We start from the raw sequence: 72089 nt of genomic DNA on the forward strand, positions 1-72089 counted from the left end.
CACTACTTTTTCCGGAATTTCTCCGTCATCGTGAAGCGATAAAGAAATCAATTTCCGTAGATTGTCTTGCAGTCCAACATTCTCAGTAGTGTTGAGCAAAGGGTACTCTCTTTCTCCTCACCTAAAAATTGTTCAGATGGCTCTGTGCACTATGGGACTTAACTTCTGAGATCATCAGTCCCCTAGAACTTAGAACTACTTAAACCTAACTAACCTAAGGACATCACACACTTTCATGCCCGAGGCAGGATTCGAACCTGCGACCGTAGCGGTCGCGCGGTTCCAGACTGTAGCGCCTAGAACCGCTCGGCCACTCCGGCCGGCTCCCCTCATCATCTCGAAGTGCTGAATTGCTGCACTTGATGACACAAATTGCAATACAGAAGCAAGATAAGAAAAGTCTAATAATCAATCCCATATGTTCCATTAATATTAAAGTTGCGATTGACTTTCGACGAACTACAGAAAGGTTATGTCTAATTTGACGTATCTCCTTCTTGGACCAATACTCGGTTGGTTGTGGCAAAAATGTTTCCAGGTATTTTCTATCATGCTACTTTCCTTTTTCTTCCAAGCAGCATTTGTCCTGTTAAAAATGATATGGGAAAACTGGCGCCACTTTCAAAGTGACATACCTCCTTAAAGTGTTATTCCTAAAGTGTCACATACCTTTCCAGCCAATAAAAACACTTTTTAAGTCAAGTGTTTGGTGTGTTCTGGAGAAGAAGAAAACTTCAGGGATTTCAGAGCTGCAGCGAACGACCATTGCGCGTAACAAGAGGAAAACCACAATGGTAATGATCAGGGAATGGCCCTCAAACGTGGCGCGACAGGTACGAATAATGTTTGGCCAAAGCTCGACTCCAGTACGCCACCAATAATAGAGGGCGAATCTTCGATAACGCCAGCCACTCCTGCTGGCGCGACGGAAACATCAAACAAACGTCGGCCGAAGATCCTGAGATGAAAGCCAACAGGCAGTACATTAAAAAAATGCCCACAGAAGCCTCAACATTTTTATTTCCAACAGAATTTTTTCCATTCCTGCGTGAAAGGACATATTTACAGCAAAAAACTGTCGCAGAATAGATAAGCCATGGGTACGAAAACCGCGCGTCACGCATCACCTCCTCGATCGACGAATTTCCAATTAATTCCAGAACGGCTGTTCGTACCAACAATTCTGCGATCGCTATCCGTGGCCGATTCACCCTGTCTATCTCTCATGTAACTGGCTTGTGACTCTGCCGTCCTACAGAAATTTCAGCTTTCTCGCGAGAACAAACGGAATACGACTTCCGAGCCTCCTCAGTCCTGAGTTTTAATTTTACGAGTGGAGAGTGTACATTGCTGGTCAGAGCGTTGTTGTGGAACAAATATGACTAAAATACTAAATTAAAAATTGGCGTCATTCATCAAAATGTTAGGGCATGTAGCATGTATGTTACATCATGGCTCAAATGTTTTTCATCCTTCTAATAAAATGTTTTCATGGGCTGCTTTAATAGATTTTATTTATAAACCGGCAACTGAAATCCTTAAATATATTTATTTAAATTTCACGAAATGTAATTTTACTATTATATGTGAAAACAGAATCAAAAAGTGCCTTAATTTCTTTAAAGAATTGCAAAAAGCAATTCCTTTTTTGTGTCAAACGGAAATATATTTTGCATTTAGTGCACTACTCAAACGTTAAACGCTTAAATCCAGGAAACTTGCATCTGAAACGTCTTTCCCGGTTATTATTCGTCATTTCAGCTAAATGCGTGACAAGGAAATTCTTTGCTGTTGGGGGTGACGAGAGAGGCTTTGGTGCTCTGGGGCGTTTCCTCACTGACACTGCATCATCTTTCTCATCACATTCTGCCTCTTCTTCTTTCTTTTGCATTCTCTCTTCTGAATGTGAAAGTATAGGAAGTATAGGTCGTTACCGACTGTTGACCCAGCGCTATATCGAAAAACATGTGTCGCCATATTGTCGCGAAATAAGCAATACGCATTCGATAGCACAGGATATGTTAGTATATAACAGCACATTCTAAACATATTTTAATTCAAAATTGCTAAAAAAGAAAGAAAAATTACATTTATTTCTCGAAGCCATATTAACGCTGCGATAAACAGCTTTCTTCAAATAGATGATTAAACATATTGGGAACTTACAGAAATGAAAACAAGGGCCGCAAAGAAAGCACATGGTGTAACGTACAAGCTACAGTCAGACACAGCAAGTTTAGTTAATTTCCCGATCTAGGAAAAAAAAAACGAAAATTAGATCTAATGCATGCACTACATTAGGAATGATCAGGATACTTTAGTCTCGCACTAAGAAAGCATTTGCTTCCTTCTCGTTTAAAAAGAAGGAGGAATGGCGGTTCCTCGTCACCTACTTAATATCTTAGCACTCCTTTCCAGTCCAGCGCAGACTAAGACTGAAACGAAACCAGCGGACTAGCTTGGAGTGATTTTGACACATACACAGGAAGAGAACAAAGCTGACAGTCGACAAAGGAAGTCACCCGTGTCACGTCTTTCCACTTCTCTGTCCCGTCCCAGCCCTCCCCCTTAAGAAGGGACGAGAGCCGAACGCAGATGGAGCCCGTCGCAGTAACTGATTTTACTGCTAATTCAGAGCTTTCACTATAAGCCTCTCAGCTCTCTAGCAAGTATGTACACCATTACCTGTACCACCACATCTGCTGAACGTGCCTATCTGCCCTTCCTTTGGCCATTGTCCAGGACATTGTCTGACTTAATGGGAGAAGGAAGGTTTCTTCTTCCTGGAGCTGACGGATTGTTTGCCCACTAATCCATCTAAATGGATTGTGATCGGAGCCTATATGGCTGGCATACAGAGACAGTAATATCCCCATCCGTTGCAGAAAAAGTTTTCGAAGTCCCATCAGGAGGCAGCACATTACAGAGTCTCTGTAAGCAGGAGCAGAGAATTGACAATGAAGATGTGTGCATTCTGCTCCTTATTCTGATTGGCTGAAAGACGTGTATGTTAAATAATGACGTGAAGCGGTTTGGAGCTCACGAAATTGAGAAGTGGGCAAGCACCCCTCGTGGGTTTCACGTGGTGGAGTTCTGGGGCGGAGTTTGTGTTGTAAGTGGTTAGCATGTCTGAAGTTAGTGATCCTTCCTACGTTTCCGATACTGAAAGACTGCAGAGCATTCGGAAGTGCGTTCACAAGCGCGGGCGTCGAGTTCTGCTGACGCACTTTCCTGTGCTTCTCTGCGAATGTCGGACATTAGTGAGGGCAGCCTTACTTGGTAAAAAGAGGCCTCAGAGCATGGCGTGGAGAGATTAGGGAGCTGGAGATGGTGTTAGATAAAAGTGATGGGCATGGCTGGGGTTAAACCAATAAACTACACCTAAATATCTCGACAGTAAACAATGGTAAGCGACGTTTTTGTTGTTTCCAGAAACAGCGCAGTTTAATTTCATTAAATTACCGCAAATAAGATATTGCATGTACACCCAAAGTGATTTTTATATTCAGATACGTCATTATTTTCACATGTATGTGCCGTAACGACACATTTTTAAAATGATAAATTATAACCACAATACTATTATAAAAATTTCGTCAGCAGGTTCTTAACACTATTTACTTGCAAACCGAGTTCATGTAAGATCAGTTACCATTGTTTTGGAACTTCTTATTCGCTGGGTGAGTTAACGAAACGTTACTGCGAATTTTCTCCAAAATACAAATTTAAAAATTCATTTTACGGATGATAAGACTTTTTGACCATATACAATATTGTAGGTACGCATTTTGGATATCATAACAATTCACCTGAAAAAATTGTCTGAATATGCGTTCCTTGTCTTCTTCACTTTAGGCTCGAAACACGTTTTAGAGCATTCAAGTGGAGCGCCTACATGTTTGCATACAACATTGTCCTGACCCTGTATGTTGGGTATTTGTTTCTTTCTTTTCTCTTTTTCTTCATTTGTTCCTGACTACCTCCATATTCTAGCCTCTTTCGACTTCTCTGTCGTGTGTTCCTCTGAACCTATAAAAATTTAAAGCTATAAGCTTAACAACCTCCACACATCTCAGAATAATTTCACGCAGAAAAGTAAAATACATCCATCGATAACTTGTAGTATGTCCTCGTAAACACCTTCATAGTACGACAAGTGTAAAATACACGTAACACAGACCGTACAGGCTATATAAAAGCAGTGATAGTATGTGTAAGTAGGTAGTTACGTAATTGGTTTTGATCGTATGGTTTTCAGGGTATGGATATAGTTGTAGATAATGATTTATGAGAAACCAATGCGAGCACATTACTAATGGACGTCAAAAACGTTAAAGATGGCGCTTAACATTCCTGCGTTCGCACTGTCACGTAAATGGTCGTAAAATATGGCAAGCGACGCAACTTAAAATTGTTTACTTGCTTAACAGCATATGCACATATACTCGATTAGTAACATCTTTTGATGCGCATTTCCGTTCAGGAACCTATGTAGGATCTTAATCGGAGTCATATGCATCCACATCATTATCCGATTTGTACAGCTCGTTCCTAGAACGCATTTCTCTTGGTACGACCACTTCACACGTTACGCCTACTAGTAGCCATGTTTGTGGCACTTACCATTATTTACATGCATACAACCTGCCAAAGTCGCCGCTTGGTAGATTCTGAATTTCGAGACAGAGATGCTATCCCTCGTATTATATGGACTTTTCAACTAATAGGACAAAACACATCACTTACAATGTGTTACATGCAACAACTCAGTTTCCCATCGAGTGTCGCTTACCATTGTTTACAACCAAGTCTTCATTTGTTGCTTTGCCAAACTGATTGTGGTGCTTTTGTGAGGCGTTTTCCTTTAATGACATTGTAGTGCTCCTGTTTTGTTGTTATGGTGAATTATGAACGACTGCTGCTAATAGCCATTTGAAGGTGCCCTACTGAAAAGTTGTCGGTCAACATATTGCAGTCCAAGTGATGAGATCTCAAAATTTTTCCTGAAAGTTGTTAGGTAACTGCAGGGAATTTCATTGTTGACTTTTGAGTTATAAAGGTTAACGGTCTGTCACGGTTTAAAATGAGGGTGGCGATTCTTTTTGTATTTATTTAATAATGCAGCAGTGCGGAAAGTTGACGCGGATCATCCAGTAAACATTTCCAATCAAATCCGTGGAGCAGTACGTTGCGTAATTCGTTTCACACAGCCCATATCGCCAGTAGTGTGTGGACTCAGACCGCAGTCACGAGGGTGACGTCGCGCCACGCCACGTAAGTTCCGAAGAACGGACAACAGGAACATTTCAGTACGAGCGCAAGTGCAGTTTCACGTCATTTAGAAATGAAATCAGCAACTGCGACAGTTTCTATCTGCGTTCTGCTCTCGTCCTATCTGAAGGTGGAGGGCCAGGATAACGACTAAGGAGTGATGCAGTGTGACTACGGACACGGAAAAATTATCGATGCTTCTTGGAACCGAGTAATTTTTTAGTTGATTTTTTCAGTTGGTACTTTTATTATTACTTTATAGCAGGGTTGGTAACGAATGATCTTAGTAATGATTTGTTACATTTTTATTACGTACCCATAATTTTGGCCGCATGATTCAGTTGTAACACTTTCTACAAGTGAAAAAATGACAACAACTGAACGAGTTATGTGCTTCCGAAAGAGCGGCCCATTGAAACGTACGAAAACATTTGCGATGCTTCGCCAACGTAAGCAATGTTTCGTTCACTTGGAGTCCGCCCGTTTTCAAGATTCGGTTTATTCGATTCATAAGATATTAACACACAACAAACAAAAGAAAAAAGAACTGGCGCCTCTTTCCAACCTGCTCTGTCTGTTGTGCCTTTATCTGGCAGCACATGTGTCATCCCTGTGGACTAATGTTTTAGAGCGATGGGCAGATATCAAAGCTTTATTCCCCCAGCTGTATAAAGCAGCTAGTGAGTACCTCACTATTCCATCGACATCAGTGCCTTCTGAGCTTTTATTTTCGAAGAAAAGCAGCATGTTAACAAAGTCACGTAAACGTTTATGAACGAAACGTCTGGGTAAAATGTAATTTTGTACTGACTGTACGGAGAAAAGATTGGAAGTTTAAATAAGATTTAATTTATTTTCTTTTGGGTAGTATTCGTCTATTTTGTTGACACTCTGATGTGTAATTTTATGTTTGAAATTATAAATTCCACAAAAATAAATCTATAAAGAAAATAAAAAAATTGCTTGATTTAACACTTTAAAAAATGTGAAAATCGACTGTCTCTTCCTATTACAGATATATTTTAAAAACAAATTTAAGGATTGGAGGCGTAGAGAGTGTCTAATCTTTTCATCAGAGATGAGTTTCGATACCTCGAGTATCGTTGTCTTTCACTCGATACTACTCATAAGTAATGTATCGGTAGAATTCGTTCGACACCTACCTCTAATTGTGCAGGGGTGACTCCGACGATCGATGGTTCTTTCTCATCTTATTGAGATTGCGTTCCTTCCTACACCATATTTTTCCACATTAATAACCTGTCGCAATTCTGTTCCTAGTGGAGGCGACTTTTACATCCCAAGTTACACTGTCGCCCACAAAAAGAAAGATAAGGTACTATTTCAGGATACAGGGTGGATGCGTCCTTCCCAGGAAGAGATATTACACTGTATTGCTTCGCTTAGACGCTCCGGAACAGTCTAACGTTGCTTTCAAATTGCCATTTCAGCTTTTCTTCACTCGTCCTGTCTCCAGTTTGGCCACTAATACGTGTCTCTTTATAAGAATACCTGTTAAATTTTACATAAGGCCTCGTACAGATACTCACAGAGATCGAATATGGGGTGTAATTACTGTATGGCAGCGAAACTTGGTAGACATTCTAATGCGTTAATGAGGAACCGATTTACGCTGAAAAAAAGTTACAATTTTGGCCAGCAGTTGCAATTCTGATGCTGTGAAACATCTTGCCGACGTCCATTGTGCTCATATTGAACAAACATTGTATGCAGCGCTTAATAATAACATCAACATTATACCTTCCTCGCCTTTTCTGCCCACGTCCCGTTCCAAATTCATTACATATGAAAATATTTCTATATATCTTCCTTGTACTCATAGCCCCAGATTTGCACCTGGTGGCCAAAATTGTAAATAACTTTTCCCACAGTAAAACGACTTCGGGTTAACGCCTTAGAATGTCTACCAAATTTCTCTGTCATACAATAATTACTGCCCACATCGGACCTCTGTGGGTAGCTGCATTTTAATTGTAACCACCCAGAATTTCAATAATTTGATTGGAAGTATTTTATTCACAGCTTGATTAGAATTATGGCTGTTAGATTAGACAGTAATGACGGAAATACATATAGCTTTGGCAGATGTTGAGTAATCTACGGCCAATCTACTCTCTGACCGTGTCCAACAAACTAGCACTTCATCTCCAAAGATCTAGATGGCACCGAGACGTTACACAAAATAAAATTAATACTAAACCAAAACCCAAAACGCTAGAGTGGTCTTAATCTTCCGCGGAAATTCAAAAAATAGCTCTGAGCCCTATGGGACTTAACATCTGAGGTCATCAGTCCCCTAGAACTAAGAACTACTTAAACCTAACTAACCTAAGGACATCACACACATCCTTGCCCGAGGCAGGATTCGAACCTGCGACCGTAGCAGTTGCGCGGTTCCAGACTGAAGCGCCTAGAACCGCTCGGCCACAACGCCCGGTCCGGGGAAATTCTTCAACAATAATTTTGCTTCCATTTGCATCTAGTATGTTTCGCTACATACTTAAAGATTGTGAGTTTTTATATAAGAATACTACATTTGCAGTAGCGACTTGAAGAAACGGATCTGGGTGTTAACGAACCTTTGCCGATTCCTGTAGTTCTCTACACCCTTGTAAGATACTACTTAAAGCTTAATATCAAGAGTTGCGTAATGTACCACATATTTTAATGAAACGTTTATATTTGAAAATAAACTCCTGCTAAGCTGCAATTTTACCAACTCGAAGTGAGTGCACCTTTGTTACAGATGGAGAAAGATTGAAGATAAGCACGAAATAGAGTGAACAAAAATCATTTCAGGTTTTATCCTCGGTAAGAAACAGTCTATTGTTTCGGAGAGATAACCTCAGACGGGAGGCGACGCACGGAATCGCCGCGGCTTTCTGAGTATTGACTGCAAGGCTTTACGTGCAATTTACATCGAAACGACCGCAAGCCTGTGCTGATGCCGGCTGATCTCTGGCGGCAAGAAATTGGTCCACCCGTACGCCGCAGGGGCTGGACATATCGGACCTGTGAAATGACACACACACACACACACACACACACACACACACACACACTCACAAACACACGCTCGCACGCACGCAGGCCATCGTTAAGCCATTTACTCTCCAGCCGTTCTACCAGCGCCTTCCAAATGGAGACAGATGGAGATGAGAGGCTAGCACCTACATTGCATCGCTATCATATGGCTACACTGTGGCCTTCAGTCTGAGCGTTCTACGTACAGCTACTAACTGACTATCGAATGTCTATTTTACGATATGGGACCAAGAAGTAAAATACCGTATCTTATGTTATTGAAACTCCCAGTAACAATTACTTAGTGTGTATGAAAGCATCGACTGTTTGTCAGCCATTACTCACGCGTTCGATACTTTAAAACACGAATATTTCTTCTGTATACGCTTCAGCTGCAACAAGTCTCCTAGAGTGGACGATATTCCCCCAGAATTATTAGGAAACTTGGAACAGCCCAACATGGCATAACTAGTCCACCTTGTATGCTTGTATGCAAGATACTTTAGGCAGGCGAAATACCCTCGGACTTCAAGAAGAATGTAATAATTCGTATCCCGAGAAGGCAGGTCCGGCAAGTGTGAAATTACCGAAACATCGGTTTGATAAATCATGATTCCAAAATACTGCCTCGAATTACACACATCAAAAATTTTTGCATCACCTCGTTTCCAAGAGTTCCGGAACCTGTACAGGAAATTGTAATAGAGATCAACATAAATATCATTTCCACCCTTTTTATTGCTCATGAAAACCACACATTGCATGTTGTACCACCATACAACGAGACCTTCAGAGGTGGTGGTCCGGATTCCTGTACACACCGGTACCTCTAATACCCAGTAGCACGTCCTCTTGCATTGATGCATGCCTTTATTCGTCGTGGCATACTATCCACAAGTTCATCAAGGCACTGTTGGTATAGATTGTCCCGTTCCTCAACGGCGATTCGGCGTGGATCCCTCAGAGTGGTTGGTAGATAACGTCGTCCATAAAAAGCCCTTTTCAATCTATCCCTTGCATGTTCGATAGGATGCATGTCTGGAGAACATGCTGGCCACTCTAGTCGAGCGATGTCGTTACCCTAAAGGAAATCATTCGCAAGACGTGCATGATGCGAGTGCGAATTTTTGTCCATGAAGACGAATGCCTCGCCAATATGCTGCCGATATGGTTGCACTATCGGTCGGAGGATGCCATTCACGAATCGTACAGCCGTTATGGCGCCTTCCATGGCCACCAGTGGCGTACGTTGGCACCACATAATGCAACGCCAAAACAGTAGGGAACCTACACCTTTCTGCTCTCGCTGGACAGTGTGCCCGAGGCGTTCAGCCTGGCCGGGTTGCCTCCAGACACGTCTCATCGGTTAAGAGAACGTGATGCCAATCATGAGCGGTCCATAGGGCATGTTGTTGGGCCGATCTACACCGCGCTGCATGGTGTCGTGGTTGCGAAGATGGACCTCGCCCTGGCCGTCAGGAGAGAAGTTAAGCATCATGCAGCCTATCGCGCACAGTTTGAGTCGTAACACGACGTCCTGTGGCTGCACGAAAAGCATTATTCAACATGGTGGTGTTGCGGTCAGGCTTTGTCCGAGCCATAATCCGTAGGTAGCGGTCATCCACTGCAGCAGCAGCGCTGGGGTGGCCTGAGTGAGGCATGTCATCGACAGTTTCTGTCTCTCTGTACCTCCTCCATGTCCGAACATCGCTTTGGTTCACTCCGAGACGCCTGGACACTTCCCTTGTTGAAAGCCCTTCCTGGCACAAAGTAAGAACCTCTCCGCTGTGTTCACCGTCTAGGCATGGTTGAGCTGCCGGCCAGAGTGGCCGAGCGGTTCCAGGCGCTACAGTCTGCAGCCGCGCGGCCGCTACGGACGCAGGTTCGAATCCTGACTCGGGCATGGATGTTTGTGATGTCCTTAGGTTAGTTAGGTTTAAGTATTTCTAAGTTCTAGGGGACTGATGACCTCAGAAGTTAAGTCTCATAGCGCTCAGAGCCATTTGAACCATTGGAACCATGGTTGAACTACAGACAATACAAGCCATGTACCTCCTTCCTGGTGTAATGACTGAAACTGAACGGCTGTCGGACCGCTACTTCTAATAGGCGCTGTTTGTGCACGGTTGTTTACGTCTTTGGGCGGGTTTAGTGACATCTCTGAACAGTCAAAGGGGCTATGTCTATGATACAATATCCACAGTCAACGCCTGTCTTCAGAAGTTCTGGGAAGCAGGGTGATGCAAAACCTTTTTTGGGGTGTATATTTACGGAGGAATGTAAAACGGGCAAGAAAAGTTTGGGTTCCAAATAAATATTGAAAGAAGAGTGGCCGTACTGATCCTACATTTTATATTAGAAGATAGACTGAAGAAGGGCATACCAATGTTTATGGCATTTGTAGACTTCGAGAAAGCTTTTCGCAATATTGAGTGGTCTACACTCTCTGAAATTTTGAAAATAATGCGGATTAAATACAAAGAGCGAAATGTTATCTACAACTTTTACAGAAACCACACTGCAGTTACAAGAATCAAAGTACGCGAAAGGAAAGCAGTAGCTGCAAACGAAACCAGACAAAGTTATTTAATCTTTACACTCGTAAAAAGGTAAAATAAAGTTCTACCTTCTGGTCTTAGAGGGGGCAGTCAGGCCTGACCGATCGCCAAGTCATCCTATTCCAATGGCGTCACTAGCTGCAGCACACCGCCCTGCCGGCCCTTGTAGGATTTCTTTACGCTGGAACAGCTACTAATCGGTCCTGAGGCTCCTCAGTTGGCCTCACGAGACTGATTGCACCCAGTTCCAGTCCTTCCTCCACGGAAAATTCTCTGGCAGTACTGCGAATTGAACCCGAGTCCTCTGTATGGAAGTCGGTCATGCTGACCACTCAGCTATCGAGGCAGACCGTCTTTATGCTGAACAAACGGGAAAGGAAACCAAAGAAGAATCTGAAAAAGGAACTAATGTTCCCAGAGAAGAAATAAAATCTCTGCGGTTTGCCGATGACATTGTAATTCAGTCAGAGTTGGAAAACGACTTAGAACACCAGTTCTTGTTAAAAGTTATAAGATGAACTTCAACAAAAGCAAAATTAGGGTTATAGAATGAATTCGAATTCTATCAGTATTTGCGGGTACAATTGGTTAGGAAATTAGATCCTAAAAGTGACCGATAACTTTTGCTATTTGAACAGCAAACACACTTACGACGGACGAAGGATTTAGGTTCAATGGTTCAAATGGCTCTGAGCACTATGGGACTTAACATCTATGGTCATCAGTCCCCTAGAACTTAGAACTACTTAAACCTAACTAACCTAAGGACAGCACACAACACCCAGCCATCACGAGGCAGAGAAAATCCCTGACCCCGCCGGGAATCGAACCCGGGAACCCGGGCGTGGGAAGCGAGAACGGTACCGCACGACCACGAGATGCGGGCGAAGGATTTAGGTATACAGGATATGAAATGCAGACGGGCAATAGCTAGAAAGGTGTTTCTGAAAAGCAGAAATTAGCTACCGTCGAATATAAATTTGTTTTAGGAGGTGTTTTCTGAAGGGATGTGTGTGCTTGTATGGAAGTAAAACGTGGACAATATGCAATTCAGACAAGAAAAGATGAGAAGTTTAGAAATGTGGTGCTACAGAAGAATGTTGAAACTTAAATGCGTAGGTTGAGCAACTAATGAGAAGGTTGTGACTCGAATTGGAGAAGAGAGTAATTTGTGGTACGACTTGACTAAACGAAGGGATCGGTTGATAGCACACATCCTGAGACACAAAGAAATCGTCACTTTGACAATGGAAGGAAGTGGGCGTGGAGAAGAAGGAGGGGAATGTAAAAATTGTAGAGGAAGATCAAGATGTGAATGCAGTAAGTAAGTTCAAATGGATATACGAGGGCGTGCTCCGAATTTTTATGTGAAAACTCTAAATCTTTTCAAATAAAACAGACATTGTTGACATTCTACATATTTATTCTTCCTGTCTATATATTTGCAGCCCTCTGCCTATAGAGGGCTTCGAATTGTAGCATGTCACATAGCGGTGTGTAACGTAATCATACCGGTGCATGGGAAACAGCGTGCTGGGGTCGAGTTTCGAATTCGAATAGTTTCTCCACACGAGGAGCACCCTCACCTTCAGTATAATAATGCTGGACCACACACAAGCGCAGCGACATCTCAATAATCCGGACCCCTGGGTTCTCTGTCATCGATCATCCTACACTACTGGCCATTAAAATTGGTACACCAAGAAGAAATGGAGATGATAAACGGGTTTTCATTGGACAGATATATTATACTAGAACTGGCATGTGATTACTTTTTCACGCAATTTGAGTACATAGATCCTGAGAAATCAGTACCCAGAATAACGGCCTTGATACGCCTGGGCATTGAGTCAAACTGCGCTTGGATGGCGTGTACAGGTACAGCTGCCCATACGGCTTCAACACGATACCACAGTTCATCAAGAGTACTGACTGGCGTATTGTGACGAGCCAGTTGCTCGGCCACCATTGACCAGATGTTTTCAGTTGGTGAGAGATCTGGAGAATGTGCTGGCCAGGGCAGCAGTCGAACATTTTCTGTATCCAGAAAGGCCCGTACAGGACTTGCGGTCGTGCATTACCCTGCTGAAATGTAGGGTTTCCCAAGTATCGAATGAAGGGTTGAGCCACGGGTCGTAAACACATCTGACGATGACGAATACGCGCTTCCAATGTGCGTTCACCACGATGTCGCCAAACACGGATGCGGCCATCATGATGCTGTAAACAGAACCTGGATTCATCCGAAAAAATGACGCTTTGGCATTCGTGCACCCAGGTTCGTCGTTGAGTACACCATCGCAGGCGCTCCTGTCTGTGCTGCAGCGTCAAGGGTAACCGCAGCCATGGTCTCCGAGCTGACAGTCTATGCTCCTGCAGACGTCGTCGAACTATTCGTGCAGATGGTTGTTGTCTTGCAAACGTCCCCACCTGTTGACTCAGGTATCGAGACGTGGCTGCACGATCCGTTACAGCCATGCGTATAAGATGCCTGTCATCTCGACTGCTAGTGATACGAGGCCGTTGGGATCCAGCACGGCTTTCCGTGTTACCCTCCTGAACCTACCGATTCCATATTCTGCTAACAGTCATTGGATCTCGACCAACGCGAGCAGCAATGTCGCAGTAGGCTACAATCCGACCTTTATCAAAGTCGGAAACGTGATGGTACGCATTTCTCCTCCTTACACGAGGCATCACAACAACGTTTCACCAGGCAACGCCAGTCAACTGCTGTTTGTGTATGAGAAATCGGCTGGAAACTTTTGCTCATGTCAGCACGTTGTAGGTGTCGCCACCGGCGCCATCCTTGTGTGAATGCTCTGAAAAGCTAATAATTTGCATATCACAGCATCTTCTTCCTGTCGGTTAAATTTCGAGTCTGTAGCACGTCATCTTCGTGGTGTAGCAATTTTAATGGCCAGTAGTGAACATACAATCCTGACTTGGCCCCATCCGATCTTCGGCTGTTTCCTAACTTCAAAATGATTCAAATGGTTCTAAGCACTATGGGACTTAACGTCTGACGTCATCAGTCCCATAGACATAGAACTGCCTAAACTTAACTAACCTAAGGACATCACAGATCCATGCCCGAGGCAGGATTCGAACCTGCGAGCGTAGCAGCAGCGCTTTCCTTAACTTAATGAACACCTTAGAGTACTACACTTTGATAGTGATGACGCGGTGCAAATAGAGATGAAGCTGTCGGTTCGTTAACAAAGTCAAACATTCTACAGTGACAGACCTCTCTTTGGGAGAAATGTATTTGCTACCGGGATGACAACGTTTGAGAAATACACATGCAAATATGAAGCAAAAAATGTGGAATTTTAATAAGTTTGTCGGAGGCATTACTTTTCTGTATGCCCTCGTATGCTGCAGTAGAGGCCTACACAGGAGTTATTCCTTGTCAAATCGCCTTATTTCGGAACATTTTCCTGTTCGATCATTACGGTTTTATATGAAATTCTGTGTGAATATGCGTCCATCTCCAATAAACATTGGTGTGGTCGAACTTTCGCCGAAGCAATACTGGCTGAGATATACTCGTAGTCACTTGTTTGCATGCGCGACTTTGCGCAGAGCGAGCGTGAATTTGCGGCAACTTTGAGCTGCTATATCTCGGGCAATATTTTGTTGGAAGAAATGAAATTTTGCCGTCTTGCTCAACCTTTTATATTCTCTTAATAACAATAATGAAAAGAATTTTACGAATCATATTCAGGCAGAAAATTTTAGACAAAGTCGTCCGAAAAAAAATCGGCGGCCGAAAAAATTTCATAGTTTGGCTGCTTGTATCTCGGGGACTAAACGTATGACAAAACTAAAACGTGGTACGTAGTAGCCTAACAACGCAAGGATCTCAAATAAGAATTTTTATTCATGTAACACTTTCCAATACTTATTAAATGAAGTGCAGAGTTGAAAATTTGAAAAAAGATGAACGAATGCGGTATTTCCTACCTGAGTTTGCAAAAAACTGCGTTCTGTGAAACTTAACAAACTGGGCTCATCAGAAAGATCGTAGTTTTGACTGCCAAAAAAGTGTATTAGATTATTCAACGCGGGCTAACAAGGATAGATAATCTGAATCAAAGTTGAAAACCGCGACACGAAAAAGTAACGTAAACTTCGGATTTTTGTATCTCGTAGACTAAACACATGCACAGCACTCCGTCTTCAGGCCAAAAGTGGCCCAACGGGATCATCCGACCGCCGTGTCATCCTCAGAGGAGAATGCGGATAGGAGGGGCGTGTGGTCAGCACACCGCTCTCCTGGTCGTTACGATGGTTTTCTGCGACCGGAATCGCTACTGTTCCGTCGAGTAGCTACGCAATTGGCATCAAGAGCCTGAGAGCACCCCGAAAAATGGCAACAGCGCATGGCGGCCCGGACGGTCACCTAACCAGGTGCCGGCCACGCCCAGCAGCGGTTAACTTCGGTGATCTGACGGGAACCGGTGTATCCACTGCAGCAAGGCCGTTGCCAGAGTAAACACGTGCTGAACAAGAAACTTAATGCGCAATAGAAAGGCAGCACTTAAACTACATATTCGTCGAAAAAATGACGGTTTTTGTGATAATGTGAAAATAGGGTATATTCAACACTTCATTTACAAATACCGTTTTCTGTTGATGCTTCAAAACCAAACTCATTGGAAACAACGAAATTTAAACACCCAAGAACCGTGGGTTTAATTTCCAACATGGGAACTATGCTACATAAACTGAGGGAAGTAGCCGGAAAAATCTCACTGGAAATAAAGTTCTAACTTCCGTTTCTTATATCTCGTTGATTAAAAGCATTATAAATATGAAACTTTGAGCACAACACCTTAGCAGCATAAAGGTTTCCAATATAAAATATCATTCACGTACTGTTTTATAAGTTTCTACTAAATCAGTTCAAACTTGATTCTGTTTTGTAAAAATACATCACATTCAATTGGCTTTTAAAGAATCTGTTTTCCGTAACTGAGTTCAAACTAATCACAGCTGGAACGAGATTGTTTTCAAGTATTTAGAAAATCACGTTTGATTTTCCATTGTCCGACAACAACAACCGAAAATAACAGACATATGTAGAGGAATGCACCATGGCAACGGGCTGCACTGCAGCAAGCTGTTGTCCGTGTTTTAATGCAAGTGGTTCTTATTTTTAAACTGACGTGTATTATCCGTGATAGTCGAGCAAGCAGGCCTAGGTAAGTTGACACGGAATGACTCACGGGATAGACTTTCATGGGGAGCTGCATTAAACCAATCTTTGAGCTGGAGAAACCAATCTTTGCACTGAAGAGCACAACAACAACAACAACAACGATGACGACAACAACAGCATATACTTTACGTACCTGCGACCTGAGTTTTTTATGTTGAGTGTTAATTTACCTAATAGGGAGGTAAAACAAACGCGGGTTGAATTAGGAGGCCAAGTAAACTTCATCATACATTGTGAGATTTTTCAGTCAGTTTCATTCACCCATTTAGATGTAGCTTTTGTCACATCTCTTCCTGAGAAATCCTGTACCCAATTGCTACAATACGAAGATACTAAAAGCAAAGTACAGAGGCAGATAGTGCATAGAAAGTTCCACCTTCTTGACATGACGTGAGATAGAGTATGCGTGGCATACCCGTAATGAACGAAGACGAAGACATATTGCCATTGCAACATAACAAGCCGGCCGGAGTGGCCGTGCGGTTCTAGGCGCTACAGTCTGGAGCCGAGCGACCGCTACGGTCGCAGGTTCGAATCCTGCCTCGGGCATGGATGTGTGTGATGTCCTTAGGTTAGTTCGGTTTAATTAGTTCTAAGTTCTAGGCGACTGATGACCTCAGAATTTAAGTCGCACAGTGCTCAGAGCCATTTGAACCATTTGCAACATAACAGCAGGAAAGGGTAAGAAGGTGAACAGACAGTAAATATTTGCTCTGGAAGCTTGCGATGTATTACGTTCCTCTGTCTTACTCCTAGGACGTAACCTTTCACTGTTATATTTCATTTTGGAACAGTGATCTATCGTAATGTGGGTAATCATTAGCTATTGCGCACATGACGCATTTTAACTTTCGTTCAGCGGTATTATTTTACAGTCTTGTTGAACTGTGCGTCAGAGCTCTCCGTATATGTGGAAGGACGAAGTAATAAAGTCATCTCCCGTTGCAATAACGTTATTTATTTGGCGCTACCGTTCCCGACTTTAGGTCATTACTAAGTGTTAAGATAAGACTTTACGAATGGAAATCAACGCGACAGGAGAGAGACGCCTGCGTTTCGAGCCAGTGTATAAAATACTACAGAAACTTTATCAAGGCCCACGATACAGTGTTAGTGATGTGCTTTTTTACACAATCACTTCGGTTAAATATCTAGACATAGCGTTGCAAAGCGATACGAAATGTAACAAGCACGTAAACGATTGTAGTAGAGAAGAAAAATGGCCGACTTCGGTTTATTGCGAGAATTTTAGCGAAGTGTAGCTCATCTATAAAGGAGGAAGCTTATAGAACACTAGTGCGACCCTATCTTGAGTACTGCTCTAGTGTTGGGATCACCAACAGATCAGACAAATAATAATAATGGCATGTGACGAGGGCCTCCCGTAGGGTAGACCGCTCGTCTGGTGGAAGTCTTTCGATTTGACGCCACTTCGGCGACTTGCGCGTCGATAGGGATGAAATGATGATGGTTAGGACAACACAACACCCAGTCCCTGAGCGGAGAAAATCTCCGACCCAGCCGGGAATAGAACCCAGGCCCTTAGGATTGACATTCCGTCACGCTGACAACTTTTTTAATATTATTTTAGTCCAATCTAGCTACTGTCACGAATGATGATGATGAAATGATGAGGACAACACAAACAGAAAGTACCCGGACAGAGAAAATCCAAAACCAGGCCGGGAATCGAACCTGGGACCGCGATTTCCACAGGCAGCAACGCTAGCCACTTTTTTTTTCTTTTTCTGGCAAGTGCTCTACTATCTTTTTCTATTTATTTTATTTTTTGTTTTTCCTTTATGGAAAAAGGCGTCTTTCAGTTACGACAAACAAAAGTAGAATGTACATCTGTAGCAACAACAGAACAAGAGTTCCTTCTAAGCTATGAAATAGAATTCGAAACTAATGTATGATGATGGATAGTAAAGAAAGAAAAATGTAACCAAATCCCGCACGCTATTCCATGAGCGTGGCTCATCTGCGTACAGATTCCATGTTCCAAATCGATAAAACATTTCGCAGCGTGTGGAGCTCCATGACGGCGGTCATCCTCTGCCCGGTACTCCCCAACTGTGAGGGGGGTTATCGAAGACACTGCGCAAATAGTTCGCAAATAGTTGTCGGTATCGCGGTGTACACTCAAGTGTGCCTTGACTGTCCGGGAGAAATTGCCAGTAATCAAGTACCATCTTCTCATCATCTCGAAAGAGGTAGTATATGCACATGACTTTAAACCATGTGAGAGCATGAGTCTTCGCAGGTGGAAAATAAGTATCCTCTGGACAAAGGAGGAGCCGTGGCTCAATTGTGCGAGGCGCGATACGTATGTAGCACGCGAGGATCTTCTGCACTAGCAGCCATACCTCTAACGCCGATCCACATGTTAAACGGTATTCGTCAGTATCCACGAGGTGGCAACGTGGGCAAAGGGGGGAATCCGTCATCCCAATCGCGTGCAGCCTTTGTCGTGTTACAAACTTCCCGTTCACCACCTGGTACCACGCGGCTCGTACCCGCGTGGGGAGGAACGGCTTCTGGACCGCTCTCCACACTGCAGGCCATAGGGTGGTCGGGCTTTTCCTCTCAATCACATTGCGAGGGATGGACCTTAGCAGGAGCCTGTAAACGTCTCTCGCCTTGGGAGTGCGAGTGTCGGGGAGGTCTGGGTGCACGTAACTATACTCAAGAATAAATGCTGGTAGGTACGAGAGTGAGGGTGTAATGTGCGCAATCGTGACAGATGGCAGAAGAGACGCCTGCAGCAATTCCTCTAACAGACGACCCGTAAGGGAAGCATCTTTGTGGGTCCATAATTTCATCATTGTGCACAGGTATAACGCTGTAGCTCTCGCTCGTACATTTATAAGTCCCAGTCCGCCATCACGCGGAGGGAGGGTGAGTGTTTCGTAGCGGACTTTGAATAGGTGTCCGGCGGTAAGGTAATATCCAAACGCTGCTTGCAGTCTGTGTGCCATCGCTGTCGATATCGGTAGGACCTGAGCCATGTGGATCATCTTAGTCGCCACGTGAAATTTGAGGTATTCCACACGCTGTTGGAGGTCCATCCGTCGAAGTAGGTTCCGGCGAACTTCTGTGCGTATTGCCTGTAGTAATCGTGCATAGTTCATGGTAGCCGTGCGGCGCACATCCTGTGTAAATGTTACGCCCAAGAACCGGATCTTTTTGACTAGTGGGAGTGGGGCTAAAGCGTCCTCCTGTAGACCTCTCCCAACGGGCATCGCTGCCGACTTGGCCACATTCATGAGGCTGCCCGCTGCCAATCGATAGCGATTGATCCATTGTATCACCGAGCGTACCTCGTAACCAAATCGGACAAGTAACAGAAGGTCATCAGCATTTATCCTGCAGTGAAATATGTGATCCCTTAGTGACATGCCCGAGAGACTGTTTTTCAACCCTCCGACAAGTGGTTCGAGTGCGATCGCGTAAAGGATCATGGAGAGTGGGCATCCTTGGCGAACTGACCGTCGGATCGGAAAGGGACCCGCAATCCGCCCACTCACCAGTACACGGGATGCAGCTCCACGGAAGAGGCGCTGAAAGATGTCGAGAAAGTCAGGCGGGAAGCCCATGCGGGCCATAACGGACAGAAGGAACTTGTGGTGAACTCTGTCGAAGGCGTGGTCGAAATCAATGGAGATCAGAGCAGCTCGAAGGCGACAGGATGTGGCGATGGCTATTAAATCCCTGCATTCGCTGGTTGCCGTTTGCATGTTGGTCACTCGGCCCTGTGTCGTTTGCTCCATGAAGAGGAGTAGGGGCAGAACCTTCTTTAGGCGGCTGGCGAGTAGTCGGGCGAAGATTTTATAGTCCGCGTTGAGCATTGTAAGTGGCCTGTAGTCCTCGACCGTCCGACCTCTGGAAGGCTTGTGTATCGGTATGAGGAGACCTTCCACGAATCCAGGTGGGACGTGGGAACCGGGGGTCATCAGTTCTTGGTACATGGTGATCCATCGGGATATCATTAGATCGCGGCAGTCCGTCTGGCCCGGGAGATTTGTTGAGTGCTCCCTTGTTAAGCACGTCCTCGATGTCGTCCCGTGTAAGTCCAGCTAACAGCGTCGCCGCTGCTGCATTGTCGAGTGTGTGCGACACGTGCTGCAGTATGTCGTGCTCGTCCGCTTCCTCTGTATTCACCTCGTCGTAAAACCGGCGATAGTGATCTGCAAAGGCTTCTGTAACCGCCACCTGAGTCATTACGACCCTACCACCTGGCAATATGAGGTCCGTGATCAGCTGCTGTCGGCGTCGGCGGCTGTCGAGCACGATGTGATGCATAGACGGGTTTTCTCCTTCCGGTCGGTCTTGACGTCGCGATCCCACGACGACCCCCTCCAAACGTTTCCTCGTAAGCGACAATATTTTACCTTTAATTCGGCGGCTTTCCATTTGTCGGTTTGGGGATGGTGGTTGGCTGGCGAGTTCGCGGAGCAGCGTGTAATAAAAGTCCAATGTGTGACGATGCCACGATGCGATATCTTTTCCGAACTGTGTACACACGCCGAAACGCTGGTTTTGCACATTCCACCCACCATGCTAGAGTCGAAGGGTATCGGGGAAGACGACGTTCGCAATCCATCCATGTGTTGGTGATAATCTGACGGCATTCCGGACCTCGAAGATGTACCGCATTCAGCTTCCAGGGTCCTCGGCTGCGCCATATCCGCTGCTGCTGTAGAGTGAGTGTGCATATGAAAGCGCTATGATCGGAGAAGGCAAGCGGCCAAAGTTCGGCGTCCAATACTCCCGGCGCTAGAGCTCGTGAGACATAAATACCTTCTAGGCGACTGGCTGAGTGACTAGTAAGATATGTCGGCCCGGGACGGTCACCGTGCACTGTCTCCCACGTGTCGGTGAGAAGCATATCACGAACCAGGAGCCGGAGTTCTTGACAAGTCGAGAAATGAGGGACTTGGGTGTTTAGAGTGGAGCACACAGTTAAAGTCGCCGCCGAAGATATATTGATCGAAGCGACTGATAAAAAAAGGAGGGGGCGATATCCTCCGAGTAGAACAGTGATCGTTCGCGGCTTTGGTCAGTTCCTAATGGAGCGTAAATGTTAATGATGCGCGTGCCCAGTGCTGTGATCGCCAGCCTCCTTCCTGACGGAAGGTAAGTCACTTCTTCGATGGCAATTCCGTCGCGCATTAGTATCGCCGTACCGCTGCCATTTCGGTCCGCCGGTGACATATATGTCACATAACCGTAGAAAACGCGGAGGGCCGCTATATACACTTCTTGCAACAGGGCAATGTCAAGCATCTCACGCAGCAACTGGATCTTCACTGCCGTTCGTATCGTGTTGAGGTTAAGCGTAGCTATACGATAAGCTTGTTGCCGAACCGCAGGTGCTAAGTTATCCATTAAGACTGGAATTACCTATGACGCTTCTGACTGTAGTGACACCTCCGCATCCCCCCAAACCTCACCTGTAGTCCTTCCTAGAGAGCCGGCGCCAAGGGCGTGGGCCCTGTTGACGTAACTTGCATGGTGCCGTCGTCGTCGTGGTCATCCGCTCACGTCGGGAAACTCAAAGCCAGATCGGTTTCCCTAGCTTCCTCAGGACACGGCATGGGTGCTTGCACTCCAGAAGGTGGTGGGCAGCATCTGTCCGGCGTATCGGCATCCGATTTTGCCACTGTAGATACGTGTGGTTTGTCCTCAGTTCCGTTCGGTAGTGCCACACTGCAGTAAATGGCGGCTGCCTCTGTGGTAGCGTCGTCATTGAAGGTGGAGTCGTCGTCCTCTGGAGGCTGTGTTGCATCCCGTTCGAAAGTTGCTCTACGTCTCCGCTTCCGTCGCTTCGGAGAGCGTTGCTTCTTGGTGTGTCCTTCTGTGTCAGACGATGGCAAAGATTCACGACGTTCCTGCACAAAGGCAGCCGTAGGAACAATAAGCGTGTCTACGGCCATGCTATCGTCATGTATCTTGTTATCCGTCGACGGAGGCGGCTGCATCGGAGTTGAATCCGTAGCTTGTTGCACGGGTGTGTCGTCATCGCCCTGTATTGGAGAATGGAGCCGCGACCCAACAGTGGATATCGGCTGTCGTGGTGAAGTGGTAGCTGTCGTGAGGGCTGCTGCGTAAGTCACGGGAAGCAGCGTCGGCTGCGACGGTGGGTCCGCGGCAGCCGGCGGCAGTTGAGTGATTCGACGTTGGATACATTCGGATCTGAGGTGTCCCTCCTTCCCACGACCAGAGCAGGTCTTCGGTTGCCCGTCGTAGATGACGATGGCACGGCAACCACTGATATTCAGATATGAAAGTACGTGTCTTTTAAGTTCTATTCGGATCTGGCGGACTCCGTTCAGCACAGGATATGTCTGGAATTGCGTCCATTTTTCCGCAGTATGATCATGCACCGTGCCGTAGGGGCGCAGCGCTGTCACGATGTCCTCCGCCGGTAGTGCGAAAGGAAGTTCGAAAAGTCTGATAGTGCGAAGTCCCATGCCAGAATAATCGACGTGCACAGTCCTCACATTGCCATCAGCATGGCAGAAACGGAGGCCTTGTTTTGTTTCCCGGAGGATCCGTTCACATGTTGCGTCGTTGATGATCTTGACATATACGATACTACTCACGATGGAAAAGTGAATGCCGAGAATGTCGGTCGCTGGGATTTTAACTTCTTCTCGTAGAAATCGTTCGACTTCGAGTGCTTTGGGCCGTGCAAATTCGTTGCGGAACGTAAATTTGAGCGTCGATTTTCTGTATTGGTGCGCCATAGTGATCTATATGCTGAGTACGGCACGCGCGAAACGGCCGAGTACGATGTAAACAACACGAGCGCTCGCTCCACGGCAGGAACACAGCGTGTCCTTACCGCAGCACAGCCAAAGGCCAACTGACCACTCAGCTAACGGGGGCGGCCTGCAGATCAGCTTAAAGGAAGACATTGAAGCCGTACAGAACCGGTATTTGAACTACACTGGAGTATTACGGAAGTGCTTCGCGAACACAAGTGGGAATCCCTGGAGAGACTGAGGAATTGAGAAATTTTAGAGACCCGGCATTTACGGCTGATTGCAGCTTGATTATTCTGCGAGCAATGTACAGTTTTTGCAAGGAAGGCTGAGACAAGATAACAGAAACTGGAGCTCGAACGGAGGCATACAGACAGACATTTTTCCCTCGCTCCATTTACAAGGGAAGAGGAAAGAGAAAACGTAGTGACACAAGGTACCTTCCGCCGTGCAGCGGACGTTGGCTTGCGAGCGGCCTGTGTATTTAGATATCAAAATAGATGTACTCTTGTAGCCGGATTTAAATTCGTTTAGTAAGGATGCTGGTTTTGATCGTTTGAGGCTGGCTTTTAACTTCAATATGATGCGAATGTTGTGTTGAAAACTGGCGAAAGAGATATCTCGGGCTGTAATGGTTTTCCGCAGTTGAGGTCTCTTCTAATCAGGCCGAAAACGACCATGCTCAAAAAAATTATATTACTGCTTCTAGAGCTCACTTTCTTCCCCGATATTATTTCCGGTTTGTTTCTTACTTCTTGGGCACAACGCCTTTGTTATGTGATCCACGTGTAGGGACACAGTCTTGGAATGAACATCATACCGTTGCTTTCCTGTGCTCAGGAATGCGATTTTTAGCCAAATAAGTGTACAGAGACCGATACACCTTTGAAAACCTTTTTTTCTTTTCTTTACCGGCCTGATTCGCATAATCATCTCGCATGGACGAGTGCTCACATTGGACTCAGGAAAACAGTTGTTCGTTTCTTCTAACACCTGAATGACTGACTAAGCTCCATTGGTAAGGTTATATACACACATTGTCAATTCTCAACACCCTGGATTAATTTCCATAAACAAATTTTTAGTCGATATTACCGCCCTGTTAGGTAGAAAGGCGCAAGGATGTGTATCGCTGAAGACCGCAATTTATGGAAAAGTCACCAGAAGGCCTCTATTCAGGTACAGCTGATGAAGATGACAGCTATTCAGTTTCCATGATACCTACCGATATTCCCAGGCATTCCTCGTTGTACCGCATGATTTGATCATCGATAATGACATCGATTTCCGTTAGTTGTTAACAAGCTTATGTTGTCTACCATCGACGCTGCTCCCCAAATGAGGCTCGTCAAGTTTATTCACTTTGTCGACAACTGAAAGTTGGCTGCCTCTTCTTCAACCTTTCCTATTAGGAAGTATATCATGTTTACGTATGATACCTTGCAGCAGTCAATTATTGCCGCACATATTTGACATATCTCTGTCTCAAGTATCGCAGCTCTGCAACCGAGTATCACTATATTTGTATACATATTTCTGTCTGTGGTTCTCTTTCTATCTCCTTCTTTGAAAAGTTTTGTTCGTTTCTACTAACACCTGAATGACTGACTCAGCTCCATTGGTAGGATTCTGTATACACATTGTCACATCACACTTCACAACACCTTATGTTCATCACCATTTCCTTGGGTCTTTGTCCCACTTCAATGCGGGGTCGGCCCTGTTACTATGGATTTGGCAATGATAGTGTCAGAGGGTGGCTGGATGCCCTTCCTGTCGCCACCCCGTATCCCCTGGTACGGAATTAGTGTACCCCAGCTGTCTGTGTCTAGTGTAAGCCATGAAATAGTGTGAACGTTTTCAAATGTCTGCGAGTCAGGTAACTGAGATGGGACATGGGGGACTAGCCCAGTATTCACTTAGTGGGATGTGGAAAACCGCCTAAAAACCACATCCAGGCTGGCTGGCACACTGGCCCTCGTCGTTAATCCATTGTGCGGATTCGATCCGGGGCTGGCGCGCCTACGCGAGTCCAGGAAGCAGTGCATTAGCGCTCTCGGCCAATCTGGCGGAAGCACAACAGCTTCGGTTAATTTCCGTAAACTAATCAAAACAAAAGGAAGGATGGTAACGCGAAACATTTCGATAAGTTTGCTTTGCCCTACTGAGGCTCTCATGATGTGACGTCAGTGGACCACATAATCACAGGATTGTTAATCCTCACAAGTCAGATTAAATCATGTATTTTTAAATAGAATTCAACTCATTGTGAACTTGAGTTGCCGTGGTTTCATTTGTCGCAAATTGGCTGTAATCTAGGATTGTAAAAGCCAAGCAACTTCATGGTGTGTGTACTTTCACTGTGATATCTCTGACGATGTATTGCTTCAAATTAGTAAATGCTGGTTTAAACTCATCACCCGTAGTCACGTGCGAGTTCGGTAACTGTTTAAATTTATTCTGTCTCAAATGGTTCAAATGGCTCTGAGCACTATGGGACTTAACAGCTGAGGTCATCAGTCCCCTAGAACTTAGAACTACTGAAACCTAACCAACCTAAGGAAATCACACACATCGATGCCCGAGGCAGGATCCGAACCTGCGACCGTAGCAGTCGCACAGTTCCGGAATGAAGCGCCTAGAACCGCTCGGCCACCGCGGCCGGCTATTCTGTCTCTTGAGATCAAATTGTTACAAACTTTTTGGTGACACATGGGCGGTGTTTAACCTCCAGTGATCTTGCATGAAAGAACATGTTATGCTAAGAGCTTGAAACTTCCCCTTAAAAAAATTATACAAGACTGTGCTTAAACTGACACACAATATTTTTAGCGCAACGCAATCTGACTTTCAAAAATCCCTACAAAAGAATGGCCCTGACTAACATTAAACTATACCTTTCAGAAATCACTTACCTCACAAAAAATCTTCATTACTCGAACTACTGCAATACAGCGAGCGCCACTACTGCCAGCTAAATAAAAGATTCAAACTACGGAAGGCACTAACTACTGATAGTTAGCAAATGAAAGATATTAATAGAGAACAAACAATGTATTTACCTTAATAGTCATAATATATATAGCAGTTCATGACAAATTACAAAACTCCGCCATCTCTCTCCCCACATCCACCACTGCTGGCGGCTCACTTCCAACTGCGCAACGCTACGCGCTGTTCACATCCAGCTGCCGCTGCCCAACACTACAATGGCAGACAACAATGCAAACTAGCCACAGACTGCACACAGCACAGCCAGTGATTTTCAGAGCGCTACGTGGCGTTACCAACATAAGAACCTAAACAGCCTACTTACAAGCTTTGCTTGCCATGGTAACCATTTCATTTGCATTTTTACATATATAAAAATGGTTTTATGTCCTTATGAGAATGGATGTGTAAATTATCAGTTAACAAAGTCGTCGAAATAAGTCGGTGAACACATGCGGCCGGAACAATGTGAGCCGTCTCTTAGTAACCACAGGAGACTGATTTGGTCACACCCATTTGGTTTAGAATTCTGAATATAATTATGCGTTTATCTGAATACACGCTTATCAAAATGAAGCATTAATTTGTTATACAGGATGTCTCTTCTAAGAGTCGTCAGGCGCATTTTCCCTTCTGTTTCAGCAGATGTTTGCAAATTCGGTTTTGCATTGTGTAGCTAGAGTCAGTCCAAGCAAATACTGCACAACACATCTTTCATGCAACACGCATTGTTGACGGAAAGCATCGATTTGTTGCCCGTTACAAACAAAATGACTTTCAAGGGAGAACCTTACGTGCGCATTCGATAGCGCAGTCCCAGATTAGTCTAGTGCGATTTTCGTTTTATCGACATGTGTAAAGAGGGACAGTAGACCTCGAAGAATAACCGGTACTGTAGCAGCGACAGCACTGACCTCTCCCACGCTGACAGCTACCACCCTGCAGCAGCGCTATTGACTCGCTGGTGGATTGTTGTTTACTCTTTGTCTTTTACTGCCCCTGTTGATAAAACGAATATCGAACTACACTGATTTGGGAGCGCTCTATCGAATGTATACGTAAAATTTCAATTTAAAAATAATTGTGTTGTTCGTAATGGGAAACAAACAGACGCTTTCTTTGACACTGGCCGTCGCATGAATGATGTGACGAGCTTAGCGTGACTACAGCTATATAATATAAAAAGAAAATTGCAAATATCTATCAGAACACCAGAGAAAATGCTCCTGACGACTCTTAGGAGACGATTGTGTCTGGAAGACATCTCAGTTCTTGATAATAAATGTCAGGAGTGATAGTTAGACCTCTTGGAAGCAATTCGTAGTACACCACACCGTCGCTGTTCCACCAGATGCATAACATTACCTTTTGTGCATGCGCGCACGTCTTTGTACGGTAAGTTGGTGCTTTGTTTGGACTCAACCATTCCGTTCTTTTTCTTATGTTAGCGTAAAGACGACATTTCTCGTCAGAAGCAATGATGCGGGACAGGATTGGTCGGCGTTGTTGACGAGCCAATTAATAACGAGTAAACAGAGCTGCGTATATGGCCAACTGCTGTTTTGTGTGATTTTGGCTTAGAAAAAGCGGTACTCATACGCCCGATTTTTGAACCTTCCCCACTGCATGCAAATGTCACACGATGGTTGGATGAACACAGTTCATAACTTTTGGTAGTTCTCGAGTACACCGACCAAAATGCGGAGTTCTCCCTGAACGTGGAGAGTCACTAATGTCAAAACGGTCCCCCACATGGCGCAATCTTTTGTGGCTTCCTCCAATGCTGTCACTGCTCTGCTGATTTAAATCCATATTACACAAAGTGCTATACTTAATGGCTGAACAGGTGATCAGGCATTCAGAATCTTGGAAAGATATATGTGCATATTGTCCAGATCACATGTTATACAAGATGTCCCAGAAACGTTACGACAAACTTCGAGGATTGCAGACGAGGTCTTGAGGAACAAATCAAGGATAGGAACCCATGTTCGGAAACGCCATTCAACGACGCTACGGCGCGTCGAAGTTATAGGCGCCAGCGCCTGCCACAAGGCCATCCCTTCGGCAGCAAACGTGATACGATACGCTGACGGACTGTAGGAGGAACCTCTCGCAATGTTGCATGTAACGCTGTGGTAGCGCTTAATTGCTACGATCGCCTGTGGAGAAGATGGAGCTAGCCACAGCACAGACAGACCTTGTCTCCCATGCATTTGACGCTCTCTTGCTTCGGTGGAAGACGGATTCGGATACTTGTTTCCGTTCATAGTTTATCGTTCTGCCAGAATCCCCTAAAATCTCAAACGTTTTTCGATAGACATGAGAAAAATAAACTGCAGATGGAAATCCGTATCTGGAACCGTCATCCAGCAATGCAACGGAGCATCGCATTCGCAGTAGACGCATTTCTACACAACACGTAGCTCCATCTTCTCCGTTGGCGACCGCGACAGTCAGTCACAGTCACCGGATAACAAACATCATTGTGAGAAGTTCCCTCTACGGCCTGTCAACGTAGAAAGTCACGTTTGCTGGCGAAGCAGTGGCCGCCTTCAACTTCGACGCTCTGTAGCGTCGTTGGATGATGTCTCCGGACACGGGTTGCTATACGACACCCTCTACAACCCCTCAGAACTTTCTAAGTGGTTTTTCATGGAATAGTTTGTGTCTTTACTCAAATTCAAGCGTCTGCTTCTTTCAGCACCTTCACGACACTCTCCGACGGGACAAAAGGGAGGAACCTGTGACCATTCGCGCTTTCCTTCTTTGTATCCGTTCATACATGGAGTCACCGACGCAAAAGTGTTAGAAGTGCACATTTTATTTATTTATTTATTTTGCACTGGAGGCACATATGCAAAGGCTTTCACGTAACACCATAAGAAGTAGTGTGTGGGGGTCAGGTCTGGCGGTCTTAGGTGGCCAAGGGCAAAGCAGAGCGAATCATGTACATTACGACTTTACCAAAGGTCTGGAAGATGTTGATTCAGTTCCTATTCACTACGCTTGCAACATGACCGAAATTCTGATCTCTCTGTGGTATTCTCTGTAATTCTACATCTACATCTACATCTATATGGTTACTCTGCAATTCACACTTAAGTGCCTGGAAGAAGGTTCATCGAACCATTTTCATACTACTTCTCTACCATTCCACTTTCGAATGGCGCTTGGGAAAAAAGAACACTTAAATATTTTCGTTCGAGCTCTGATTTCTCTTATTTTATTGTTATGATCATTTCTCCCTACGTAGATAGGTGTCAACAAAATATTTTCGCATTCGGTGATTGAAATTTCGTAAGTAGATCTCCCCGCAAAGAAAACCACCTTTGTTTCAGTGACTGCCACCCCAACTCGCGTATCATATCAGCGAAACTCTCTCCCCTATTGCACGATAACACGAAACGAGCTGCCCTTCTTTGCACTTTTTCGATGTCCTCCGTCAATCCTACCTGGTAAAGATCCCATACCGCGCAGCAAAATTCCAGTGGAGGACGGACAAGTATAATGTAGGCTGTCTCTTTTGTGGGTTTGTTGCATCTTCTAAGTGTTCTGCCAGCAAACCGCAGTCTTTGTTTCGCCTTCCCCACAGTATTATGTATTTGGTCTTTCCAATTTAAGTTGCTCGTAGTTGTAACTCCTAGGTATTTAGTGAATTAACAGCCCTTAGGTTTGTGCAATTTACCGTATACCCAAAATTTATCGGATTTCTTTTAGTACCCATGTGGATGACCTCGCACTTTGCTTTGTTTAGTGCCAATTACCACTTTTCGCACCATACAGAAATTCTCTCTAGATTATTTTGTAATTGGAATTGATAGTCTGATGATTTTACTAGACGGTAAATTTCAGCGTCATCTGCAAACGATCTAAGGGGGCTGCTCAGATTATCACCTAGATAATTTATGTAAATCAGGAACAGCAGAGGGCCTATGACACTACCTGGCGGAACGCCAGATATCACTCGAGTTCAACTCGATGATTTACCGTCTATCACGAGATGAAGAAGCTTGCACAGGATAGGGTAGCATGGAGAGCTGCATCAAAGCAGTCTCAGGACTGAAGACCACAACAACAACAACAACAACAACAACAACACTACGAACACTACGAACTGTGACCTCTCTGAGAGGAAATTACACAACTGAGTCACACTGTAAGTAGGCTGTTTAGGTTTTTATGTTTGGTAACGTCACGTAGCAGTGTATGAAAATTACTGGCTGTGTTGTGTGCTGTATGTGGTTGGTTGGCATTGTTGGAATATTTGCTATTGTAGTGTTGGGCTGTTGGATGTGAACAGCGCATAGCGTTGCGCAGTTGGTGGTTGTGGGGAGAGAGATGGCAGAATTTTGAGAGCGGACGATCTGGACGTGTGTCCATCAGAAAGAGTAAATTTGTAATACTGGATATCATGAACTGATATATATATGATGACTTTTGAACACTATTGAGGTAAATACATTGTTTGTACTCTATCAAAATCTTTCATTTGATAACTATGCCTATCAGTAGTAAGTGGCTTCAGTAGTTAGAATCTTTTATTTAGCTGGCAGTGTTGGCACTCTCTGTATTGCAGTAGTTCGAGTAACGAAGATTTTTGTGAGGTAAGTGATTCATGAAAGGTATAGGTTGTTGTTAGTCAGGACCATTGTTTTGTAGGGATTATTGAAAGTCAGATTGCGTTGCGCTAAAAATATTTTGTGTGAGCTTAGTGTTGATCAGAATAAGTAAAGAGCGAAGTGTCTGAGTACGTTCAGTTCTGCTCAGCTGTTTGAAAATCAAATAACGTAGAGGTTTTCCAGCACAGCAAAATATAATTTTTTCTAAGGGGATGTTTCAAGACAACTGAGACGTTACTCCATATGCACGCAATTTGATTAGTAGTCGCTTGTGAGGAACGGTATCAAAAGCTTTCTGGAAATCTAGGAATATGGAATCGATCTGAGATCCCTTGTAGACAGCACTCATTACTTCATGCGAATAAAGAGCTAGCTACGTTGCACAAGAACGATATTTTCTGAATCCGTGTTGGTTATGTATCAGTAAGCCATTTTTTTCAAGGTGATTCATAATGTTCGAGTACAGTATATGCTCCAATATCCTACTGCAAATTGAGGTCTGTGATATGGGTCTGTAATTCAATGGGTTACTCCTTTTTCCTTTCTTGAATATTGGTGTGACCTGTGCTACTTTTCAGTCTTTAGGAACAGACCTTTCGTCAAGTGAGCGGTTTATATGATTGCTATATTGTGTTCTATTGTTGGCGCTATGCAGTAGTCTCAGCCGTTTGTAATTCCTATATTCATTTTGAATTGCCCTGCCGAGTACCGAACTTTAATTTACAAGGCGTGGTGAAGTCTGGGGCTCTGGACATGCGATTGGGGGGGAGCGCTAGGTTCGGGAGGTCTTCCTTTAATTGTATCGCAGATGAGACGCAGAGCTGACGGCGGGCGCACAGACAAAAGGTGCGTGCCTAAATGGCGGAGGACACTTTAATGAAGGCCTCCTGACTCTGCAGCAAACAATTTAAATGCTCAAACGCTGGCGTTTACATCAAAGGATTCGACGGCGTGATGCGATTTGCGGTCCCCCCGCTAAACGGCAATTTGCCCATTGTTTGGGCTGCACCGGCATATGCGGCCGCCGCCACTGACTTTAAAAAATTCAATAAGGCCGGCGGCCCGCGGCGCTGTGCGCTCTGAGCGAGGCGGACGGCCGGCCGATGGCGCGGGATGCGATTAGGCGCCGCCGCCGCCGCAGGCTGCGGAAATTGGCGGCGCGCGCTGCGCCTCGCTTTGCCCGCGGGACCGGCGCTAATCCACTGCCACTGGCCCGGCTGAGTCGGCGGGGACGGCGCCGCTCCGTCGCCGATCTCCCGTCTGCTGCTTGGAACCAGTGACGTCCGGAAATCGTTCGCTGAATGCATCACCCGTACACAGAGTTCGAAGACGTACCACGTGCTCCGAGAAAAAGGACCCGAGGAGTTGGAGCGGTGATTCATTTCCCGGTGTTATAATAAAAACACTAGTTCAAAGTTCAATGCTGGTTCAGAGTTCGACGACCAACACAAGTTTCTGGATGCCTGAGGTTATGCAAGGGACGAGTACTGTGAAAGACAATGAAATAATGTATATATTCTGTGATGACGTGTGGGGTTTGTTATTCTGTTATTCTGCGCAATGGATTAATCTGAGATGTACCCTTTACCCTGTGGCTCCTGCGAGATGCAATTTCCACCCCCACCCACTACTACAGAAGTCAGACAGACGATCCTAACGTTCTAAAGAGAAATGCCTGAAAAACTTTCAGCAATAAATATCTTCTGGAGTCGTACGCTGTAAGGAAATGACACAAAAATTCACAACATTTCTTACGTAACTAGTGGGATACTTGGGTACTGGAGAAGTGCTATATAGTGTACGAAAAACATGAAATTAACGAAAATTATTATTTATTTTGCTAAAATTCTGAGAAATCACAAGGGCACTTTTAGTTATGAACTTAACACGTTATTTCCTGGTTCTTTTCGGAATGTGAAGCTACCTCTTAAGGATAGGATTCGCTAATGAAATTTCTGTACAAAGTTTAAGATTGTTATTGACTTGGCATAATGGCTGAGAGCCGCGCCTACTCAACTTGAATAATTATCCGTTAGAATGTTGCTAGGTACGGTCGAGCTGTCGCGTGTGAAATGCAGTGAAGTGTACTGTTGTGGAGGAAATATGGGGAGAGCTGTAGCGCACAATACTGTAAGCTGCGATGACTGCTGTCTGCGCCGCTCACTGCTGACAAATAAGATAACTCTCGTTTTACAGGGTGTCCAGAAAAGGACTCCCTGATTTTAAAATTAAGTATCTCGAAAACAAAGATCGATAGAGGAATGCAGTAAACGGTATGTTTATTGTGAAAGCTGTAAGAAGTTTATACAGCAGTTTGAAATAATAGTTACAAAAGCTGCTAACAGATGGCGCTGTAATCGCCATACGTAATACCTAGTATAAATAGTGATCCGAAGCCCAGAACGATCACAACCACAGGTGGAAACACAAGCGGCCAAAGACACTGCTAGCTAGGGCATAGCCACCTATGGTTAACTAACATACGCAAACAGCGACAAACGTCGGCAAGCCCCTGCATATCAGCAACACTGACTGGCAACTAGCAGCTGCTATTAGTGCCGACCAACAGGCCACAGCAGGGACACCGACGAGCTCGCCCACAGACGCAAAAACAACCTGCCAACATTCCCTCACACTGTGCCTCCGGTATATGACCTATCGGACACAAGATCGATAACAAACCTAACTGTTGCAGGTTGCTGACGCTGAACGAGGACTCTGTACCAGCACCCAGCGCCAGCCGCCGAGCAGCACAAACGCACAACGTCAAGGTATCGACATGCATGATACCCACTACTAACAAAGCCTATCCTTACACAACCTATCGCAGGCAGCAAGACAACCGCTACTGCTCTTGCCGCCCGACCTAACTTTCGCAGAGGTTTTTTTCCCTTGGCCCTTGCCTTGGCACTTTTTTTCCTCTGCCCTTCAAACCGCTACCCTTCGTCAATTTCGACCAATCTATCTCCAGATGAGCGCGTATTAATGGTTAATCCTAACCAGAAGTACGCAAACATCGCAGTACCCACATCCTGCGACACCTCACTTTAGTGAATACTATCCCTTATGCAGAGATGGCAGTAGACCTTTTGTGTTGGCCATCATGCCGGTGTGAGCGTGGAGGGGCTCCACCTCCAGAACGATCAGTTCCACTATTGAAACGTGAAAGGAGGTTAGCGAACCGAAGGAAGAGATTAAAACCATGTACTCCAATGAACAACGCGTTTTTCTGGTGCTAGAGTACCACAGGCTAGAAGAGAGTCCTACGCAACAAGGCGAAGTTTTCAAGCACGATTTAATGTTCCAAAAGGACCCGATGCGAAAACCATTCGTATGCTCTTCGCAAAATTTCAACGAACAGGCAGCGTAACTGATGATCTAGTGGGGCATGTTGGCCGCAAGCAAACCGCAGTTACGCCTGAAAATATAGCCACAGTTTCTGGAATTATTCAGCGAAATCCAATGTCATCCGTCCGTAGAATTGCATCTCAGACTGGTTTGAAGCGTTCCAGCAAGCAGAAAATACTGAGAAAGAGCCTACACATGTTTCCATTCAAAATCCAAACGCACCAGGCCATACCCGTACGAGCTGTGCAACAAAGGGTTGCCTTTGCTAATCAGATGCTCACAATGATTGATAGTGAAGGATTTGATGTTGGCTGCATCTAGTTTACAGATGAAGCACACTTCCACCTGAATGATACGTGAATAAGCAGAATTGGCGATTTTGGGGTTCCGTAAAGCCATATTGGTGTGAAGCGAAACCCCTGTATTCTCCTAAGGTTACTGTGTGGGCTGCAGTATGCAGCAGAGGCATTATTGGCCCGTATTTCATTCGAGAAACGGTCACTGGTGCACGTTACGTTGCAATTTTGGAACAATTTGTCGCCACACAGCAAGCGTTAGAGGATCGACCAGGTACTGAATGGTTTATGCAAAATGGAGCCCGACCACATCGGACCGAACAAATGTTTCGCTTTCTTGAGGAATACCTCGGGAATCGAGTCATTGCTTTGGAATATCCCAAATTTACTGGTGCAGGCATGGATTAGCCTCCATATTCGCCGGATTTGACTCCATGTGACTTTTTTTTGTGTGGCACAGTGAAAGACATGGTCTACCCAAAGCATCCCGCCACGCTGGACGAGCTTGAATCGGCGATCTCTGTGGCATGTGAATCCATTTCGGTTGAGACACTACGAAATGTCATGGCGAATTTCATTCTTCGTTTGCGCCACCTCTGTAGTGCCAATGGTGAACATTTTGAAAACATTGTGATGTGATTGTTTGCAAAGATTGTTTTCATACAATTATTTCACTTATGTATGCTGATATGAGCTGTTCAGCGTACAGCGCCATCTGTTAGCAGCTTTTGTAACTATTATTTCAAACTGCTGTATAAACTTCTTACAGCTTTCACAATAAACATACCGTTTACTGCATTCCTCTATCGATCATTGTTTTCGAGATATTTAATTTTGAAATCAGGGAGCCCTTTTCTGGACACCCTGTATCTGGATTGACCTTCGCCAATCAAACTCTCCTTACGCCTTGATGAAGTCAAGGACTCCTATTCGCCCCTACTCTTAACTATTGGCGTGGTAACCCGTCAGATAACCAGTCCACCGCGACGCCACTCAAAAATTCGCTCGCAGGCGTTTAACTATAACTCTGTCCGTTTACACCGCACAATAAGTGTGTCGGCCAGCACAGTCAACAACGCTTAATCGCAAGGACTCTATATAGAGTCTCACTTCGATTCGCTCTCGACAGAGGTGCTCTCCCAGTGAAGTACTGAGGAGAGACTTGTTCCTCGCTCTTTGAGTACACGTACGAGCGCGCACGCTCTCGTTACATGTTCTCGCTCCAAGAGCGACAACGGAATGGCCCCTCTCCGTGCCAGACGTGAAGGGATATATCTTTCGGTCTCTTCCATTTCTCCTTCAGCTCAGGGCATCAGAAATATCGTCTGCCAATCAGCATTGCTCTCCTAAAACGGGACAATGACGTTTCGTTTAAGGCTACCAATCCGGAAATCTGTACTATCGGCGTCTGGCGTTTGCTGTCTCCAAGTGAAAATCTCTGAAACTGCGTGCTATGTGTAAAGAATGTGTAGGCTGGCCGCTCCCACACAATGTAGTGGAATTTACTTTTATGCCAAACACGGGGTCATTCCTCCTTTCCCTCGGGCAAACGCTGTCTGCTCTACAGGCGGACACTGGCCGTCGTAGATGGGTTGGGACCAGCCTCTTGGCGTGTGGTTGCCTCTCTCAAACTAAAAGATCCTGTGACCGTCGTGTCTGGAATGTATGTGTATATGGCACCTTCGAGTATTTCAACCACGGTGCACACTTGCGATTTATTGGCTAAAAATGGTTCAAATCGCTCTGAGCACTATGGGACTTAACATCTGAGGTCATCAGTCCCCTAGAACTTAGAACTACTTAAACCTAAGGACATCACACACATCCATGCCCGAGGCAGGATTCGAACCTGCGACCGTAGCGGTCACGCGGTTCCAGACTGAAGCGCATAGAACCGCACGGTCACAACGGCCGGCGCGATTTATTAGTTATTTGCATATCGTTTACGTGAATTCACACAACACTGACTTTATCTTATCGAGTTTCGGTTCGAATGAAGCGTCTTGATGTGCGGAATATGATTTTGAGGGCGGAATATGTAAGCAATGAAGGTCAGGAGACCACGACGGCTTACAATATGTGGTGCCCGTTCTTTCGGACAGCTTCGAAACAACAGACATCTTGTGTTTATGTATAACAATAAGGTGCGACGTCAGAGATACATTCTTTCAGTGCGGATGCACACAAGACCCGAATCCGAAATGACGAGTGAGGGGCTTCATGGGTAGTCAACGTTACACTATTGAAATGATATGTGCGTCTGGCTAGAGCGTCCCGCCGGTTAGACCAGTCACCTGGCGAAAATCTTTCTAATTGGCACCACTTTGGCGACTTGCATGTCGCTGAGGATGAAGAAATAATGAAGACAACACAATCCCCAGTCCTCGGGCGGAGAAAATCTCCGACTCAGCCAGAAATTGAACCCGGGCCCATCGCATGGCATTCTGCCGCACTGATCAGTCAGCTATGGAGGCGGACGCTGCGCTATTAATCTGTAACAAGCTGGGAATTTGGATCGGATGGGAAGCGTGCCCAGATGGCCGAGGTGGTTAAGGCAACCATTTGCGTTAAGCGGGAGATCTGGGTGGCGTCCCGGTCCGGCAAAAATTTTCATCTGCCACCATCGACTCATTTCGATGCCCAAATGCGGCTAATGTCATTCAGAACCTCTGAATACTATGAAATAAGTCCGATAATAGAGCCCAAGTCCGTCGTACTGCTATGAGAAAACCAGTCGTAAATCATAGTCCAAGCTCGCAGCATTGGTCGGCACGTATGATGTCAGTATGTAGATTGAATACGACAATGGACTTGTTGTCGCTGTGCGGAACTTTCTATCCCGCTCCGGAGACCACAGGATCATGATAGGAGACGTGACATGGTGGAGAAAGGCGTGTCTCCCAAGAAGGTTAGAATATAGGGCCTAGGGAGACATAGAAAGGTGATGTTTTGTTCCAACATTATAATGCTCGCCAACACACTGCCCGTAAAACTCAACCTGCTCTGCAAGACGTGCAGCACGATCTCCGGATTTGTCTCCAGTCGAGCACTTATGGGATGTGATGGTACGAGAAGTGACTGGTGCGGCTCGTCAGCCAACAACTCTTACAGAACTACGTGAATACGTCGAGCAGGTGTGGCATAACGTATATCAGAACAGTATTTGATATATGTACGATCAACTGGATGCCAGAATTAGTGCCTGTATTGCCGCCCGTGGAGGATACACTACGTACCAATACGGGTAGATACCTGGTACCGCAGAACGACTGGTGCTACTGGCATGTAAATGTAATCATTTCACATAGTCCATTTGCATATAATCTTCAGTTAATTGGAAATCTCTAAAAGGATGTAGCCCTACTAATTTTTTTACGACAGTATATTTAAGTGTTACCTTTTTGTAGATTTTTGTTGTATATACTGGCCACCTCACTATCGATACGACCATTCCGTAATTTGCTTACCATAGACGTGCACATTACCTGCACGTTCCGCCACATTTTCCACCAGCACTGTCAGTTCATTCCACTTCCGATCGTCAGTAAATTTAATGCCGTCAACAGCAAGCTAACATGGCTGTCAGCGAAGGCATTTTCCTCAGTCGTTTTCCGTGTGGATACAATCCGAACAGCAAGTGTTATATCAGGAATATTTTAAGCCTGAGATGTTTCTACTCCTTCAGTTAACTCCACGCCCGCTTTCCGGCCACATGAGGCGAGAACTGTGCAACCCTTCGTAGAGTAACTGCAGACTTGAACTGTATGCTCGTCTTACGCGTCGCTCATCCAAAAAGGCGTGGAACCTGGTTCATGACGTTAGTCAAGACTCATCGCTACTAATTTGTGGGCTTGCATGCCATATACGAGGAGGGAAATTCGTCAATAAGCTAAACATTCCTACATTGATTCCATGTCACGGAAGTAGAGAGTCGGCTCTCCCCTTTCGGTCGAGGACGTCGAAGCAACCAGCCCTCGCCTCCGGTACGCCAGATCGTGTTCTGGCAGTTAAGAAGACAGTTTGGTAATGTATGTCCGCAGCACTGGCAGATAGGGATTTTCCTAGGTGATAATCAGAGCCCAGCAGGGTGCGCCTGTTCGTCTTTTTCTAACTTTGTTCTGTCTTGAGTAGCAGCAATTAATGTTGGGTTAGCTGTGTGTCTCTCTTAAGATTTGAGTGGCAAGGAATTGGCTCCACATACCACTTCGTCATAAACCTCACAATCTAGTTTAGGGACAACTTCACCTTCACAGCGTTTGTTTGTGTATCCAATTTGAGCCAATTTGATGTATTATAAATGTTTCATGTGTTTTTGTTAATTATTTTGTGTTTAGTCTTAATAAATCATATTGTTATTTTGGACAGAACTTTCATTCTGTTAATCGGTAGGGCAACCCATCATTTCTCACTACGTTAATGAAACCTTCCTTTATTTAACTTATTTATCAAATTAAATTATTGCAGGTGCCAAACTCTTTTCTACTCCACTTGCAGGGTTGATTACAGTCAGTTTGCGTATATTTTTAATCCTTGTGCAACAGCAAAAGTCGGAATTAGAATAGGGGGGGCTTAGAGCATCATTTACATGTGTAGATTCTAGAATTTAGTGTTACATACACTGCTAGCCCCGGCACCTCGCATAAAATGGCGACCCTGCCAGGATCTTTCCTGTGAATCGCTGATAAGCAAGTATTATTAGTAATAGGGACACTCAGAATTTTTTTGCTTAATTTTTTTATTGATTAATACCCAAGTTTTTTTTCTGGTAGTTCCGCGTTTAGTTTTAAGTAGCGGCGCATGATTACAGTTTTTGTTTTCAGTGTATATATTCTTTTGTTCATTGTTTTTGTGTTCCTTTGATGGTGTGTCCGTACCACATCACACTTTGTCGGGTTTGTGTGCGGTTTCTGTACCACAACAAATCGTGCGTATAATTACAGCGTTGGAGAGGCGTTGTTGAAATTTTATGTCTATGTGTAAAAATACAGGGAGTAGATTATTTTTATTGTGTATTTTAGATAAATTTTGTTTCTCATGAATGATCACGAGAAGTAAGGCACGACTATTAGTGAGCAAAGCTAAAACAAAAGTGGATACTATAATGGATAAGAGGCACGTTACTGACTGGGATAGGTTAGGAGATGAGATGGGCACATTTTTAGCAGGACAGGACGACAGGGTCATTGATGAGGACGGTGATTTGGACGCGATCTTAGAGCAACGTCGCGGCCATGATTATGATAGTGAGGTAGAGGATGAAACAGAGACAGGCACACAAATCGAGACGGTAGCAGAAGTTTATAATCAAACGAACGAGAGCAGACAGGGGCTAGCTCGGCCACGTCAGAGCTCTAGCGCCCAGGTGTCCAGAGCTACATCTCCCACGTTTGAAGAGGATCAAAAAGATGACGTAAACCCAATTCTGAGCTTCCTACGATCAATGAAAGAAGAAGCTGACGAACAGCGTAAGAGGGAGAAGGAAGAAGAGGAGAAACAACGTAAGAAGGAGAAGGAAGAAGCTGACGAACAGCGTAAGAAGGACACTCAGGAAATAATTTCGCATATAGGAGAAATTCGAGGGGAATTACTAACAATAAAGAAAGAATGTGGAGAAGTAAAACAAATGTCAATGGCTGCACAAAATGTAGCAGGCCTGGCCAAAACGGCAGCAACAGGGGCCATGAAAGTCGCGGAAGCAACTTCTAAACTCGCAGGGCGCTTGCGACCTACAACACAATCCCACTCAAAATCCCTAGCATTCTAAAAAACTCAAGGTAATATCGCGGTTGCGAACACCACGAAACGAATGGAAGAAGTAGAGAGTCGGCTCTCCCCTTTCGGTCGAGGACGTCGAGGCAACCAGCCCTCGCCACCGGTACGCCAGATCGTGTTCTGGCAGTTAAGAAGACAGTTTGGTAATGTATGTCCGCAGCACCGGCAGATAGGGATTTTCCTAGGTGATAATCAGACCCCAGCAGAGTGCGCCTGTTCGTCTTTTTCTAACTTTGTTCTGTCTTGAGTAGCAGCAATTAATGTTGGGTTAGCTGTGTGTCTCTCTTAAGATTTGAGTGGCAAGGAATTGGCTCCACATACCACTTCGTCATAAACCTCACAATCTAGTTTAGGGACAACTTCACCTTCACAGCGTTTGTTTGTGTATCCAATTTGAGCCAATTTGATGTATTATAAATGTTTCATGTGTTTTTGTTAATTATTTTGTGTTTAGTCTTAATAAATCATATTGTTATTTTGGACAGAACTTTCATTCTGTTAATCGGTAGAGCAACCCATCATTTCTCACTACGTTAATGAAACCTTCCTTTATTTAACTTATTTATCAAATTAAATTATTGCAGGTGCCAAACTCTTTTCTACTCCACTTGCAGGGTTGATTACAGTCAGTTCGCGTATCGCGTATATTTTTAATCCTTGTGCAACAGCAAAAGTCGGAGTTAGAATAGGGGGGGCTTAGAGCATCATTTACATGTGTAGATTCTAGAATTTAGTGTTAAATACACTGCTAGCCCCAGCACCTCGCAAGCTAAACATTCCTACAATGATTCCATGTCACGATGTTTAATGACAGTGATTGTAGCTCATGACGGCTTTGCCCCATAGAGAATTTTCGAAGTCAGTGTGATCATGCACAGTTCTGCAGTTCTAATCGTTTGTGTAAGATGATCTTCATTTCAGTCATTTGTGTCCTCCTTACTGTGTCATTATTGCTGTCGAACACACGATAGTAGAAAGTAATCATCGGCGGAATAAGAGCAATACACGGCTGATAACTTTGATTTGTATAAACACGTGTAAACGCAGGAACGAAAGAATTTTTAGTTCACAAGTTTAGCAATTATGTCAGCCACCATTGACGTGCATGTTACTGTGTTGCGTATTAGGTACTGTCATCTTCATTTCATTTGTGCATGAAGCCACAAAAAAAAAAAAAAAAAAAAAAAAAATCACGTACAGAAATGTCGTCGTACGTATAATGTAAAATACTCAAAAATATGTATGGATTTAGGGAGATACTACTCTGCGTTACTCTTTAGTCGAAATGGAAAGCTACCAACAGCGAATAGTGTTACGTCCACGAAACTTTCGCTCTCCATCTTCGTCCATCTGTTGTCCTCCCTTTCTGGTTTGTTCATCGCTTATCCTTATGAGTCATATCGACCGCTATAACTCACTTGAATTAGATCGTATTATGCTAATAGATAGCGATTTAGTATAAGGATCTTAAATTTGAGATTAAGTGCAACAGTGTTTCTTGGGTGTGGTACAGTTAATACGCCATAAATAGGCGGCGTCGGTTAATGTCAGTGTTGGATGGGAGAACGTTTTATTTTTAAAATACTTGACTCAGCAAGTTAGTGATGTTGTTCCTTATTAGTATTATCTAAGAGGCATACACATGCAGAGGACCACCGATCCGTTAATCTAATACGTAGTTACAGTGACAGGCTGTGTATTTGTTTTAAATCTATTTTCTTTGTGCAGTAATTGTGAATCACATTCAAACTTATTTGCACACATTGGTTAATTCATGATAAACAAGAACACAGACTCACCCCTGCAAGGGACGAGGTTATATTTACACATAACTTTCGAAATAGCGGCAGACCATTTTGCAGGTTGTTGTCGAGGCTTGATGGCCCACAGCCAACTCAGCCTACGAACCAAGAATGTCTGAATTTGGTTGCTGAGAGGCCGTACGTTTTCTCATAACAAGTGTAGTTCTCTTCTCTTTTTGCAGCATTTAGAGTCCGGAAAAAATCAAGTTTCTTTGACGTCCGTGTTCCATGCACGAACTACAAGTCCCCATATGACCGTCCGGAAAAATCAGTTCCCAGACTGGGAGGAAGGAAAGAAAGAAAGTAAGAAAGATGGCCGATGTTTTGTCGACGATGAGATCGTTAGGGGTGATGCACAAGCTCCCATAACAGAAGAATAGAGAAGATAATTTTTTTCGTCTTTTTCAAAGAAAGTATCCCGTCATTTGCCTTAACTGCCTTAAGGACAAAATTGGAAGACAAAATGTGGAATGTCGGAGGTGATTTGTAACCCGCCCTTCCAGATGTGGATCCAGAGTTTTAACTACTCACCTCCACGCTCCTTACTCAAGCTAGATGAAGGCGATGGAATACCACCTGGTATAATACTATAAGTTCTAAACTACTGTAATATTTTAAGTACCAGTCCGATCAAAGATTGCTTCAATATATCATCCACTCAAAGAAAATAAAACAATAAATACACTGAAGCGCCGAAGAAACTGGTATAGGCATGCGCATTCAAATACAGAGATTCGTAAATAAGCAGAATACGGTGCTGCGGTCGGCGATGCCTATGTACGACAAGAAGTGTCTGGCATAGTTGTTATATCGCTTACTGCTGCTACAACGGCAGGTTATCAAGATTTAAGTGAGTTTGAACGTGGTGTTATAGTCGGCGCACGAGCGATGGGACACAGCATCTCCGAGGTAGCGATGAAGTGGGGATTTTCCCATACGACCATTTCACGAATGTACCGTGAATATCAAGAATTCGGTAAAAACTCAAATCTCCGACAGCGCTGCGGCTGGAAAAAGATCCTGCAAGAACGGGACCAGCGAGGACTGAAGAGAACCGATCAACGAGACAGAAGTGCAACACTTCCGCAAATTGCTGGAGATTTCAATGCTGGGCCAGCAACAAGTGTCAGCGTGGGAACCATTCAACGGAACATCATCGATACGGGCTTTCGAAGTCGAAGACTCACTCATATACCCTCGACGACTGCGCGACACAAAGTTTTACGCCCGCCTGGACCCGTCAATACAGACATTGGACTGTTGATGATTGGAAACATGTTGCCTGGTTGGACGAGTCTCGTTTCAAACCGTATCGAGCGGATAGACGACTACGGGTACGGACACAAACTTATGCATCCATGGACCCTGCATGTCAGCTGGGGACTCTTCAAGCTTCCAAAATTGCTACAAAGTGGCTCCAGGAACACTCTTCTGAATTTAAACGTTTCCGCTGGCCACCAAACTCCTAGACATGAACATTATTGGGCATAATTGGGATGCCTTGTAACGTGCTGTTCAGGAGAGATCTCCACCCCCTCGTACTCGTACGGGTTTATGGACAGCCCTGCAGGATTCATGGTGTAAGTTAACTCCAGCTCTACTTTAGACATTAGTCGAGTTCATGCCACGTCGTGCTGCAGCTTTTCTGCGTGCTCGCGGGGTCTCTGCATGACATTAGGCAGGTGTACCAGTTTCTTTGGATCTTAAGTGTGACAGCTGGTAAAGGCTTTACTCTTCATAAACGTTTTTGAACGTCTTACAGGAACGAAAGAATGGACCACCAATTTCTGCTGTGAAGGCACTAAACAGTAGAAACAGAAAACTAAAGAGCCGAAACATTGTGACCACCGCCCACTTCGAGATTGAATAGCACCTACGTATCGCGGGCATGTGTCGCGGTACGGAAAAGGCGGACCATAGACGAATTGGGAAACATTATAACGACGACATGCTCTGTAAATGGGGAACTCCACTGACATAATCGACTCTGATAAAGCGCTGATTCCTGATTCTTATGTCACTGCGTTTGGGACTGAGTATCTTGGAAACGACGAAGCTGGTCGGCGGTCCGCGTTCTGCTATCACGAGCATCTATGGAAAGTGGCTGAAGGACGGCGAAACCAGCAGTGGCTACAAGGTGTTGGCCCTACACGCCTCATCCCAGAACGTGAGGCTTGACCGCACTTTAAAGCAGGCTAGACGTGTAAGTGTGGCAGATCTGAAGACAGTACAATTCTGGTGCAGGGAAGAGTGCTTTGGAGTTCACTGTTCAACGCTAATTGTTGAACCTTGCGCTCCGGAGAAGACGACCCCTACACGTTCACATGCTGACCAAACGACATTGCTAATTACGACTGCAGTGAGCACAGGGACATTTGCCACTTGGCGGTAGTATTGTGCTGTGGAGAACGTTCACTAGGGGCTTCCTTGGGATCTGTAGCAGTATTCAGAGCCATCGTGACAGCTGTTGGCCGGCCGATGTGGTTGAGCGGTTCTAGGCGCTTCAGTCCGGAACCGCGCTGCTGCTACGGCCGCAGGTTCGAATCCTGCCTCGGGCATGGATGACCTCAGATGTTAAATCCCATGGTGCTTAGAGCCAATTGCCTTGACAGCTGTGGACTAGGTGAACATTACTGTGGAACAGCTGCTTCCCGTCAAGGCTTGATGCCTTTCCCGACGGTGATGACATCTTCCAGCAGAAAAAATGTCCCTGTCGCAAGACCGGAATTGTGCTACAGTAGTTTGAGGAGAACGTTAGTAAAGTCGCCTTGGTGTTTAATGTGAACCCAACATGGGATGCTATCGGTTGCCACCACCGCGCTCAGAAACAACCTGACACTATTTCACTGGAATTTCTTGACCTGTGCGTAGATACCTGGTATCCTATACCTCTAGAAACGTGTGAGGTACTTTCAAACCCACGCCACGCAGAATCGCTGCTGTATTGCATTCCGAAATTGGACCAACACGCTATTAAGTTGATGGTCATAATTTTTTTGGACCTCAGTGTATAACTGACGTCGCTGTCTCGAAGAAAAAGGTCAAAACTATTGTCTATTTAAGAAGATCTCAGTATGATAAAGCAATAAATGCAATGTTGCCATTTATAATTCAATAGATTGTTGTTAGCTGAGATCGTAGTTTGAACTGTTTAGTGTTTCCTAGTTCAGAGATCAGGAAATGGAGGCCAGATAAAAACACCTCCCCCTACGCTTACCTCGAAAACGAATCGTGGAGGCATCGTCAGGAGAAGTGGCAGACCACTCACATCGACGGTTATTAGCGCTTTAGTAGTCCGTCTTTCTAAAATAATTTTATCCCGATAACGTGGTGTGCATTATCCTCGGTTGAGCTGAAATCACTTACATAGTCTTGTCGTTGAAGGAACAACCAGTTTCGTAATTCATACTGGCTTGAAAATAGGGCAATTTGCTATTGGAAAAATATCAGGCAAAAAAGCATTTTATAGCAGCGGCAAAATGTTCGTCGATCACGCAAAGATATTCATTATCCCTAGAATTTAACACAGAAATAATTTATCTTACCAGATACGCAAAGCATTGATTTACCAAATAAAAGCAATTTTGTAAAACTATTATTTCCTCTACCCTGAATAATATAGCAAAAAAAATTGATATAAAAGTTTTAGTGATTTTATTTGTATGGGTGTTAGGCCATGGGCCAAGGCATGCTCTGAGACTGTCTAAGACAACAGCCTAATGCTGATACAACTCAAATCACCAAGATTGTGGATAACGTTCGTCAAAGCTTACACTGTTTAATAAAAACTGTTTTTTTCCAATATCAGCTGGCATGTAATATCTGCAGGAATCCTCTGTTCCACATATCGCTGGGTGTATACCTAAGAGTAAGACATCATGTAGTAATTTTCATTGTTCGTTAATACCTAGTGGGCGCCATGTGGAGTCACTAAAACTTCGTTCACTCACAGCTTATTATATTTTTTTCTGTCTTGCTGAGATGATCTGCATTTCGTGTTCTCACATTTACATGTACATCCATATTCTCAAACCACCGTGATGTGCATAACAGAAGAGGTTACGTACCATTACATCACATATTAGGGATTCTTTCCCTTCTATTCACTTATGAAGCGTAGGACGAATAATTACTCAAACAATTCTTTGTTTGCTGTAATTACTCTAATCTTGTCCTCACGGCTCCTTCTTGATCGATACGTAAGGTGTTGTAGTGTACTTCTAGATTGCTGGTTCTTGAAAGGTCTTAAGTAAGCTCTCTCGGGATAGTTTGCGTCCATCAATAACCGCCTACCAGTTCAGTCTTTTCAGCATCTCCAAGACGCTTTTCCATAAGTCAAACAAACCTTGGACCATTAATGCTACCCTTCTTTGTATACGTTCTGTGTCCCCTCTTGGTCTTAATTTGGTATGGGTGCCACACACTTAAGCAGTATTGTAAGACGGCTAAATGGTTCAAGTGGCTCTGAGCACTATGGGACTTAACATCTTAGATCATCAGTCCCCTAGAACTTAGAACTACTTAAACCTAACTAACCTAAGGACATCACACACATCCATGTCCGAGGCAGGATTCGAACCTGCGACCGTAGCAGTCCCGCGGTTCCGGACTGAAGCGCCTAGAACCCCACGGCCACCGCGGCCGGCATTGTAAGACGGATGGCACCGTTGTTTTGTAAGCAATCTCCATGGTAGACTGGTTGCATTTCCCTAGTGTTCTATCAATGAGACGAAATATGCCATCTGCTTTCCTTACCACTGAACCCTCGTGACCGTCCCATTTCATATCCGTGCAAACTGACCGCTTCCAGTCGTATCTCGTTGATACGGTAGTCATAGGATACTACATATTTTCCGTTTTGTGAAGGGCACAACTCTACATTTTCGTACATGTAAAGCAAGTTGCCAGTATTTGCGCTAGTTGGAAATCTTATCAAGACTCTGCGTATTTGTGCAGCATATTCCAGACAATACTTCATTATAAATATCCGCATCAACTGTGAAAAGTCTAAGATTACTATTAATACTGCCTACAACGTTGGTAATACACAATATTAACAGCGTGTGTCCTAACACGCTTCCTTGGGCAACACATTTAGTTAGCTCTAAGTCTGCCACTGACATTTCATCCAAGACAACATGCTAAGTGGTGCGTCCTCTGTACTAAGAAATTCTCAATCCAGTTACAAATTTCCCTTGATACCCAACATGATCGAATTTTCGATTATCAGCGTGTGTGTGGTGCTGAGTAAAATGATTTCGGAAGTCAAGAAATACTGCATTTGTAGGATTGCTTTGATCGATGCCTTTCTAGACGAGACATGTGTGTGAACTGCGTTTCACGTGATCAGTATTTTTGAAATCCATGTTGGTGGCACGGAGGAAGTCAATCAGTTCGACGTACTTCATTACGTTTGCGCTCAGAATATTTTCTAAGATTCTATAACAAATAAAAGTCGTGTATATTGGACGGTAGTTTTATGGATAACTTCTGCTGGCCTTCTTGTAGATAGATGTGACCTGTGCTTTCTTTCAACTAATGGCCATGATTTTTGTTAGAAGTATCTAGGCTATATTATGGGTGGAACAAGGGCAATTTCAGCCAAAAATTATGTGTACAGTCATACACTGAATTCATCGGGCGCTGGATCTTTGTTAGATTTTAGCGGTTTCAGCTGTTTCTCAACGCCACTGGCACTAATACCCACACGACACAGCATTACTGTGGCACGAGGATTAAATTCGATCATTACTACTCGATCTCTGTTTACAAAGGAAAACGTACTCGTATATTTGGCTCTAGCATAGAGACTGTTCTTTGTTCCGATGGCGATGTGAACATTGCTACATTGCAGTTGAATAGTGTATAAGCTTTTTTCAGCTAAAGCGTAATCTTTTCCTTATAAATAACGATCTTCATCCTGTATGACACCATGAATTGTTGACAGATATATAAAAGCTTAAGCCTACTTCCATCCAACGAAAAACTGTTGAGCGTTTTTGTCTTTTCCGCTTCCGGGGCTCTAGACTGCGACTGAGGTAAGCCTGCCTCCGGCAAACAAGCGTCACGCGGCTTGACCTATCACCAACAGTGCTTTTGCCTCCGTAAAGGGGTAAAAGCCTGAAGTAATGCTTGAACAACTGGCATAAAAACCGGTCACTAGGCACCAAAAAGAAAGTCACTGCCACAGTAACCTATTCTGCTCGCTATCTTGTCAGGCATGCATACTAATAGCAATTAAATGGCAAATACGCAGAGGTTCTCCGTTGCACGAGATGGCATCCAAAAATTTTTGAAATCTGAATTTTGCGAGCAAATGGTTACAAGTGCACTGAAAATCCGTTAGGTTTAAGGCTGGTAATGGCATTTATGTTTACAGCAATGACCCTGAAAGTAAGCAGGATTTGTCGCTTTGGAAGAATCCTCCTTCGTCTCGGGAAAGAGAAGCTCGACAAGTGAAGAGTAACATTACCCCTTTGTTGATATGCGTGTATTTTTTTATTTTTGTTGTTTGCACAGACGGAATTGTTCGCAAGTCCGTTCCTCGTGGTCAGATTGCCGATATAGAGGCTGGCTCTGAGCACTATGCAACTTAACTTCTGAGGTCATCAGTCGCCTAGAACTTAGAACTAATTAAACCGAACTAACCTAAGGACATCAGACACATCCATGCCCGAGGCAGGATTCGAACCTGCGACCGGAGCGGTCGCTCGGCTCCAGACTGTAGCGCCTAGATCCGCACGGCGCCGATATAGAGTTCCGACGCAATATTCTAATATGTTTGAGGGAGGACATGAGGAAAAAATATCCGCAGAAGTTGCGTATGAACGATAGGGTACTCTGCTATGATAATGCGCGACCGCATACGAAAATGTTGTTCAGGAAAATTTAACTAAAAACAAGATGACAGTTGCTCTCATCCACCGCAGTTACTATACGTAGTTCTATGCGACTTCTTCCTCTTCCTAAGGCGAAAATCTAATTAAAAGGGCACATATTTGGTACAATGAAGGAGATTCAAGGGGAATCGTAAAGGTACAGAACATTCTAACGAAGAATATCTTCCAGGATGTACTTCAAAGGCGGCAGAAATGTTGGGATCGGTGTATTCGCTCTCTAGGGGACTATTTTGGAGATATTGATGAAGAATAAGATATGGGTAGGCCACAATAATTTTAGTTAATATATAAGATATCTCAAAAGGTACGCTGAAAGTTCACAGTGTTATAGCACACAAACTAATTAAGATATTCACACCATGTTCGTCTTATGTGACAGACAAGCTCACAGAGGTTTATTTGCGTGTGTTCCAGATTGCCATAAGTGGAACATAATGGCAAAAGTTTAACAAAAGGCTCCGCATGCGAAATGGTTGATTCAGACCAAGTCTGACACGTAAGTTATTAGAAACTCCCATACTGTATAGCAAACAACCACTCTCACACATGTCGATACACCGGTGGTACAGGAATTTTATGCAGACAGGAAGCGATGACGTAAAGCACCATACTGGACTACGTGGACAAAGTGGAGTCTATACAGCGGATACGGTGGGCTTTTCAACGTTCACCGAAGAAGTCTGTTCGGAGGGCGTCGCAGGAGCTGCAAATCCCTAGAGCTACCGTGCACCAGGTTCTTCGGAAATGTTTACATTTGTGTCCATACCGATTGCAACTGTTACAAGCACTGAAACCAGACGGCAAGCCACAGAGTATGCAATTCGCTATGGACGTCCTTCACCTTTCGGAGGCGGATGGAAATTTCTAAACAACCCAACATTTTCTGACGAAGCGATATTCCATGTGTGTAATAAAGTAAACACGCACAATTTTCGCATCTTGGCCACAATCAGAAGAGGTGCGTGACAGTCCCAAAATGAATGTGTGGTGTTTTTTGATGATTGATCGCATTGTGGGACAATTTTTTTTTCAGAAAAAACTGCTAATTCTAACAGTTACCTTCATATGCTGAAAGTGTTTGTGTTACCACAACTGGCTGACCGCCAAGACTCAGTCATTTTCCAGCAACATTTTACACCATCATTTTGAACTCAGACAGTATGAGGTGTTCTAGACCAGGTGTTTCCAGAACGCTGGATTGGCAGGGGTGGTCCAATTCCCCGACCTCCCATGTCGCCTGACATTACGCCAACGGAAGTCTTTCTATGGGGGCATGTCAAGGATAGAGTCTACCAGACGCCTGTCAACCACAGCAATGATTTAGAGAACCGAATGACTGCTGTCATTACCACAGTTGTTGCGGATATATTGTGCCTTACGTGGATAGAATTTGAATACAGACTGGAATTTGTGCGTGCCACCAAGGGCGCACATGTTGAAATTGATTAAATGGCCTAAAAACTTTGTGAGACAGTGTGTCACATATGCCAGATATGTTTTGAATACCTTAATTAGTTTGGAAGCCTCCTGCGATGGTTTTTGCTGTCTATAGTACTGTGTCCATGATGCTCTAATATGGCCCATAGCATCAGGACTGCTGTTGGCCCTATTTAATTCTCTAACGTGCTCCTCACATGACCTAGGATCGTTTTCGCGTTTTAACGGAGATAATTTAGAATACCGTTGCTGTTTGTTGCTTTGACATCAGTATTCGTGATGTAGAATTGTTAAAGGAAAGAAGTAAGATTACGATTTAACGTCCCACCGACGACGAAGTGTTTCGGGAGAGAGCACTTGTTGGAGGTTAACTAGAGGAAAGAACGAGTGGTTTCTGATGATTCCCTGCCGACGAGCAATGGCGGTTAGGACAAATATTTTTGTTTGCTGTTGTCTTCGGGCCGAAGGCTATGGCTTCATGCAACTCTCCACGCTCGTCTGTAGTGTGCAAGAGTTTTCATTCTGCGTAACTATTGCAACCTACATTCATATGAAACTATTTACTATAGTTAGGCTTTGATCTCCTCCTAATCCCCCCCACCCCCCCAACCACCATACTTCCCTCCATTACCAAATTTGACGATTCTTTGATGCTTCCGTGTGTGTACTATTAACCGATCCCTTCTTTACAGTCAAGCTGTCACATTTCTTTTCCTTCCAATCCGATTCAGTACGTAATCATTCGCTACCCTATATTCCCATCTCATCTTCAGTATTCTCCTGTGGCACTACACTTCCAAAACATCTATTTTCTTCTCGTCTGAACTGTTTAGCATGCACGTTTTGGTTACACACAAGGCTACACTGCAGACGAATACCATAAGTAAAAACTTACTGACACCTAAATTAATAAGTGATGAAGTGATGTTTACAAATTTCTTTTCTTCAAAAGTGATTTTTTTTTTTTTTTTTTTTTGCTAGTCCCACTCTATATTTTTTATCCTCTCTAACTGAGCTATCGTCACTTATTTTGCTGCACAAATAAAAAAACTCATCTACTACTTTCAATGTCTAATTGGCTCAGCATAGTCTGATTTAATTCTACAACATTTCATAACCCTTGTTTAACCTTTGTCGATATTCATCTCCTAACCTCTTACACAGAATGTTCAACTGATCTTCAAGTCCTTTGCCGCCTCTGGCAGAATAACAATGTCATCGGCAAACTTTTCAGTTTTTATTTCTTCCACCTCAGCTTTAATTCCCTTTTCCGGAGGTTCGATTGGTTTCTCTCAAAGCTTGGTCAATGTACAGATCGAAGGACAAATCTAAGGTTGGGAATTGGTCGCTACATTTCTAAACGAACCATTCCAGTATTCGCTATATCAGTTGAGGATGTTGGGCTCCATTTCTCCAAAATGCAGTTCTAGCGTGCTAACATATGTGCCACTTCGCTTTGTTTAAAGTTATGAAGTTAATACAGTGTCCTATAAAAAATGGTGCAGACTCTTTGAGATTCGGTAGACGAAATGGTAGGATGTCTGCTTTCGTCACGGGCCGCTCCTGAACAGAGAAGAGGCAGTCAGTACTCAGGCCGGCAGTGCTGTGTGAGTATGCCGTCGGGACCGCAGCTGCCGCAGAGGGCTGTTGGCAGCTCCGAGTGGGGAAGGGCGCGGGTAAAAACGAGAGGAGAGCAGCGGAGAGCTGGGTCACGTGACGGGGGGCTGTAAGCGGCTTGGGTGAGTCAGGAGATTATTTGTCGCGTCTAGGAGGCTGCAGCCTGCGGGGGCAGGTGCCTCCGCTCCAGCGCGGACGCCGGAATCGATAGCGCGTGACAGGTCGACTCTTCAGCCGCCGCGCCCCGCCGACATCGCGCCCCGTCCTCCTGCTTCCCGCCGCCCTTTTGCACTTTCGCTTCAGTTTTCTCTCATCAAAGAGTCTTTCTGTTATAGTCAAAGGAAATAAAAGTAAAGAACAAACTGAAAGCAACGGTGAAAGACATTTGGTAATTGCGTATGGCTGTGGCGTATGTTCTCGACAAATAAGTATAGTATGTAACTGAAAGACACTGCATGTTACACACTGATTATAGGATCCTAAGTGTATAGCATGCTGATGACATTCTGTTTGCAAGTACCTTTGTGAGTTCACACCACTTCAAATGAGAATCAATATCCATTCCTATAAATTTTCCATTTGTTACACAGTCTGCCATCTACATTTAATTTAACATCGTCATTTTCCCTCTTCAAACTGAAATTCATAGCATTAGTTTTCTTTATGTTCAGTGTCACTTTATTGCTAATTGAAAATTCGTAAACTTCCCTGAGAGCTTCATTTGCTTTCTCTGCAAAGAATTCTCTTGTTTTCTCAGTGACTATAATATGGGGAAGTCATTGAGGTATATCAGGAACAGTATTGGTCCTAATATGCCACCTTGTGGAACCACTATATTAATGTATTTTGGTTCTGATAAGTGTTGTACTAAATGTTTAGATCTATTTGAAGTATGTATTATCTCTACTCTTTGTACCCTATCTGCTAGGTATGATCGAAACCAGTCATTAGCTACCCCTCTTGTTCCTAATGCTTCTAATTTCTTTAATAGAATCTTGTGGTCAGTTGTATCAAAGGCCTTAGGTCGATCCAAAAATATGCCTGTGGCACACTCATCTTTGTTAAGAGCATCAAGTACAATCTTTGTGAATTCTACTATAGCTGACTCCGTATTTTTGCCACTTTTTAGAAACCAAACTGTGATTCGCTTAAAAGATTGTATTTATTCAGGTAATTCATCAATCTGTCTTTCATAATTGCTTCTATTATTTTTGAGAATGGTGGCAGCAGGAAAATGGGCCGGTAATTTTCTATGTCTTCTGCATTACCTTTCTTAAGCTAAGGTACAACTCTTGCCTTTTTTAACTGCTCTGGAAATGTCCCTGATGTGAAGGATTCATTTACTATATTTGTTAAGGGGCCTTGTATAATCTCTGTGCATTGTTTCAGTACACACATTGGTACGTCGCTCTTAACGCAACAGAATCGATGGATGTAAAAGTAATTTCTTGTGAACCCTAAGGAAGGATGATAGGCCACTTAGTGTCTGCAATCTCTACAGGGTGATTCAACTGGCCCTGCCTCTGTCGTTTTATGGAACCCGCTATATTATAACTGGCCTTCGTAAACCACACTCGAGATTTTCATATTCTCTCCCTCGCTACACTCAAACTTTTAGTCCTACAGAAAAAAAATCAAAGAATCTTTTTGTAAGAAATTTAATGTAGCCAAATTTTGTACTGCGATTCGTTTTCACTAGAGGCCGTAGCTTTCGAGTTATCAAGAAAAACCTACAAAATCCCCCCTCCTCCCCCCTCCCACACTCTGCCTCCACCGGCCAGGATGTGTTTTGTGTCGTTCATGGCACTGTCTCCTACCACAGTACGACAATTTTCGACTGCACGAGTTATTTCCCTTATTCGATCTTTTTTGGTCTTCATTTACTGGCCTTATTACGCCTCCAGCTTACTCAGAATTGTAAAAATGACTTTTTTTTAATTTACCTAACAATTTTGTGAGTTTTAAAAGCGTAAAACAGTTACCATCGCTTTATTTTTCCGGCCTTCTGGCTATGCTTGTAAGGGCTAAGTTTGGATTGAATTGCCAGCACAATTAATTTTATCGTAACGTTTATAAAATTCGTTTTTCTTTTATTACCCTTACGGGCACGTTTAAATTAATAGTGTTAACGAAATAGCTGACTTACGCAGGTGGCATAATAGCCCCATCAATAGAGATGAAAGAAGGCCGAAAGTTGGAAACATTTCGTGTAGACGGAAATTTCTATACGTTGGTAATAGGGAGTACCACGAACAATATACTACAAATTTTGATCTGTTCGGGATGACTGTGGGTGCGGAAGTGCGTTTTAAGGACACTGTTTACGTTTTTCTTGATTTACTCGAAAATTGTGGCTCTAGCGAAAACGTATCCCGCTACAGAATTTAACTGCTTTAAATTCCCCATAAATAGGTGCTGTTCATTTTTTTCTGCATGATTAATAGTTTGCGTTTAGCGAGCGAGAGAATATGAAAATCTCGGGCATGGTTTTGATGGCTAGATGTAACATTTGCGGGTTGCATAAAACGACAGCGGTAGTGGCAACTGAATCACTCTATTATAACGTTGGGAGGATCATGAGTTTCTGTTCGCAAATGATGCAGTTATCTATAAGAAGACAGCAGCCCCAGAAAAACTTAAGAAAACTGCAAGAATACCCGCAGAGGATTGCTGATTGTTGCGTGGACTGGCAATTGAGCCGAAACGTAAATAAATGTAGCGTGTAGGTGAAGAAATCCACTACTGGGCGGTTATGCTGTTGGTTATAAATCACCAGAAACAGCAACTACCTTAAAATACATAGCAGTAATCATCTGGAGCGTCTTAAAGTGGAATGACCACATAAAACAAATAGAAGAAAGAATCATATGTCAGACAGATTCATAGGAAGAATCTTACAGAAATGTAATTCATCCACGAAAGAAATTACTTACAAACCACTTGCTCGACAGATTCTTTCGTATTGGTCAACAGTCTGAACCCTTACCAGATTAATTCAGTAGAAGAGATTGACGTCATCCAACGAAGAGCGTTGCGTTTCGTCACGGGGTCGTTCAGTCGGACCGACAGCGCTACAGAGATAATTAACAAACTCCAGTGGCATACGCTACAAGACCGGCGTTATGCAACAGCGAAAGGTTTCACCTCGAAATTACGAGGCAAGGCGTTCCGTGAAGAGTCTGGGAACATATTACTTCATCCCACATACGTCTCGTGAAATGAGCACAAGAAAATGCGAAAAATTAGAGTTAACACAGAGGTTTACAGACAAACGTTCTTCCCGCGCGTGATTCGCGAATAGGGCAGTTAAGAGTGAACAGGCAGTGGTATCATAGGTGATCTCCGCCACGCACTATAAGGCAGCTTGCGGACTATAGATGTAGATTGATCATTGCTCACATTTTCCCTCTTTCATTATTGTCTAGTTTTATGTAGTCTTATGTAACATTAATGAAAACTTTGGGTGGGGGGGGGGGGGGGCACTGTGTTAGAACTTCGTTCTTGTCAGTCAAACATCCACTTAAGATTGAGTGTGGGGCAGATGTGTTCGCAACTGGGAATAATATTCGTGAAATGGTTTCCAGTTTCAGCATTCTCATGATAATCAATGGAAAACTCAGAAACCTTAGTCAGAACTGGAGGATTGGGACTGTTTTCGTTTATTACTGGGACAATGTTGTCGTTGTCCCAAATAAAAACACAAATTTTGTGTAGGGTCGTGTACGAGTGTTTTGTGTGTGTGTGTGTGTGTGTGTGTGTGTGTGTGTGTGTGCGTGCGTGCGTGCGTCACTGTATTAGTGTATGTACGAAATAAGGACATTTAATTAATTTTCAGATCTAACAGTAGTTCGATGAATATGAAAAGTACCTAGTTGTAATGGGGACTTCTGCCCTTTGGAAATATGAATATGAATAATGGGTAGTGGTGTAATAGTATGCACTTAAGCCAAAATTATTATTTGGAAACATTGATAATAAACATCCTAAAACCAACTATATGTATGATTGCTGTAGCTTGTCTACTTTTGCTACACAAAAACAATTTAAACGTAAAAGTCAGTACGGTCAAATTGCTGCAGATATCAGAGGGATTCGATTACGCGCTATTCTCCACATCATGCCTCGGGCATGGAATCGTACTCTTGAGAAGAGAGCTGTGTACATGAATACCAATTATTTTAAATTTCTGTTCACAAAGTAGAGTATTGAAATATGTTTAAACCATAACATGGAATGCTGAATCACTTTAATTTTCACATTTCAGCAGTTTTCGGAATTTCTTGGATAAACAGTCATGAGAAACATAGTCTTGGGTTGTCTTCTCCAGTACAAGAAGCACGATTCCAAATAAAGCACACAACACATCTGTACTACTATTCTTGCCTTTATCTGCTTCTAAACAAATGCAATATAATTCATTAGGTTCTTTGCGACGAGTATGTAGTGATTTCAACGCACCAGTAAACTTTTTACAGTAAACGTGGTCATCGTCACTATCACAGATTCTGGAAATATCCGATACCTCCGATGACTCTGGTTATTTCCTCGTTACTTCTGGTTTTCTTTGTTTTGATTTGCCGGCCGCTGTGGCTGAGCTGTTCTCGGCGCTTCATTCCGGAACCACGCTGCTGCTAAGGTCGCAGATTCGAATCCTGCTTCGGGCATGGATGTGTGTAATGTCCTTACGTTAGTCAGGTTTAAGTAGTTCTAAGTCTACGGGACTGATGACCTCAGATGTTAAGTCCCATAGTTCTTAGAGCCATTTGAACCATTTGTTTTGCTTTGCTGGTTGTTAAGTGAAGTACTCGATCGACTACAGCTTACGTATTCTTGTTCTTCAACCAATCTGTTCTTTTTCTTCATTCCTTACTTTCTACTTCAGTTCGGCTACTTCCATCTTCTTTTTCGCGTGGGTGCGCAGTTTTTCTCTTTCAGCGCACCACTCATTACCTCAGTCTGCCATTACAAAATAACGCCATAAGAGTCTGTATATTAAACTGTTGCATTAATAAATCAAGAAATTTAAAGGTTTAGGGATTTAAAACATATTCATATGATAGTGAATAGGTTACAGCTATAAGCTTACCTTTTTACTTGCTGACTGCTGAAAATAACAACATACTGGCGTTTTTCTTTTGCCTCGCACCCACGCATTCCGCAGTTCAAATGGGGCATGTTTTATTGACCATGTTTATTACTTACAGGAATCAGAAGACGGAAGCAGTAATCTGAAGTCGTCAAGTTCATCGCAAGCTTCAAGTATTGAATGCTTACGATTACCCGCTCTGCACCGTTACTCAGCTCTCCCCTAATATCGAGTTGAAATTTAACTGTGTGCCTAATGGCGGAATCGGGTACGAGCTCTCCACAAGGCTTAATAAAACACTCAACAACGCTCGCTGATACAGCTTCTATTTATGAGAGAACTGCTAAACTATCTCCAACGAGCCCGATATGTATGGGATGACAGACGCTGGAAAAATATGTCTGGCGCACAGTAGCGCTGTAGCGCTCAACACAAAGTGGTCCAGCCCTAGTGGTGGGAGAAATTTTTATCACCAATGATAGGGCCATAAGGGGAGGATATTGGATAGTATGCAGTACTCGATGACCAAGAATCTCTACTGAGATGTAGATGTCTTCACAGTGCATCGTGGATTGAAGATATGTAACAACCGCACTTCACATTAGGACATTGAACTCTGTGGTCCTCTTAAGCTGTAACAGACTAGTACGAAGATCGGTCATTTTCTTAATAATCCCTAACATTTCAACATTAGGGCAACACAATTCTTTAACACCAGACATCAGTCATTTAGTCGATAAGGTTACATATCTGCCATCATTTAGAAGTGCGAGAGGAACATCTTCGCATGGGCGTTAGTAAGAAAACAACGCTGCGTGTCTGTGACAGTTACCATGTTCATCTGTGAGTAAAAGGATTCAGTTTTGGTACTAAATGAGACTCATGTTATCTGTTTTCGTTTGAAATTTATAAAGATTTATAATGCCATTAAGAAGGATTTGCGATATTCTTCGTGTCATTACTCATTCTGTCACTGCTGCGGTGGATGCTGCCGTCAAAAAACCGACAGCGGAATGCGGAAGGCATACGGCTCATGTTAGGTATCAGTCACGGTATTTATCGCTCACGCTATCATGACTGGGCAACGGAAGTTCTGGAAAATCTGTGCGCAGTGGGCGCCCCAGAGCCTGACGGAGGATCGGAAGTTGAACATAATGTCCACATCACTGCAGCACCCGGTGTGGTCTCACGACGAAGAATATCGTTTCCAGAACCCTATTGTCGAGGAAGACGGAACGTTGTGTTATAATTTTGAGTCGGAGAGCAAGCGTTAGAACCAGCAATGGAAGCACATGGATTCATCTCCATCGAAAAATCCAAATCCGTGCACGCCAGCTCCGCCAATGCCAAATGATCTTTTTATTTAATTGCTGGGGCTTGCTGCTCATTGACTTTCTGCAAGACGGCACAGCAATACGTTGCACACTTTGCAGAAATTGATGAGAGCCATCGAGACCAAACACCCAAGAACGTTGACGAACGGCATCATTCTGTTGCAAGATAATGTCCCTCTGCATGTTTCCAAGTTTGTTCCGATTCCATTGCAGAAGTTTCGCTGGGGAGCCATTGCACATACTCCATACAGTCTCGATCTCTCCCCATACGATTTACATATGTTTGGAGGGCTGAAGAAAGACGTTGGTGGCTGCAGATTTTCCTAGGACGAAGTGGTGCACACTTGCGTACAAGCATGATACTGTAGGCAATCGCTTCATAAAGGCCATCTTATCTCACAGTGGGATAAATGTATTAACAGTTATGTTGAATACTCATGAAATAATAAGCAATTTACTTACTTTCCTCCCATCTGTCTCGTTTTCATTTGACTACCCCTTATACATTATAATCACTAGTGTAGAAAGAAACGAGTACACTAGTAATAACAATATCCTACGATAGTTTTCGCTGTCTACAGCGGTCTGTTCACATTTATCTACTACGGCTGACAGCATCATGGCTGCCGTTGGTCATATTTAGTCCTGTCAACGATCTCTTCACATTCCCTATGATCGTACCGATATCAGTCTACGGAAGACTTATCAGCACAACATAGAATATCTATGTGGATGCAGCAGCCAGCTGAGAAAGTTTTAGTGCTCATCCGAGTGGGCAATGTCTGTGTAATTACCGGTTTCTGCTGCACCTAGCTTTCTCCAAATTACTGACCAAGCTAAAGTGCGGAGTAACGGAAAGGAACAGAACCTACATAAATCACCGCATGTTTAACAGCATTGCTAGGTGGGAAACTTCTTAGTTATACTGTGCAGCAGCTATAGCACTCTTCTGGGAAAGGGCACTTCCCCTACCAAAAGCGCTGATTACTCCTCAGTGTGCAGAAAACTATATTTCCAGTATGATCATTTTAAGAAGTCGCCATTGTATGTGAAGTAACTTGCAGGACCACTTTACCGTTTTACTTTAATAGCGCAAGGTCATAACCAACATTAATTTACGTAAGTATGTAAGTTAAATACTAGGTACGACTTATATAATATCTACCATGAAATGACAAAACCAACTGTAATATAATAATATAACATTTCCTGAGGTCAGCTGGCTGTGTGGGTACGTTCCGGAAGCGAATAAATTGACTATATGTTGGCTAAAGTGCTACACATCTGTAATAATGAAGAATATGCAGATAGGGTGTATGTTTAAGGCTTTTGTGATGGTATGGTATTGCACCTGCTGCTGTCGAAGAATATCGTCGGTTCTATCCAACACGTCGAATTTCTGATCGTAGAGTGTCTACCAGAGTTTTCATCACACTGCTTGAAACAGGTATTCATCTAAGCTCCCATTTTTCTTCTGAACGTGTAGTTCAACAAACTGTGCAGGAACAGCAAAACATTGTTGAAATGATGCAGAGTAATCCTACCACCCGCATACGGCGACTTTCTGAGTATATCAGTATACCAAGAACCCGTGTACAGTGAGCATTACATGCTAAAAACTTATACTGACTTGACATACAGGTGTCCACACACAGTGCACAAATTCACAGAAGCTGACGGTGGCATATACGAATATTTACTGTGAACTGTACAACAGAGACGCTTACAGGTGAATTTTTTAAAAACGTGTATTTGTAAACTGATACTTCGTAAGACGCATGTTGTACTGTTTACAAACAGTTGGACATGTGTAATATGTAAACCTGACAATGCATTGAGTAATACAGAAAGTAAACAACAGTGTACATTAAATGTGTCCTATCTCGGAAACTATTCGGAATAGGGCATGCGTCCATACGATGAAGTTTTTTGTTATATTCTGAGTATTGACCAGTGCTCCTGGGACACCCGGCAGATACTATTTAATTGCCCCGGGAACTGGGTGTTTGTGTTGTCCTCATCATTTCATCATCATTCTGGAAAGTGACGAGACTGGACAGTGAAAAGATTGGGACTTTTAAGGCGCTGGTAACCACCCAGTTGAGCGCCCCACAAACCAAATATCTTCATCACTCTTTAACTGTCACTACAGTCTTCGTAATTATTATAAGGTTCCTATTCTCCTCCGCTGCAATGAACATCGTTATCCTCCAGGAGATTTTGACAATATCTGTATAAACGACATATGACAAACATTGCTTTCGTCACATACTTAATTAAAAGTTTACCTACATGCTGTGTAAGATAGCATTCGCCACAGATGTTAAATATTTACACTGACATAAAAAATTATGAGGCGATAGTAGATCCAACAACAAAATGATAATTTTTTTCCTTTTATTGTTATTTTAGGTTCACACTCTGATGAGCAAGAGTGGTATGGCAGTGATACATTGACGTTGTCGATCCGAGAGCTATTATGAATTATACAAGCATAGTTTCATAAAAATTTTAACAATATAAAATACGTAATGGTGCATTGGTTTTCAATTATTAAAGATACGGCTGTACAGTGTGCGCGTTAAAAATCCGTTGATGGGGCGAGTTTCGTGCTTAGGTAAGGTGAGGTGGTTAAAGTTTCGTTTGCTGAAGTTGGGGAGAGTGTTAAGGTTGAGAGGTGTACAGTTCGTGAGAAATATTAGTTGATTTGGTGTATTTGCCACTATAAGCATTTTGCATGCCTGAAAGCATGAGTGATGTGTTTTCTTTGGCTACCAGAAGTTGTATTGTTGAGTAGAGCTCGGGCGAGGGAGTGAGTCAGCTGCAGAGAGAGAAAGAGAGATAGAGGGATGGAGAGAGAGAGAGAGAGAGAGAGAGAAGAGAGAGAGAAAGAGAGAGAGTTGTCACAGAGTGTGGAGCTAGGATGGCGGACGTGTCGATAGAGAATGAATTTTATTTGAAATGCTCCCTGATGCGTAGTTGAGGGTAAAGGATAAAGAATGATTTTAAGAGGAATTCATAGAGAGACGGTTTATTAGGAAAAAGATAATTTGCATTGAGTTTATTTACTGCTGGCGCTAGCCAAGTAATTATTGTAGTGTAAGGATTTATTGTGTTTAACAATATCTATGTGCTGGTATCCAGGGAAAATTATCAGTCATGTGTTCAGTATTCTAATTCTTTCCCCCCGCCACTGTAAGTTAAATGTGTTTAATTAAGAAAGCAAAGAACAAATTTTACTTGATTGAAATCTTGTGCGTAAAAGTAATTTTTATAGTGCATGGCAGTGCTGAGGAGAAGTTATAGTTCATGTTAGTATGAGGCACCTCGATATTATTAAAAGGATTCAATCTAATTTCATAATAACATTTTGTTAATTTACAAATATTTCACTAAAAGTAATCCTCATTTTTAAATGAAAAGTAAATCAGGTTAAATTTGCACTGTCACGCCTTGCACTGCTGTGTGGACAGTGAACTATATTTTTCTAAAAAATGAGAACGATTATCTAATTGGTAAAAGCAGCCTAAAGTAAGATAAGGCAAATAGCCGCGCAGTAGTTTATTTCGGGTCATGCAGATCAGCACTTATCTTCCTCAGTATGCAGAGCAGAGACGAGTTTTCCGTTGCGAAGGTAACAATGCATTGTAGAGCCTAAAGGAAGTTTTTGAGACAAAATCAGGAATAGCACTCATCCGCAAAATTTTATATAAATTCCACAGATGTACTTTTTTGACAGGACATATTTTTGATACGCAACGGTTATCAATTATGTGTGACTGTTTCATAACGAAACCATTCTGAGAGTTATTCATAACCATTCTTTATATTGAATTTCATTTATAGATATTCAGGTGGAGTTTAATTATCTGGTATCACACGGCTAATGCTTGTATTCCAAAGCAGGTTAGTAAAGGCGATTCTAGATTAGAGTTCATGGACGACACTGTAATTGGAATTTAAAAGTAGCCCACTTTCTTCCACATTGGTAGCGAAAGGTATTTCAATACAGTTTCTAGTTAACAAATAAAAACTTTAGAAAGTTTCAAGATGTAAGGTTACGGCGATGTGCTAATACCAGAGCGGTAGAGTGAAATGGCCTTCGGATGATTGCTGGTAGTAGAAGAGAGAGTGGAAATTAATCAGTTCATTCAGAGTTAGAATGGACGAGGGTGGACGGATAAGGAAGGGGATGCGGAAGGCATGGCTTTTGAGCATTTGGAGGGAGTGACAGAATTTTGGTGTAGTGGAAAATGCAGGAGGAATTGGCATAAGAGAGGGTAGATCAAATTAAGGCTTTGAAGCAGAGGAATATGATGGAGAGATGCAGTCTTTGTGATCGGCTGGTTAGACGTTTTAGTCTACTGTGGGCTTTTATTTGTATGGTTAGTAGGAAGGGTTTCATGTTAGTTCATTGTTGAGGCTTAGTCCAAGTCAGTTTAATATGTTAGCTAACTGGATGTGACAAAAGTAACGAAAACGCAAATGTAAAAGGAAGGAAATGTAAAGTCAAGGGATAGTAAGCTGCGGCTGGTTTGGTCTGTAACAACTGCCTGCTGTATTACTATTACTGATGCTGTATTGGTATTATGTCATAGAAGAAGATTTGAAAATACACTCGCTGCAAAGTTTTTACCAGAAAGCACCAGTCCGAAACTTATCAAATTTTGTGGAAGTGATCAGCACATAACACGTACTAAATGATTAAAAGTTCCTTTCCGTTCTGAACTGACGTCCATATCATAAGAGGTGTTACCACCACAGGTACGATTGTAGTCTTGTAATCTGAGCAAGCAGCCCCGAACGTCATTGGAGGAGCTTCTTTCACGCCAAAAACCCATGCCGAGTCAGTTCATGAAAACTGCTGACCGGAGGCTCGTATGAATAAACATATCTTTCCATAGCATTCCACATAAGCTCTTTTGGTGAGAAATAATGCGGCGGGGTGCGCCAACCAGAGACAAGAACGTTCCTCAAGGCGTTTGTGGTGTGAACTGCAACGTGGACTCCTGACCTATCCAGTTGGAATATACCATTTGGGATCCTTTTCAAAAATGGTTCAAATGGCTCTGAGCACTATGGGACTTAACATCTGAGGTCGTCAGTCCCCTAGAACTTAGAACTACTTAAACGTAACTAACCTAAGGACATCACACACATCCATGCCCGACGCAGGATTCGAACCTGCGACCGTAGCGGTCGCGCGGTTCCAGACTGAAAGCCGGCCGCAGTGGTCTAGCGGTTCTAGGCGCGCAGTCCGGATCCGCGCGGCTGCTACGGTCGCAGGTTCGAATCCTGCCTCGGGCATGGATGTGTGTGATGTCCTTAGGTTAGTTAGGTTTAAGTAGTTCTAAGTTCTAGGGGACTGATGACCACAGATGTTAAGTCCCATAGTGCTCAGAGCCATTTGAACCATTTGAACCAGACTGAAGCGCCTAGAACCGCTCGGCCACTACGGCCGGTGGTATGCTTTTCATGAAGGGTACCACAACAGGGTAGTGAACATTCAATCTCTCCTCAATAATCATCAAATCAATCCTGATGTCATACCCATAGCTCTGTACACCATGATATCAGGAGTGAGAGAAGAGTGCGTCTCGAAAATCGCTACTTCCTCAGACATTTCACCAGTCCGTCTACAGACACGTTGACGTCATCTACAGACACTTTGGCGTCAATGAAACCAACGGAAAAAGGAGTGAGACACACGCGGAGCACCACAGTATGTCGGTGAGTGTCGTCGTTGTCTCTGGGTCCACGCCAAGTAACTGTTGTCTGTGGTGCGGTGGCAGCATAAATAACGAATGGTAACTCGAAATCTCAGCCTCCCTTCCAGCAATCTGTTCCCGACGGTTTGTGGTGACTGCCTGTAAGTTCTGCCCGGGACTCAGCTGATCTATTCGCCAGAGCCACTAGAACAGTCCCATGATCTTCTCGTGATACAGTCCTTCTGGAAGGACCTGTACCTGCTCTTCTTGCCATCTCGCCACCACCCATCCTGCAGACTTTGCACTAGAGCCAGCTGTCTGTCCTATCTGTCGGTATAATGTCACAAGTTGCTCATGCCAATGTTTGACATTACTCAGAGTACGTGTACGTTCCCTGGCCGTGCTGTGTTGCGCCCCAGTAACGTTAGAAGCACCAAATAGCTCATCATGCTCTCATACCACTCTTCCCATTCTTCATCTGTAAGAACGTCCGGTAAAACATAAAGGTGAAATTTTAATCAACATATCCCTCAAGCACGCATATCCCTCCAGCACCCAATTACTGAAGTGGCAGTTTCGGGTCAAGGGTGGAATAATACTTTTAATTTCCGCCATTGAAGTTATTCCTGACTATTTACCCAACACCGATATTTCAGTGAGTCAGACACTTCAGGCTAAACTAGCGCTCCGTCGCTGGTGGTCTCAACGTTGACGAAGCATCAATCCCTGGAGTTGCGCTCTGCTAAAACTACAGTTTGGTGGGTTTGGTACAGTACATAAATATCATAGCAAATGGTAGGACTGTCGGTAGTATTGATAGCTTTGGTAGGGAAAGAAACAGAAATTAATGTGTGAGAGAGAAACTTGGTGCCGAAGATTTCTCTTTGTTTTTTACTTGTTTGTTTGTTTCTTTTGCACATAATTAGAAAAAAAATGGTTCAAATGGCTCTGAGCACTATGGGACTTAACTGCTGTGGTCATCAGTCCCCTAGAACTTAGAACTACTTAAACCTAACTAACCTAAGGACAACACACACATCCATGCACGAGGCAGGATTCGAACCTGCGACCGTAGCGGTCGCGCGGTTCCAGACTGTAGCGCCTAGAACCGCTCGGCCACTCTGGCCGGCCATAATTAGAACCGCACATCGCTCTTTGTTAGTCCCCTGTGTATTTTACATTCTTACAAAATATAAATTGCATTTCATAAGTGACAAAAATTAATAGATCGCGTAACTTCTGCATTTTTATATAACCGAACCTATTACTTTTGATGCAAGTACCGTTTACATGCACAAAGATAGGAAAATCTGTATAACTATTGTTATTATTTTTTATTCAACAGAATGTTCTTAATCATGACCAAAGGCAAGAGTTTCCTGCTATTATCGATAAGTCCGAAAGTTTCTTTATGAAAAACAGAAACATGTTTTATGTAAGCTTGACTAACTACTGAACGATGTTACGTATTTTTGTTTTTTGTGTCTAATTTTATCATTTTTTGAGGATATTACGTTTTATAGCGATATATTATGAACATGCATTTTTTTCACATTTTTACTACCACGTTCCTCTCTTAATGTTACTAACCAACGATTTTCGAATAAAACATGAATTCGACATCGACAGTTTCAATTTTACTATAAATACTGTTTATTTTTAGGATAATTTTGTAGGACAATAATGTCCCGTAGGTTATACGACCGTTTATATATCCTCGCTCAGTGTTTACACGGTTCACTGGTTTGTATGGGAATCTGATAAGACAGTCAAACAAAGCAATCGAAAGAGGTAACACAGATAGGTTTGCAACACATCTAACGTGCAGCTGATGCTGTTACCGTGATAACTGACCAAAGCTACTAAGAAAACTGCCGTAGTCTACACTTATTTACACTGAGGAGTCAAAGTCACGGGGGGGTAGAGATATGCGTATACAAACGACGCTACTATCACGTACACAAGGTATAAAAGGCCAGCGATTTGGCAGAGTTGTCATTTGTACTCGGGTGAAGCATGTGAAAGGCTTACGACATGTTTATAGCCGCACGACGGGAATTAACAACTATGAAGGCGGAATGGTAGTTGGAGCTAGACGCATGGGGCATTCCATTGCGGAAATCGTTAATGAATTCAGGTGTCAGGGATCCACAGCGTTAAGGGTATGCCGAGAATACCAGATTACAGGCATTCCCTCTCACGACGGATAACGTAGAGGCCGACGGCCTTCACTTAATGACCGAGAGCAGCGGCGTTTGCGTAGAGTTGTCAGTGCTAACAGACGAGCAACTCTGCGTGAAACAACCGCAAAAATAAATGCGGGAAGTACGGCAAGCGTATCCGTTAGGACAGTGCGGCAAAATTTGGCGTTAAAGGGCTCTGGTAACAGAGGACCGACGCGACTGCCTTTGCTAACAGCACGAAATCACCTTCCGCGCCTCTCCTGGGCTCGTGACCATGTCGGTTGGACCCTAGACGACAGGAAAACCCTGGCTTGGTCAGATGAGTCCCGATATCAGTTGGTAAGAGTTGAAGGTAGGATTCGAATGTGGCGTAGGCACCACGAAACCGTGGACCCAAGTTGTCAAAAAGGCACCGTGCAAGCTGGCGGTGGCTCTATAACGGCGTGAGCTGTGTTTATATAGAGTGGACTGGGTCCTCTAGTTCAAATGAATCGAACATTGACGAGAAATGGTAATGTTTGGATACTTGGAGACGATATGCACCCATTCATGGACTTCATGCTCTTAAACAACGATGTCATGTCACTGGGCAACTGATGTTCGTGATTGGTTTGGCGAACATTCTGGACAATTCGAGCGAGTGATTTGGCCACCTGGTTCACCAGACGTGAATCCCATCAAACATTTATAGGACATAATCGAGAGGCTAGTTAGTGCCCTAATACTACACAGACAACACTTTCGCAATTGTGGACGGCTATAGACGCAGCATGGCTGAATATTTCTGCAGGGGACTTCCAGCGCCTTGTTGGGTCCATGCCACGTCGAGATGCTGCACTGCGCTGCGCAAATGGAGATCCAACACGATGTTAGGAGGCGTCTTATGACTTTTGTAACCTCAATGTTTATACTCACTCAGTACGTAGACTGTTCAACAATTCAGATTTCAAGTGAATGTGCTAAGACATGAATCACATTCGCAAACAAAGCGATCAAAATGAGGTAATGCCTGATAGGTATTCCAACACACCTAACGGACACATGGTGCTGTTACCATCTTAACTGAACGAAGATACCAGAAAAAGTACCGTAGTCTGTGCTTACCTATAGTAGTAACCTTCTCTATCAATCCCTGATCTTCCTACACTACTGGCCATTAAAATTGCTACACCACGAAGGTGACGTGCTACAGACGCGAAATTTAACCGACAGGAAGAAGATGCTGTGATATGCAAATGATTAGCTTTTCAGAGCATTCAAACAAGGTTGGCGCCGGTGGCGACACCTACAAAGTGCTGACACGAGGAAAGTATCCAACCGATTTCTCATACACAAATAGCAGTTGACCGGCGTTGCCTGGCGAAACGTTATTGTGATGCCTCGTGCAAGGAGGGGAAATGCGTACCATCACGTTTCCGACTTTGATAAAGGTTGATTCTAGCCTATCGCGATTGCGGTTTATCGTATCGCGACATTGCTGCACGCGTTGGTCGAGATCCAATGACTGTTGGCAGAATATGGAATCGGCTGGTTCAGGAGGGTAATACGGAGCACCGTGCTGGATCCAACGGCCTCGTATCACCAGCAGTCGAGATGACAGGCATCTTATACGCATGGCTGTAACGGATCGTGCAGCCACGTCCCGATCCCTGAGTCAACAGATGGGAACGTTTGCAAGACAACAACCATCTGCACGAACAGTTCGACGACGTTTGCAGCAGCATGGACTATCAGCTCAGAGACCATGGCTGCGGTTACCCTTGACACTGCATCGCAGACAGGAGAGCCTGCGATGGTGTACTCAACGACGAACCTGGGTGCACGAACGGCAAAACGTCATTTTTTTCGGATGAATCCCGGTTCAGTTTACAGCATCATGATGGTCGTATATGTGTTTGGCGACATCGCGGTGAATGCACATTGGAAGCGTGTATTCGTCATCGCCATACTGGCGTATCACCCGGCGTGATGGAATGGGGTGCCATTGGTTACACGTCTCGGTCACCTCTTTTTCACATTGACGGCACTTTGAACAGTGGAAACTACATTTCAGATGTGTTACGACCCGTGGTTCTACCCTTAATTCGATCCCTGCGAAACCCTAAATTTCAGCAGGATAATGCACGACCGCATGTTGCAGGTCCTGTACGGGCCTTTCTGGATACAGAAAATGTTCGACTGCTGCCCTGGCCAGCACATTCTCCAGATCTCTCACCAATTGAAAACGTCTGGTCAGTGGTGACCGAGCAACTGGTTCGTCACAATACGCCAGTCACTACTCTTGACGAACTGTGGTGTCGTGTTGAATGTGCATGGGCAGCTGTAGCTGTACACGCCATTCAAGCTCTGTTTGACTCAATGCCCAGGCGTAACAAGGCCGTTATTACGGCCAGAGGTGGTTGTTCTGGGTACTCATTTCTGAGGATCTTTGCACCCAAATTGCGTGAAAATGTAATCACATGTCAGTTCTAGTATAATATATTTGTCCAATGAATTCCCGTTTATCATCTGCATTTCTTCTTGGTGTAGCAATTTTAATGCCCAGTAGTGTATTTCTCTGACTGGGTGATAAAATTATTCATCTCCAGCGCCCAGTTTGGAACCTATATCCCACGCGAGAAGCAAAGGGATCTGTTTTCCAGCGTGGGGTTACGTCACCCTCTTGGAAACGCTTGCAGGTCTCCTGGGACGGGCGCAGACAGCAGGCTGCGACAGGTGCCGCTGCGAGGCGCACCTGTTCTCGCGCCGTAACTCACGGCGGCCATTCAGGCAGCCGGAAACGGGGCTGCGCGCATTCGTCGCCGCTGCCGCTGCCGCTGCTGTCACCGTCGCCTTCCGACAGGGCTGATTTACCGGCCGCTCCCCCGACTGAAATATTTGCCACGGGCGGGTCCGGCGCGAATCCCCGCCACCCACACGGTTAATATATCCGGCCGCGCACAATGCCGCCCCCGATGTCCACAATGGCACCGGAACGTTCCGTTGAGCAGACTACACTGCTCCCTCCTTTTCTCACCTCTGCGTGTCACTTTTGCTTTACTTTCCCACAGTCGGTTTCCGGTACAGTGAAAAGAGAGAGATAAGTCCTTCATACAGAAATATCGAGAAAAGTGTTACTTAGAACGACGTAAGAATTCCCTCAACACTTACTGAGTAAAACGTTTCAGACAGGAAACTGTAAATAACGTGTTCAAATAACTTACGGGAATGCAGCCGGGAGACGTTGTCGACAACCGCCGAAATTTCGACAGGAGCACACCTTGCCATTTTCAAGGCATAACTGCAGCAACTACACGCTGTGCAAGGGAATTAATAACCTCCATTTGCAGAGAAATCCCAGAAGGATAACACACACACGCACACAAACACACACACACACACACACACACACACACACACACACACACACGCACGCACACACACTGTAAACACCGCTGATATTACAAACCAAACATAATCGACGTTATAGGTCGTATGACTGGGGCCTCACGTCGGGCCGGCCGGAGATGTCGTGGTGCGCCGCTTCAAACGTCAGAAGACTGATGACGCAAAAGAAGCATGACTCAGGGATGCGACAGCGAGACCGCCGTAAGGCTACACTCGGTAGATGGTCGCTATTGCTTATCGCAGGCAAATGAGCACCGCAGCACCCCGGCACGTGCCCCGGAGGCAGTCTGCGGCTACAGAGGCGGGGCAGGGAGGCCGTGAGTGGCAGCGGGTGTGGAGCGGGGAGGTAATGAGGGAAACCCGAGGCGGCTGGCCAAGTGCGCGCCCCGGGAGGTCCTCGAGCGACCGGCCGCCCTGGGGAGCCGACCGCTAATTGCTACCGGGAGGGCCCGGGCACACCCGCTGTCAGCCGCGGGAGGGGCCGCATTGACGGCTAAATACTGGCTGGCACCCACTGCTCTACGCCCATTCCTCCAGTGTCACTTTACTCTCTAAGCGATCCCTTGTTATTTATCGGTAACACTCGCCCACGTGGCTGCACGGCAGGGAGGCGCTCCCACCTGTTCTGCGATGCGAGAAACCTCCCGTGAATTCGAAAGTAAAAGTTTGCTAACCGATCTGACTAACTACGCTAAGAGGCTTTGGTCTTACACTGAGGTGACAAAATCCATAGGATAATGATATGAACATATACAGATGGCGGTAGAATCGCGTACACTAGGTAAAAAAGAGCATTGCATTGGCGGAGTTGTCGATTGTACTCAACTGCTTCATGCAATAAGTTTCCTGAAGTGATTGTAGCCGCATGACGGGAATTAACAGACCTTCAACGCGTAAGTATAGTTGGAGCTAAACGTATCTGACTTTCCATTTCGGAAATCGTTTGAGAGTTCAACGCAGTGGCCGACGGCCTTCACTTAACGACAGGGAGCAGTGGAGTTTGCGTTGTCAGTGTTAACAGACAAGGAACACTGCGTGAAATATACGCAGAAATCAATATGGGGCATACAACGAACGTATCCTTTAGAACACTGCGGCGAAATTTGGCGACAATGGGCTATGACAGCGGACAAAATCATGTCCTGCAAGATGAGACCCTATTTCAGTTGATAAGAGCTGATGGTACGGCTCGAGTGTGGCCCGACACCACGAAACCATGCTTCTAAGTTGTCAAACAAGGCACTGTGCAAGCTGGTGGTGGCTCCATGATGGTTTGGGCTATGCTTGTGTGGAATGGACTAAGCCTCGGATAAGTTCGGCTACTTGGAGACGATCTGCTCATTGATGGACTTCATGTTCCCAAACAAAGATGTCACCAGGCCACAATTGTTCACAGTTGGTACCAAGAACATTCTGGAGGATTCGAACGAATGATGTGGCCACCCAGGTCACCCGACATCAATCCCATCGAATTTATGGGACGTAATCGAGAGGTTAGTTCACGCACAAATTCCTGCACCAGCAACACTTTCGCCGTTATGGACGGCTATAGAGGCAGCATGGCTCAGTATTTCTGCAGGGAACTTCCAAATACTTGTTGAGTCATGACAGGCAGAGTTGCAGTACTATGCCGCCCAAAAGAAGGTTCGACATGATTTTAGGAGACATCCCATGGCTTTTGTCACCTCAGTCTACGTAAGTTCATCGAAATCATGTATTCAGTCTTTCAGTGACTATAATGTTGTCGAAACGGAATATGATAGAAAGAAGACTGAAGTCGGTCTTCCGATGTTATTTCACCGCTGAAGATCATAATACAGTTCCTCCCGTGAATCATCGCACGAATGCCGAAATGGTAGACATCGAGACTGGCAATCTCGGCACAGAAAATAACTGAAATGGAACAGAGACTATGCCATATTATGTGCTCCCCTTCCCCCAGTAGACTATCGTAGGTCATTGGATCAAAGTGCGGTATCAAGCGTTTGCGGGAAAAAAAGAACGAAATCTCTATCAAAACCAACATGGTTTCCGTAAACAGATGTCGTTAGAACACAGTTCACTCTGTTCGTCCAAGTTACCCAGAGTGCCGTAGACAAAGCCTCTCATGTTGATGTCATGTTTGTTGACTTCTGAAAGGCGTTCAGTACAGTTCCTCACAGTCGTTAGTGAACAAAATATTAGCTTACCGGTTATCGGACCAGATTTGTAACAGTATACAAGACTTGCTAAGAGGTAGAGCTCAATACTTTATCTTAACATTATGAAATTGACAGATGATAGGATAATTTCTGGGCTACTCCAAGGGAGTTTTATAGGGCCACTGCCGTTCACAGTGCATGTGATCTAGTAGATGACGACGGAAACTCCATGATGCTTTTTCCAGACGATGCTATCGTCTACAGGAAGGCTGCAACGCCAGAAGTCCGTAGCTAAATGCAGTAAGATCTAGGGCGGACCGATGATTGGTGCAATGACTCACAGTTGACCTTGAATGTAAATAAATTTAACATAATGCGCTTAAATAGGCGAAGAGATCCATTATTGTTCTATCTCGCTACAGGTGGAAAATCTCTCGCAACGGAAACAACCGTAAAATATCCAGGAGTAACCGTCCCGAGTGAACTAAAGTTAAATTACCTGATAACACACATTATAGGCAGATGCCAAGCTGAAAATGATTGGAAGAATCTTACGGTAATGCAGTTCATTCATGAAAGAAATGACTTACAAAACCCTTAC

Source organism: Schistocerca piceifrons, chromosome 4 (genome assembly GCF_021461385.2).
Source record: "Schistocerca piceifrons isolate TAMUIC-IGC-003096 chromosome 4, iqSchPice1.1, whole genome shotgun sequence".
NCBI lineage: Eukaryota > Metazoa > Arthropoda > Insecta > Orthoptera > Acrididae > Schistocerca > Schistocerca piceifrons.